This window comes from Aegilops tauschii, chromosome 7 (genome assembly GCF_002575655.3).
Source record: "Aegilops tauschii subsp. strangulata cultivar AL8/78 chromosome 7, Aet v6.0, whole genome shotgun sequence".
Taxonomy (NCBI): domain Eukaryota; kingdom Viridiplantae; phylum Streptophyta; class Magnoliopsida; order Poales; family Poaceae; genus Aegilops; species Aegilops tauschii.
Window position 1 is genome coordinate 485,240,006 of NC_053041.3, and position 72,089 is coordinate 485,312,094.

Sequence of the window (72,089 nt, forward strand, 5' to 3'; positions counted from 1 at the left end):
ATATGCACGAGTAGAACACAAGTGAGTTGTGGGCGATACTAGTCATACTGCTTACCAGCATGTCATACTTTGATTCGGCGGTATTGTTGGATGAAGCGGCCCGGACCGACATTACACTTACGCTTACGCGAGACTGGTTCTACCGACGTGCTTTGCACACAGGTGGCTGGCGGGTGTCAGTTTCTCCAACTTTAGTTGAACCGAGTGTGACTACGCCCGGTCCTTGTTGAAGGTTAAAACAACACTAACTTGATGAAATATTGTTGTGGTTTTGATGCGTAGGTAAGAACGGTTCTTGCTCAGCCCGTAGCAGCCACGTAAAACTTGCAACAACAAAGTAGAGGACGTCTAACTTGTTTTTGTAGGGCATGTTGTGATGTGATATGGTCAAGACATGATGCTATATTTATTGTATTTTATGATCATGTTTTGTAACGGAGTTATCGGCAACTGGCAGGAGCCATATGGTTGTCGCTTTATTGTATGAAATGCAATCGCCCTGTAATTGCTTTACTTTATCACTAAGCGGTAGCGATAGTCGTAGAAGCAATAGTTGGCGAGATGACAACGATGCTACGATGGAGATCAAGGTGTCGCGCCGGTGACGATGGTGATCATGACGGTGCTTTGGAGATGGAGATCAAAGGCACAAGATGATGATGGCCATATCATATCACTTATATTGATTGCATGTGATGTTTATCCTTTATGCATCTTATTTTGCTTAGTTCGACGGTAGCATTATAAGATGATCTCTCACTAAATTTCAAGGTACAAGTGTTCTCCCTGAGTATGCACCGTTGCGAAAGTTCGTCGTGCCGAGATACCACGTGATGATTGGGTGTGATAAGCTCTACGTTCACATACAACGGGTGCAAGCCAGTTTTGCACACACAGAATACTCGGGTTAAACTTGACGAGCCTAGCATATGCAGATATGGCCTCGGAACACTGGAGACCGAAGGTCGAGCGTGAATCATATAGTAGATATGATCAACATAGTGATGTTCACCATTGAAAACTACTCCATCTCACGTGATGATCGGGCATGGTTTAGTTGATTTGGATCACATGATCATTTATATGACTAGAGGGGTGTCTATCTAAGTGGGAGTTCTTAAGTAATATGATTAATTGAACTTTAATTTATCATGAACTTAGTCTTGATAGTATTTGCATATCTATGTTGTAGATCAATAGCTCGCGTTTAGCTCCCCGTTTATTTTTGATATGTTCCTGGAGAAAAACTATGGTGAAAGATGTTAGTAGTAATGGTGCGGACTAGCTCCGTGATCTGAGGATTATCCTCATTGCTGCACAGGAGAATTACGTCCTGGAAGCACCGCTGGGTGCCAGGCCTGTTGCAGATGCTACTAATGACGTTAAGAACGTCTGGCAGAGCAAAGCTGATGACTACTCGATAGATCAGTGTGCCAACCGGGACTTCAACGACGTTTTGAACGTCATGGAGCATATGAGATGTTCCAGGAGTTGAAGTTAATATTTCAAGCAAATGCCCGGATTGAGAGATATGAAGTCTCCAATAAGTTCTATAGCTGCAAGATGGAGGAGAATAGTTCTGTCAGTGAACATATACTCAGAATGTCTGGGTACTGCAATCACTTGATTCAACTGGGAGTTAATATTCCGGATGATAGTGTCACTGATAGAATTCTTCAATCACTGCCACCAAGCTACAAGAGCTTCGTGATGAACTATAATATGCAAGGGATGGATAAGACAATGCCTGAGCTCTTCGCGATGCTAAAAGCTGCGGAGGTAGAAATCAAGAAGGAGCATCATGTGTTGACGGTCAACGAGACCACCAGTTTCAATAAAAAGGGTAAAGGGAAGAAGGGGAACTTCAAGAAGAACGGCAAGCAAGTTGCTGCTCAAGTGAAGAAGCCCAAGTCTGGACCTAAGCCTGAGACTAAGTGCTTCTACTGCAAAGGGACTGGTCACTGGAAGCGGAACTGCCCCAAGTATTTGGCGGATAAGAAGGATGGCAAGGTGAAAAAAGGTATATGTGATATACATGTTATTGATGTGTACCTTACTAAATCTCGCAGTAGCACCTGGGTATTTGATACTGGTTCTGTTGCTAATATTTGCAACTCGAAACAGGGACTACAGATTGAGTGAAGATTGGTTAAGGACGAGGTGACGATGCGCGTGGGAAATGGTTCCAAAGTCGATGTGATCGCCGTCGGCACGCTACCTCTATATCTACCTTCAGGATTAATTTTAGACCTGAATAATTGTTATTGGTGCCAGCGTTAATTATGAACATTATATCTGGATCTTGTTTGATGCGAGATGGTTATTCATTTAAAACTGAGAATAATGGTTGTTCTATTTATATGAGTAATATCTTTTATGGTCATGCACCCTTGAAGAGTGGTCTATTTGTGTTGAATCTTGATAGTAGTAATACACATATTCATAATGTTGAAGCCAAAAGATACAGAGTTGATAATGATAGTGCAACTTATTTGTGGCACTGCCATTTGGGTCATATTGGTGTAAAGCGCATGAAGAAACTCCATACTGATGGACTTCTGGAATCAATTGATTATGAATCACTTGGTACTTGTGAACCATGCCTCATGGGCAAGATGACTAAAACCAAGTAATTGACAGAATTCTCTAGTCACTATCACCAAGTTATTAGAACTTCGTGATGAACTATAATATGCAAGGGATGAAGAAAGTAATTCCCGGGCTCTTCGCAATGCTGAAATCGACGAAGGTAGAAATCAAGAAAGAGCATCAAGTGTTCATGGTTAACAAGACCACTAGTTTCAAGTAAAGGGACAGAGGGAAGGGAACTTCAAGAAGAATGACAAGCAAGTTGCTGATCAAGTGAAAAAGCCCAAGTCTGGACCTAAGCCTGAAACTGAGTGCTTTTGCTGCAAAGGGACTGGTCACTGGAAGCGGAATTGCCCCAAGTATTTAGTGGATAAGAAGGATGGCAAAGTGAACAAAGCTATATTTGATATACATGTTATTGATGTGTACTTTACTAGTGTTTATAGCAACCCCTCGGTATTTGATACTGGTTCAGTTTCTAAGAGTAGTAACTCGAAACGGGAGTTGCAGAATGAACAGAGACTAGTTAAGGGTGAAGTGACAATGTGTATTGGAAGTGGTTCCAAGATTGATATGATCATCATCGCACACTCCCTATACTTTCGGGATTAGTGTTGAACCTAAAATAAATGTTATTTAGTGTTTGCGTTGAGCATGAATATGATTGGATCATGTTTATTGCAATACAGTTATTCATGTAAGCTAGAGAATAATTGTTGTTCTGTTTGCATGAATAAAACCTTCTATGGTCATACACCCAATAAAAATGGTTTGTTGGATCTCGATCGTGGTGATACACATTTTCATAATATTGAAGCCAAAAGATGCAAAGTTAATAATGATAGTGCAACTTATTTGTGGCGCTGCCGTTTAGGTCATATTGGTGTAAAGCGCATGAAGAAACTCCATGCTAATGGACTTTTGGAATCACTTGATTATGAATCACTTGATGCTTGCGAACCATGCCTCATGGGCAAGATGACTAAGACTCCGTTCTCCGGAACAATGGAGCGAGCAACAGATTTGTTGGAAATCATACATACTGATGTATGTGGTCCAATGAATATTGAGGCTCGCGGCGGGTATCGTTATTTTCTCACCTTCACAGATGATTTGAGCAGATATGGGTATATCTACTTAACGAAACATAAGTCTGAAACATTTGAAAAGTTCAAAGAATTTCAGAGTGAAGTGGAAAATCACCGTAACAAGAAAATAAAGTTTCTACGATCTGATCATGGAGGAGAATATTTGAGTTATGAGTTTGGTGTACATTTGAAACAATGCGGAATAGTTTCGCAACTCACGCCACCTGGAACACCACTGGATAATGGTGTGTCCGAACGTCATGACCGTACTTTATTGGATATAGTGCAATCTATGATGTCTCTTACAGATTTACCACTATCATTTTGGGGTTATGCATTAGAGACAGCTACATTCACGTTAAATAGGCCACCGTCTAAATCCGTTGAGACGACACTGTATGAACTATGGTTTGGCAAGAAACCAAAGCTGTCATTTCTTAAAGTTTGGGGCTGCGATGCTTATGTGAAAAAGCTTCAACCTGATAAGCTCGAACCCAAATTGGAGAAATGTGTCTTCATAGGATACCCAAAGGAAACTGTTGGGTACACCTTCTATCACAGATCCGAAGGCAAGACATTTGTTGCTAAGAATGGATCCTTTCTAGAGAAGGAGTTTCTCTCGAAAGAAGTGAGTGGGAGGAAAGTAGAACTTGATGAGGTAACTGTACCTGCTCCCTTATTGGAAAGTAGTTCATCAGAGAAACCGGTTCCTGTGACACCTACACCAATTAGTGAGGAAGCTAATGATATTTATCATGAATCTTCAGATCAAGTTACTACCAAACCTCGTAGGTCAACCAGAGTAAGATCCGCACCAGAGTGGTACGGTAATCCTGTTCTGTAGGTCATGTTACTTGACCATGGCGAACCTACGAACTATGAAGAAGCGATGGTGAGCCCAGATTCCGCAAAATGGCTTGAGGCCATGAAATCTGAGATGGGATCCATGTATGAGAACAAAGTGTGGACTTTGGTTGACTTGCCCGATGATCGGAAAGCCATAGAGAATAAATGGATCTTCAAGAAGAAGACTGACACTGACGGTAATGTTACTATCTACAAAGCTTGACTTGTTGCGAAAGGTTTTCGACAAGTTCAAGGGGTTGACTACGATGAGACTTTCTCACCCGTAGCGATGCTTAAGTCTGTCCGAATCATGTTAGCAATTGCCGCATTTTATGATTATGAAATTTGGCAAATGGATGTCAAAACTGCATTCCTGAATGGATTTCTGGAAGAAGAGTTGTATATGATGCAACCAGAAGGTTTTGTCGATCCAAAGGGTGCTAACAAAGTGTGCAAGCTCCAGCGATCCATTTATGGACTGGTGCAAGCCTCTCAGAGTTGGAATAAACGTTTTGATAGTGTGATCAAAGCATATGGTTTTATACAGACTTTTGGAGAAGCCTGTATTTACAAGAAAGTGAGTGGGAGCTCTGTAGCATTTCTAATATTATAGGTGGATGACATATTGTTGATTGGAAATGATATAGAATTTCTGGATAGCATAAAAGGATACTTGAATAAGAGTTTGTCAATGAAAGACCTCGGTGAAGCTGCTTATATATTGGGCATCAAGATCTATAGAGATAGATCAAGATGCTTAATTGGACTTCCACATAGCACACACCTTGATAAAGTTTTGAAGAAGTTCAAAATGGATCAAGCAAAGAAAGGGTTCTTGCCTGTGTTACAAGGTGTGAAGTTGAGTCAGACTCAATGCCCGACCACTACAGAAGATAGAGAGAAAATGAAAAATGTTCCCTATACTTCAGCCATAGGCTCTATCATGTATGCAATGCTGTGTACCAGACCTGATGTGTGCCTTGCTATTAGTTTAGCAGGGAGGTACCAAAGTAATCCAGGAGTGGATCACTGGACAGCGGTCAAGAACATCCTGAAATACCTGAAAAGGACTAAGGATATGTTTCTCGTTTATGGAGGTGACAAAGAGCTCGTCGTAAATGGTTACGTCGATGCAAGCTTTGACACTGATCTGGACGATTCTGAATCACAAACCGGATATGTGTTTATATTAAACGGTGGAGCTGTTAGTTGGTGCAATTCTAAACAAAGCGTCGTGGCAGCATCTACGTGTGAAGCGGAGTACATAGATGCTTCGGAAGTAGCAAATGACGGAGTCTTGATGAAGGAATTCATATCCGGTCTAGGTGTCATACCTAGTGCATCGGGTCCAATGAAAATCTTTTGTGACAATACTGGTGCAATTGCCTTGGCAAAGGAATACAGATTTCACAAGAGAACCAAGCACATTAAGAGATGCTTCAATTCCATCTGGGATCAAGTGCAGGTGGGAGACATGGAGATTTGCAAAATACATACGGATCTGAATGTTGCAGACCCATTGACTAAGCCTCTTCCATGAGCAAAACATGATCAGCACCAAGACTCCATGGGTGTTAGAATCATTACTGTGTAATCTAGATTATTGACTCTAGTGCAAGTGGCAGACTAAAGGAAATATGCCCTAGAGGCAATAATAAAGTTATTATTTATTTCCTCATATCATGATAACTGTTTATTATTCATGCTAGAATTTTATTAACCGGAAACATAATACATGTGTGAATACATAGACAAACATAGTGTCACTAGTATGCCTCTACTTGACTAGCTCGTTGATCAAAGATGGTTGAGTTTCCTAGCCATAGACATGAGTTGTCATTTGATTAACGGGATCACATCATTAGGAGAATGATGTGATTAACTTGACCCATTTCGTTAGCTTAGCACTTGATCGTTTAGTTTAATGCTATTGCTTTCTCCATGACTTATACATGTTCATATGACTATGAGATTATGCAACTCCTGAATACCGGAGGAACACTTTGTGTGCTACAAAAAACGTCACAACGTAACTGGGTGATTATAAAGGTGCTCTACAGGTGTCTCCGATGGTGTTCGTTGAGTTGGCATAGATCGAGAATAGGATTTGTCACTCCGATTGTCGGGGAGGTATCTCTGGGCCCTCTCGGTAATGCATATCACTATAAGCCTTGCAAGCAATGTGACTAATGAGTTAGTTACGGGATGATGCACTACAGAACGAGTAAAGAGACTTGCCGGTAACGAGATTGAGCTAGGTATTGAGATACCGACGATCGAATATCGGGCAAGTAACATACCGATGACAAAGGGAATAACATATGTTGTTATGCGGTTTGACCGATAAAGATATTCGTAGAATATGTAGGAACCAATATGAGCATCCAGGTTCCACTATTGGTTATTGACCGGAGACGTGTCTCGGTCATGTCTACATAGTTCTCGAACACGTAGGGTCCGCACGCTTAAAGTTCTGTGACGATCGGTATTATGAGTTTTTGTGTACCAAAGGTTGTTCGGAGTCCCGGATATGATCACGGACATGACAAGGAGTCTCGAAATGGTCAAGACATAAAGATCGATATATTGGAAGCCTATATTTGGACATCAGAATGGTTCCGGGTGAAATCGGGATTTTACCGGAGTACCGGGAGGTTACCAGAACCCCTGGTAATTGTATGGGCCTTAATGGGCCATAGTGGAGAGAGAGAGGAGGCCAGGGCAGGCGGCGCGCCCCCTCCCCCTTTGGTCCGAATTGGACTAGGATGGGGGGCCCCTTTCCTTCCTCCCTCTCTCCCCCTTCCTTCTCTCCTAGTCCAACTAGGGAAGGGGGGGAATCCTACTCCCGGTGGGAGTAGGACTCCTCCTGGCGCGCCCTGCTAGGGCCGGCCGGTCTCCCCCTTGCTCCTTTATATACGGGGGCAGGGGGCACCCCATAGACACACAAGTTGATCATTGATCTCTCTTAGCCATGTGCGGTGCCCCCCTCCACCATAATCCACCTCGGTCATATCATAGCGGTGCTTAGGCGAAGCCCTGCGTCGGTAACTTCATCAACACCGTCACCATGCCGTCGTGCTAACGAAGCTCTTCCCCGAAGCTCTACTGGATCGTGAGTTCGCGGGACATCACCGAGCTGAACGTGTGCTGAACGCGGAGGTGCCATTCGTTCGGTACTGAGGATCAGTCGATCGTGAAGACGTACGACTACATCAACCGCGTTGTCATAACGCTTCCGCTTACGGTCTATGAGGGTATGTAGACGACACTCTCCCCTCTCGTTGCTATGCATCACCATGATCTTGCGTGTGCGTAGGAATTTTTTTGAAATTACTACGTTACCCAACATACCTCACCTCGGCCATGATTGACCCCTACTACGCAAAGATGAAGGAAGAGAGCAATAAGGACAAGAACGCCTGGCACAGTGTGTGGCATGAGAGACTGGATGAACAACATGTCAAGTACGCGGCCATGGACGCGTACACAAGCTACAAGATGTACCGGTGGATCGTTGACATGAGGAACTGTCTTCTTCCTGACCCAGATGAGGGATCGAGCCACATAGCAGTGGCGGGAGCGTCAGAAAAAGTAGATGACTAGATGATCGTTTCTCCTACTTTAGAATGCATGCAATTGTTTTATTGAGGTGTGTGCGAATGATCTGTATAGTCACTTATGTAATTGGATGTTTATTTTAGTTATATTATTCTACTGTAGACAGAGCAATTCACACGGCTTATTAGCAGCAATCGTCTGTGTTATTATTGGTCTTCGCACACATTTCTGATTATGGACCTGTTTGCCGCATATCACACACATCTTGTTCAGTTGAACCGTTTCCATTGTGTTGCCTAATCACACACAGTTCATCCCAGTGAACCATATGCTGTATATCGCACACGCCTTCATCTGGCTGCCCGTTTCTTTTGTTCTTCCTGATCCCAAACAGTTAATTGAGCTGAACAGTATGCCCTACATCACACACGCAACTAAATTCTGAACCGTGTTTGATGCATCCGCCATCGCAAACGTTTTGCACCTTTTTGACAGTTTTTTTTACACCACCGTTTGCGATTATGGCATCGCACACATTTTTGTCGAAGGGTCTCTGATCGTAGTGTCGCGTTTGGACCATCCCGCAGTAGTGTCCCCATATACATCAAGATCGATCTAGCAGGAAGTAGGGTATTACCTCCATCGAGAGGGCCTGAACCTGGGTAAACATCGTGTCCTTGTCTCCCCCTGCTACCACCGATCCTCAGATACGCAGCTTGGGTCCCCCTACCTGAGAACTGTCGGTTTTGACACCGACAATGGTGCTTTCATTGAGAGCTCCGCTGTGTATTCACGAGAAGCGATCGGTGTCTCGTCTCGTCATCAACAATGACATCACCTCTGGAAAAGCCTGGCTCCTGGCCAGGTCCTCTAGCTGGGCGGGTTCGCCATATGCGCCCGCGTGGCCCTTAAGCCGACCGCGTCCCCTGCGGTCATCGAGCATCACTCCTACATCGGCTGCGAACACTCCGAAAACGCGAATCCGGCAGACAGCTCATCCTTAAACGAGTTGCTAGATCGCATCGTCACCCAAGGGTTTTCAGCGTCCAATGATCGGATCGGGCCTAAAACCAACCAGGGGGAAGACAATTCCACCCCGATCACTCACCTGGTGGCTGCTATCAAGGAACGCGCCGAAGATACTTCTCCTCTTGAACCGGAGACCAACTATGTTCGGACGAACCCTTTGAGCCGAGCATCCTTCCTTTGGGCGGGACTCTGCATCTTTCGAGCTCAGGGATAGGCACGGAGCCCGGGGAATGCTCAGATCCTGCCGGGCCCGAGTTTTATACGCTGGAGGTCTTGCAAACCCCGGATACTGTATTTGGTCGGGACTCGAATTTTTCCACACCCACCCACCACAATCAATACTCTCCAAGTAACTCTGGCCCTCCAGACATATGTGACTTAATGTACGTACGACAACAACCCCAGGAGAGGGTCCATCACTTCTTAAAGACTGCCGCGACGATGACGCGGTTCCGGTCTTTCACCGCAATTGCACGGAGGAGAGAGTCTTGAACTCCCTCAACCGCCGTCGCGTACAAAGTTTCACAAAGTTGTCGCACTTAGTACGAAAGTACTGCGCAATGGAAAGCACCTGGAAGGCCCAAAACACCCATTTGGAACAATCTGTCTTCGGGCGATATGCCTCTAAAGCAAAACGGACATACCCTAGCGGGGTATCCGATCACACGCCCGTCGGCGGGAAAAATAAACCTTTCGCGGGATAAAGGTCCGTTCTGGACGAACTCTTAGATAAACCTTGCCCGATACATGTGACCCCTGGCATGATCCCAACCCACAGCCTTTGAGCGTGCTGGGTACTCCAGCAGGTAACTAAAAGCGGTGAAGCTATCCTCGCCACCGCAACTCCAGAGGAGGACGACTTCAACGTCCTCACAGTCTTTGAGACCTTCTCTTGAAATAATCGGCACAAGAGAGCGCTTCGCAAACTCGGCGAGATTCATCAAATAACCGCTGTAAGCCCATGGAATGACACGACAATTACTTTCAATGCCGATGACGAACCACGGGTCTGACCAGTCCGAGCCCCAGCCACTCTAGTACTTAATCCAATCGTAGAAGGTTTTTGCCTCACTAAAGTACTTATGGACGACGGAAGTGGACTTAACCTCATATATGAGGACACGCTCGAAAAAATGCAGGTCGATAAAACCCGCATTGAGCAAAGTAGTACAACCTTTCGAGGAATCATCCCTAGCCAGGAAGCCCGGTGTTTGGGAAGTATTAAATTCGACGTAGTATTCGGCACACCTGAGAACTATAGGTTAGAAGAACTGCTTTCCACATTGTCCCCTTCAATAGCTGATACCACGCCCTTCTAGGGCGAGATGCTTTCTCATGCTTTCAGGCCATACCCCATTACGGGTACATGAAACTTAAAATGCCAGGGCCCAATGGAATAATCACACATACAAGTGATCCGGACAAAGCACTTCGTGCCGAAAACAAAACCGCATCCTTGGCCCTTGAGGCACTATCCGAAGCCTTTGTGGCCGAAGAATTAACCACCTTACGATCCATGATGGACAAGGATGACGTAATCCTCGACAAAAGATCTAAATCTACCTCCTTTAAGCAAGCAGATGAAATTATCAAATTTCAGGTGCGTCCGACGGACCCTAATAAGACAGCATGCATTGGAGCACAGCTGGACCCAACGGTAGACGCCGCTTTGCGCGCTTTCCTACGAGAAAACTGGGATATATTCGCTTGGCACCCTTCAGATATGCCCGAGATCCCACGTAGGCTGGCCGAACACAACCTCAACATCATCAAAGGGTTCAAACCGGTCAGGCAATCACTGCGATGATTTTCCGAACCCAAGAGATAAGCTATGGGGGAGGAGCTGGCCAAGTTATTGGAAGCCGGATTCATCAGAGAAATTAAACATCCAGATTGGCTAGCCAATTTGATCATGGTACAGAAGAAGGATAAATCCTGGTGCCTTTGTGTTGACTTCAAAGACTTAAACAAGGCCTGCCCTAAGGATCCTTTTCCATTGCCCTGCATCGATCAGATCATCGACTCAACGACAGGACATGACTCATTATGCTTCCTTGATGCTTACTCCGGATACCATCAGATAAAAATGAAGGAATCCGACCAGGCTGCAATGGCGTGTATCACTCCGTACGGGCCTTTCTACTTCAACACTATGTCCTTTGGGCTTAAAAACGCTGGTGCCACGTATCAACGCATTATTCAGACATGCTTAGAGAAACAAATTGGCAAGATAGTGGAGGCATACATGGACAATGTAGTCATCAAGACTAAATGCGTCGAAACACTATTGGACGATCTCCGCCTCACGTTTGATAACCTCCGAACATATGACATACGGCTCAATCCAGAAAAATGCGTCTTCGGCATTCCGGCCAGAAAGCTATTAGGGTTTATCGTCTCCCATAGAGGAATCGAAGCAAACCCAGCTAAAATCCGAGCCTTATCGCAGCTGGCTATGCCAACCGCTCTCAAACAAGTCCAAAAGCTAGCAGGGTGCATAGTGGCCTTAAGCCGCTTCATCTCCAGATTGGGGGAAAAAGCATTACCACTTTATAGACTGCTAAGGCGCATGGACAACTTTGAATGGACGGATGCGGCCACAGCCAGACTAGAGGAAATAAAGACCCTATTAGCGGGCATCCCAATCCTAGTCGCTCCAAGTGTTGGTGAGCCAATGCTGCTTTATATCTCAGCAACCCATCAGGTGGTGAGTGTTGTACTTGTCGTTGAACGAGAGGAAGAGGGACATAAATTCCTTGTGCAAAAACCAGTCTACTACGTATCAGAGGTTCTTACACCGTGCAAGTCACGATACCCTCACTATCAAAAAATCGCCTATGCGGTGTTCATGGCATCTCGGAAGCTCCGATACTACTTTCAAAAGTGTTCGATTACAGTGGCATCCGAAGTACCGCTTAATGATATTATAAACAACAAGGACGCCACAGGCCGCATAGCTAAGTGGGCCATCGAGCTCTTACCGTTCGAAATAACATACAAACCATGCCGAGCTATTAAATCTCAGGTGTTGGCTGACTTTGTTGCAGAATGGACTGAAGCCGAACTCCCTAAAGAGTACGGGTCATACTCCCACAGGACCATGTATTTTGACGGCTCGAAAATGCTAGCCGGACTGGGGGCTGGCGTCATCTTGACATCTCCCATAGTGGACACAGTCCGTTACGTACTACAAATCATGTATACGGACTCAAACAATGCCGCCGAATATGAGGCGCTATTGCATGGTCTCCGCATGGCTGTATCCATGGGCATACAACGCCTAGAGGTGCATGGAGATTCAAACCTTGCAATATCTCAGGTATACAGAGAATTTGATGCGAAAGATCCAAAAATGGCAGCTTATCGAAATGCCATATTAAAAATATCGGTTCGGTCCGAGGGGCTCGAATTTCATCATGTTGCTCGGGACAGTAATCAGGCAGCGGACATACTCACTCGCATGGGCGCCAAGCGCGACCCAGTCCCGCCTAACACCTTTGTAGAAAGTTTGTTTAAGCTATTTGTGGTATTGCAGGACGAGAGTGGAGACGCTAATTCAGATCCGATCACACCCCCACCAGCCGAACTCAATACAGATGTCATCGGGGGTTCGGATATGGAGATAACACCTTTGGCTCATGAGATTATGGCTGTAGTTGCACCTTGGACCGAACCCTTCCTGGCCTACCTTAATAGGCAGGAGCTCCCCGATGATCAAAATGAGGCCCGTCGCATAGTCCGGCGTTCGAAAGCCTATAACGTTCACGAAGGTGAACTATACAAGAAAAGCACTACTGGTGTTCTCCAAAGGTGCATCTCTGAAGAGGAGGGACGGCAACTTTTAGCCGAAATACACGCTGGTATGGGTGGCCATCACGCCGCAGCTCGGGCTCTCGTAAGCAAGGCTTTCCGAACAGGCTTCTTCTGGCCAACAGCCCGAGCAGATGCACAAGCCCTGGTCCAATATTGTGTAGGATGCCAGCTTTTCGCCAATCAAAGTCATATGCCTCCCACCGCTTTGAGAACCATCCCCATCACTTGGACTTTTGCAGTCTGGGGGCTGGATATGGTCGGACCCCTCAAAGGGGAAGCCATAAAAAGAAATATTTACTGGTCATGGTTGATAAATTCACTAAATGGATAGAAGCCAAACAAGTAAGAATGGATGAAGCAGGACCAGTGATAGATTTTATATCCGGCGTGGTACACCGCTATGGTGTCCCACATAGTATTATCAATGATAATGGCTCCAACTTTACAGCAGACGAGGTGAAGAACTGGTGCGCCAAGTTAGGAATTAAACTTGATTGTGCCTCCGTGTACCACCCTCAAACAAATGGTCAAGTCGAAAGGGCCAATGGCTTAATAATGAGCGGCATTAAACCCCGACTGGTGCGTTCCTTATGGGAGTCAGATAAACACTAGGTTGAGGAGCTTGACTCCTTACTCTGGGGGCTGCGGAACACGCCTAACCGAACAACCGGATACACACCTTTTTTCATGGTGTACGGTGCACGCAGAGGCTGTTCTGCCCTGCGACATTATTCACGACTCACCTCGAGTGCGTATGTATGAAGAGTGAGAGGCCGAGCTCGATCGGCAGGATGACCTAGACGGCCTCGAAGAAGAGCACGATATTGTGCAAGCTCGTTCCGAATTCTATCATCAACACGCTAGGCGATACCAGAGCAGAGAAGTGCGGGCCAAAACATACAACATTGGCGAACTCGTTTTGCGGCTCACGGAGAAGAAAAAGGATAAGCTCAAACCAAGATGGGAGGGCCCCTTCATCATTGACGAAGTTCTCACCCAGGAGCCTATCGCCTTCGAAATGCATCAGACAATCGCCTTGAGCCGAATCCATGGAACACTGCTAGGCTCTGACGATTCTACGGATAGTTCGGTAGCACCTTTTACTTTGTTCTTCTTCTTCTTCTTCTTCATTTTTTGTTTTTCTTTCCCAGAAAGTGTTCGGTTATACCGAACTGATAGGGGTGAACATCTTTAAATATATATACCTCAAAGATACCTGGGGGCTTCTATAACGAAGCTTATTATTAAAACCTATTGCTTATGTCGTCTGTTTCATACAGTCTCTTCGCCATTATATGCACCTCTATGACTTAAGTTTTTGCCAAGCTGGGTTGCCTGGCTCATGTGCTTATACCCTACGTTCCCGATTGTTTGGCTAGGGTGTAAAGGGAGCACCTCTGCGATTGTTACAACTGGGTAATCCGGACCTGTACCCCTGACGGGTGAAGCCGAAAGCTAGCATTCTTAAGGGAATAATTGGTCGGCGGACACACGACGAATCATTTTTTCAAAGGATAAGCTTCCTGTAATCCTATCTCTAGGATCAAAGCCTAGGCATGCATAAACACGCACGCTGACCCAGGGAAAGGAACCCTTAACGGAACTATTCTCCCCGGAAGATGTTTCTTACGTTAAATAGTAAGATAACATAACTAACTGAACAAAACTTGTCTGTTCAAGCAAAATGACCGGATTGCCTGGTTTCCGAACATACTGAGTGTTTACCACAAGTATAGTATCCGGAAACACTCCAACCCTTGGGTTCAGGAGGTTGAAGCCGAATGCCTGCCATGACAATTTTTTACAAGTTCGGTTGGAGATAAGTTTGATGATAAAGTACATTGTTACATAGAATCAAATGCCTATTCTTTATCTATGCCAACTATAAGACTGTCTAAATTACAGTCTCCTTGCGAAAACTTTGCGGCTATCATTACTGGGTCATACACCAAGCTTACAGGGATTTCTTTTCCGTTTGGTCCCCGAGGACCAACCCGGGCCATATGATTCGGATCAAGACCGGTATAGCATATTTTCACCATGGCGCAGGCCTCTCGTGCACCTTCTCGGCATGCTGACACCTTCCATAGTTCAAAGCGACGCCGAGCTCCTTTAAATAAGTTCACCAGATCCTCCATAATTTATGGAGGAGAATCGGATGGCCATAAGGCTTTAGCCATGTTCTTCATGGCTTTCCGAACTCGCTCATGCACTTTGGAGAGTTCTTGTAACACGTCGCCTTGAAATCCGGATACTTCTCCTTCGGGCCGCCAAGTTAGCAAACCTGCAGGAATAGCATTGTAAAGCTCTGAATCATTGGATAATATGAAAGCAAGGTCAAAGGTCATACTGAATATGTCGCCTTTTAACTTTCTATTCTCCTTCACAACATCCGACAATTGGGCCCTTAAGTCCTTTATCTCTTCGGCTTGCTTGAGATTTTCATCCAGCAGTTTGTTCTTTTGCTCAATGGTTTGTGCTAATACATGTTGAACCGCTGCTTCCTACCCTTCGGCATATTTTTTGTCCTCTTGAGCAGCCTTTAGCTTCTCCTCCAGTTGATCTGTCGATTCCACCACTGAAAATAAAACAATGTATGCTTCAACATCATTGATGGCAAAAATCATATTTCACGGACACTTTTTCATCCTTACTATCAGATCCCTTTTTGGATTTCTTCAGGTCTTCTAGCTCGGCGGAGACGGCGCTCAGCTTGATGCGGTTTGCTTCAAGCTCCTTGGATAACACGTCATTCTTTTCCTTGAGAACCTGCGGTCATAACGATCCTTAAATCAGTTGGGCCAACTGCTTTAAGTCTCGGGGGCTACTGACATATGCTTATTAAATTTAAACAAATCCTTACCCACATATCTTTTGAAAGCAGGTGAGTGGCTCCGACAAGCCCATCCCGAGCAGCTCGGATATACGCATCCACAGAGCTGAGGGTGTTAAATGCCTCCTCGATAAATACTGGGTCGCGCATGGCCTCTTTTCGCCGCCGATGGTTCATCGCACTTTCTACTTCCGAATTGGTGACCGATACATTATTCGAATCCTCTTGTGGAGGATAATCTGGCGTTCCGCCCGTATGGGCTCCTGTCCTTGTTGATGGGCCCGGGGCCGGATTGGTCGGTGTTCGGCCAGCAGGGTCCTCGGACACAGTTCGGTGTATACTCCTTCTGGAATAAGACAAAGGGAAAATGTGACAATCCAGCCTTACTACCGGGCACATATTGAAAACCATACCTCTTCGATGAAGGAGGGGGCTCGATGGTGCCCCCGCTTCTTTCTGCTTCAAAGACTCACCCTGCATAGGCGTCATCCTTTTAGAGGATGCCCTTGATGCAGTATGGCGAGCCGAGCGCCGCCCCTTTTGAGCACGGGACAGTGCGGTGGGTTAGGCGCGAAGGGAAGGCTCTCTTTGAGAAGATGTCTCCTGGGTACTTACATTGGAGGAGGGAAGAAGGCCGGAATAATTGGCTACAATCACTAGTATAGCGGGCTCCTAAACAAACGGTTTAAAACCCCTTTCCGCGACGGCATTTAGAACCGTCTCCAAGTGAGTGTGGGCGATAGGGGGGGATCCTTCCCACACGACCCAGAAACCGTCGGGGATATGCCCTCGTGGAACACACGTTCGGCAAAATAAGGTTGTGTGCGACCCACGAGCGCTCAAATACAGAAATACGTATAGTAGAGCTAAAAAAATACAATTATACGGCGAAATTGTTTCCAGTAGCAAGTACATCCCACACAGTCAGTCCCCGCTAAATGTTTCCATTCGTATGTACATCCCACACAGTCGCTCGAAGGAAAACGTTTCCGTTCACAGGTACATCACACACAATTTTTCCCGTTAAATCACTTGCATTATTGAATATATCACACACGGTCCGTGGAATAAACTGTGTGGCAAAGGCTGTCCATCACACACAGTTTTCATGTGGTAAACGTTTGCGCAAGGTGGCCTAACGCAAACAGTTTTCAAGAGAAATTCATGTGTGATTGGTCATTGATCCAACACGGTTTATTCCTAGAAATGTGTGCATTGCCTGAGGTCATTGCCCACGGTATTTTTTCAACAACCGTTTGCAATAGCAAAACCCAATTAGCAGGCTAATTCACCACTAGCAGGCTAATTATCTGATTATTCATAACCCATTTATTAATCTAATTGACAGTTCATATTAAGCACAAAATATATTTCATTTTCATAATTGAAATACATCAGAGTACAACATCATATAGCTTCAGCACTCAGCTACCACATTACACAACTACACCAGGACCAAGTTTCACATGCAACATCTATAACCTTTCAATATTAGCATCATAGACGGTACATAGATAGATGTATCTCATCTAGAAAACTGCTAAAGCAGAAGGCGAATATTGAGCCTTCATTGATGTTGAAGGTCTTTGTAAATTTAGGCCAGTGCCTGTGGATGATTGATCGTCCATCCTTCGTCCTCTTCAGGAACACTTCAATATTGAACCGTGGGTGTTGTATGAATACCCTTCCTCGCCTCCTGACCATACAGGTGGTTTGAGAGGTAATCATCAGTGAACTGCTTTGGAAAGGCCTGAAAACAAGGATGTGCATAAATATCTTCTCTATATTGGAAATGGGGCAAAGGAATTAAAAAGGCAAGGTATAATAGTTAGTACCATCCTGTAGTGAACTGATGTCTTGTTCATTGTGCAGACAAAGATCTTGTTGTTTTTTGTGGCTAATTTCTTTATCCTAACAATCTTTCTGAGTTTCTTGACTTGACTGTTATTCATGGACAACTCATTTCCCCATATGCAAAAAGGGTCGAACAGTGGGTCAAAACTTCAGACACCAGGACCTACATGTGGAAGACAAAATTGTTAAAAACCTAAATATTAGAATGGTTCCTACAATTGCACAATAATGTGCTATTAGACAACGGACCATGCACGTGCTAACCTCGACTGTAAATCTCAATGCTTCCCATTGTTTTGCTGCAACACATATAAGGTAGTTAGTCATCAGGTTAAGTAAGGGTTCGCATGCTATCAGTAAAATAAGTTGATGAAAAATAATCACATTGCAGATTCATCAGATTAATTCAAGCCACAGGGAAAACCCTTTTACCCAAACCAAGCATGATTAAGAACTAGGAAATATAGCACTTGTATATGTTTCTCATGTATTAAGTACAGCCAAATTCGATTTATTCCTCACATGCACAACAATACAAAATTCTACCCAAGACAATTGGACATTGCATTGCAGAATTGAACCAAGCAGTTAACTAAGCACCACAACAAGTGAACCAAACATTAACTGAGCACCACATTGCACAATATAACATTGAACCAAGCAGTTAACTAAACACCACAACAAATGAACCAAACATTAACTGAGCACCACATTGCACAATATAACATACTCCTAATAGAAGATCAGACAGTTAACCAAACAGTTAACTACAGCCAATTGAAGCAATTGTATTTGTTTCTCATGTATTTACTATAGCCAAATTCAATTTATTCCTTACATGGTATACAATAACAGAATGCACCCACAATTTTGTAAAGATAGATTTGATTTATTTCTCACATGGAAGAAAATACAAAATAGTAGCCTGAAGAATTGAACCAAACAGTTAACTGAAGAGAACAACTAATTAACAAAACAGTTAATAAGTGAGCACCACACTACACGACATATAGAACATATACACTAGAGCAACAGATTGCATGGTAAAATTAGATAGCACAATTCACTAGAATTTGTGAAGGAAAGGCAGGACCAGCACACGCAACGGGTAAACCGAGCATGCTTAACCGGCATAGCTAGCAAATGGCAAGGTGCTCCTTCAAGATCTGGGGGTCGGCACGAATGGCAGCCATTGCGACCTCATCCGCGCGTGTGGCCGCGATTTGCTTCTCCCCTGCCAAATGCTCCTTGAGTCCTGGCTATACTGTGTGCACCATGGCTTAGGTCGGCACTTATTTGGTGGAAGGGTCGGTGATTTGGGTGGAAGGTGTCGCGCTCGCGCCGGCGGTCGGGGCATGTGGGATGTGGAAGGAGGAGGAGGATGGGGGTCGGGTGTGGATTACCTGCCTGGATAGGCGAGGCCAAGGAGCGTGAAGGAGGGTCGTCCGCGAGGAGGCGGCAGCGCTGCAAGCAAGGATTGAAGGTTTCAACTTGGAATGGAAGGCGGAAAGAGGGGGAATGTGCCTTTTGGTAAGGGGGAGGGGGCGGGGAGTTAGATATTTCCGCGGAAGCCGAAAATTTGGAATCGCTTCAGCCAAAAAACTGGTGCGCAAAGTGTCATCAGACATGGTCCCTTATTCAGACATGGTCCCTTATTCAGACACGGTCCGAAGATATTTTGTGCTGCATCTCACACGGTTGGTTATAATAAACTATGTGGGATCTACTTGATTTTTGGTCTTGATTTGAATTACATAATGGGGTCACAGCAGCCATGGATGGTGTTTGAATTGCTAGACCTTTTATCTGCAATGATCATAAAAGAATTGGAATTATTCAGGGTTCGTTTGGACATTTTTTACGCATTAAGTGAGTTTTCAATGCATTCATGTGCAAAATTCAAATTTGAACTACATGCACATGCTCCAGTGAATCTAAATTCGTTGAAAAATCAAATCTTTGTCCTTGGGGTGCATGCTTAGGTCCCATGCAAGAAATGGGAATGAATTTCAAACACCATGGCACCGTTGATTGCCGGCAAAACATTGAGATGCCTGGTTTTTAAATTCTAGTAAATCCAAAACTCGTCTGAAATTCATGAAACTTGGCATGCTATCATGGAGCGGCATCAACATGCCGTGGTACAAATTTTGTCCCATTTGGGGCAGGTTAGGGTATATGCTTCTCACAAACCGGAGCTTCTCACAACAAGCATGATGGTTTTCGGTAGGGAACGTCCCACATTTGGGGACGAAATAGTATCCATTGACTCTTATTGCTTTCAATTTTTTTGCTCATGTCAACATAGAACAACTGGAGTGTTGTGTGATTTTTTGTGATTTTTCGGGGTTCGTTTGGACATTTTTACGCATTAACTGAGTTATCAATGCATTTATGTGCATAATTCAAATTTGAACTACATGCACATGCTCCAGTGTATATAAATTGGTTGAAAAATCAAATCTGTGTCCTTGGGTGCATGCTTAGGTCCCATCCAAGAAATGGGAATGAATTTCAAACACCAGGGCACCGTTGATTGCCGGCAAAACATTGAGATGCCTGGTTTTTAAATTCTAGTAAATCCAAAACTTGTCTGAAATTCATGAAACTTGGCATGCTATCATGGAGCGGCATCAACATGCCGTGGTAAATCTTTTGTCCCATTTGGGGCAGGTTTGGGTATATGCTTCTCACAAACCGGAGCTTCTCACAACAAGCATGATGGTTCTCGGTAGGGAACGCCCCACCTTTGGGGACGAAACGATATCCATTGCATCTTATTGCTTTCAATTTTTTTTCTCGTTTCAACATAGATACAGGAGTGTTTTGTGAATTTTTGTGATTTTTCGAGGTTCGTTTGGACATTTTTATGCATTAACTGAGTTTTCAATGCATTTATGTGCATAATTCAAATTTGAACTACATGCACATGCTCCAGTGCATATAAATTGCATGAAAAATCAAATCTGTGTCCTAGGGTGCATGCTTAGGTCCCATGCAAGAAATGGGAATGAATTTCGGACACCAGGGCACCGTTGATTGCCGGCAAAACATTGAGATGCCTGGTTTTTAAATTCTAGTAAATCCAAAAATCGTCTGAAATTCATGAAACTTGGCATGCTATCATGGAGCGGCATTAACATGCTGTGGTAGAAATTTTGTCCCATTTGGGGCAGGTTTGGGTATATGCTTCTCACAACAAGCATGATGGCTTTCGGTAGGGAACGTCCCACCTTTGGGGGCGAAACGATATCCATTGCCTCTTATTGCTTTCAATTTTTTTCTCGTGTCAACAGAGAACAACTGGAGTGTTGTGTGAATTTTTGTGATTTTTCGGGGTTCGTTTGGACATTTTTATGCATTAACTGAGTTTTCAATGCATTTATGTGCATAATTCAAATTTGAACTACATGCACATGCTCCCGTGCATATAAATTGGTTGAAAAATCAAAGCTGTGTCCTTGGGTGCATGCATAGGTCCCATGCAAGAAATGGGAATGAATTCTGAACACCAGGGCACCGTTGATTGCCGGCAAAACATTGAGATGCCTGGTTTTTAAATTCTAGTAAATCCAAAACTCGTCTGAAATTCGTGAAACTTGGCATGCTATCATGGAGCGGCATCAACATGCCATGGTACAAATTTTGTCCCATTTGGGGCTGGTTAGGGTATATGCTTCTCACAAACCGGAGCTTCTCACAACAAGCATGATGGTTTTCGGTAGGGAACGTCCCACCTTTGGGGACGAAACGATATCCATTGCCACTTATTACTTTCAAATTTTTTTCTCATGTCAACATAGAACAACTGGAGTGTTGTGTGATTTTTTGTGATTTTTCGGGGTTCGTTTGGACATTTTATGCATTAACTGAGTTTTCAATGCATTTATGTGCATAATTCAAATTTGAACTACATGCACATGCTCTAGTGTATATAAATTGGTTGAAAAATCAAATCTGTGTCCTTGGGTGCATGCTTAGGTCCCATGCAAGAAATGGGAATGAATTTCAAACACCAGGGCACCGTTGATTGCCGGCAAAACATTGAGATGCCTGGTTTTTAAATTCTAGTAAATCCAAAACTCGTCTGAAATTCATGAAACTTGGCATGCTATCATGGAGCGGCATCAACATGCCGTGGTACAATTTTTGTCCCATTTGGGGCAGGTTTGGGTATATGCTTGTAACAAACCGGAGCTTCTCACAACAAGCATGATTGTTTTCGGTAGGGAACATCCCACCTTTGGGGACGAAACGATATCCATTGCCTCTTATTGCTTTCAATTTTTTTTCTCCTGTCAACATAGAACAACTGGAGTGTTGTGTCAATCTTTGTGACTTTTCGGGGTTCGTATGGACATTTTTATGCATTAACTGAGTTTTCAATGCATTTATGTGCATAATTCAAATTTGAACTACATGCACATGCTCCGGTGCATATAAATTGGTTGAAAAATCAAACCTATGTCCTTGGGTGCATGCTTAGGTCCCATGCAAGAAATGGGCATGAATTTCAAACACCAGGGCACCGTTGATTGCCGGCAAAACATTGAGATACCTGGTTTTAAATTCTTGTAAATCCAAAATTCTGTTAACCATTCATGTGACACCACGTGTCTTGGTTTTAATGGCTGTACGAGGTGCCGTGCGGACAGCTGCTTGACCTTGACTGAAATGTGCCGAGCAGGATTTCTGCAGCTCTTGATCGTAAACGATTTAGATAGAACACCCGTATGCAAAGTGAGAGCAGCACGGGATTTGTGCATCCCTTCAACGCAAATGGTTGTTCTGGATGACTCGTGTGCAACCACGTACAAACAATTTGGTAGGAGTTGCATCTGTCATATTTGGTATGTTGCCATTTATCAAACTGGAAAGATTTACATTTGTTGATCTAGTAACGTTGCCATTTGTCAATCCTTGTAACACTGCGATTTGTCAAAATATGCAGCTAGAAATCATTAGCACTATGTAATGCAACTAAAATTCAGTAATTAAGCATAGATTTCATTCATAGATTAAGCAGTCATTCTTAATTTATACAAACAGTTCAACTCGACAGCTGAACCGACCAAACTTCTCCCTAATTGTTGCCAACAATGTACTGAAATAGCTAGTTCAACTATATATAATAGCTAATTTTAAGTACGTTGTACAGTTCGACCACACATCTATAGTCAGATGAACTGAACAAAATAGCCCCTAAATACTACTCCACGGAGGGGCTTTGTGCTACTTCCGGCAGCCTCTCCTCTGTCGAGCGCGCTCAGTGAGAGGCAGAGGAGGAGGAGCCTACCGATGAACCGGAGAAATGCAATACCATGCCTGCCGCTTTTGCATGTTCAGCGAAGGTCTCCAGTTCGAACGCCCACTGCCGCTCCAGACGATCCCTCTCGAAGCGGCCGGACTGCTCGTAGATCTCCTGATTCCTCGCCTCTACGTTGGCGTGTGCTGCGTCCACGGCTGCGGTATGGCTCTTTGCGTGCTCGACGAGGCACTGCTCCTCCTCCCGCGGGAACTCGATGTAGCATGCAAGGTCGCTGACGCACGTGCGGTCCTCCACCTCCGCCTCCCTCCTTCGCACGGCGGTGGCAGAGCGAATGATGATCCCGGTGGTCGATGGTGGGCTGGCGGCCACGGTGGCCGACGATGGGGTGGCGGCCAAGACCACCACCTCCCGCCTTCGGGCCACGGTGGCGGAGCGGGTGATGGCCACGGTGGCCGACAGTGGGGTAGCGGCCACGACGGCCACCTCCCGCCTTCGGGCCGCGGCGGCGGAGCGGGAGATGGCCCTGGCTTTCGATGGTGGTGTGGCGGCAACGACGGCCGGCAACAGCTGCCGACGGGCAGCGGTGGCGGAGCGTGTGGTGGGTGTTCCGCGCACACCCAATAGGACGCCACACGCACTACACAACGCCGGGGACTGTGCCGCTGCCGCGGTGTAGCCTCCCAGCTGGAGCTGTCCTCTGATGATGGCGGAGTGGCTGAGCGATGACGACGGACCGGTGCCATTGGCGATTGTGGGAGAAGAAGACGAGATAAGCTACAGGGAGGGAGGGGAAAATGCGACGCAGGACTCGCCGGCCGTGAGGGTTTTTATAGCAGGCCGATAAGCATTGGGATTTTGGGGGATTTCGCCAAGTCGGGTGGGAAGCTTGCGCGGGAACGGGCTCACTGACGATTCATTGGCGCCACTGTTTGGCCAAAAGAACACCCCCGCGCGCTGTGCAAGCTTGCGCTGTAAGCCCTCTGCGGCAGCGGGGTGACAAGACGTGCGAGAGGAGGACGAGAGGACAAGTACACATACAGTTAATAAAAAACGTTTGCGATTTAATTACCTACTATACCCCGTCCTAGTTTATAAGTAGGATTTAACTAATAAAATACGAATGCATGTCGCCATAGATTATATCGTTGGAGTCGTATTTGAACATAGTTTCTAGCTATACAATTTTTGTAACATGCATTAACACTTTTTTTGCTTAAATTTAAGGTTATACACCAGCAGGCGTTTGCCCGCAACACACACGGCTTATTCCATCATAAACATCTCTGATGGATCAACTATCTGCCACGTATCACACACGCAACTCTAATATGATTCGTGCTTGATGTCTCCCACATCGCTCACACAGTTCGTCTTATTTGCCACGTATCACTGTGCTGTCCTCTGCTCGCGTCCCTCGGCAAGCTCTGCTCGCCGTTAGGCGCCACAGCGCGGTGTGCTCACTGTTAGGCGCTGCGACACGCTCTGTCGCGTCCGTTGGTGCGCTCTACTCGCGTCCGTCGGCGCGCTCGGCTTGTGGACAACTTTTCCTTGAGGCGACCGCGCAGCGCTCTGCTCGTGTCCCTTCGTGCGTGCTCTGCCAGCGGTTGGGTGTGCGCAAGATCACGTCGGGGGCCCCATATGCATGCGGTTGCACCACGCGCGTTGCCACGCGATGCAGTTACGTGCGACATGATCGAGTTGCGTGCTGCAAATTAGAACTGCCATTAGGGCCTGCCGACATTCCTGGCCGTCTGGCTTCCATCTTAATTCCCGTGGCCATTATAACCTTAGTCTCTTCAACCTTTCGATCGCGCCCCCCAACACAACAAGCACACCCACGACGACACATAGAGAGGGGATGTCCGGTGGCACTCCAATGGAGTTCGGGGAGCATAGAGTGGAGACCCACGTGAGGGAGACGGATCTCTCGGTGGTGTACACCATCGACCCGGCCGTGGTGGACGAATACATCAACAACGTTGAGCAGTTGCTTGCTGGAGACAAGTACAAGGTGGTTGGCATCGACCTCCAGTACACCGCTGGTCGTCCCGGCATAGATCAGAAGGTTGCCATCACCCAGTTGTGCATGCGCCATCATGTCCTCATCTACCACTACTGCATGGTCACAGAGCCTTGAGACCGTTTCAACAGGTTTGTCAATAGCACCGACTACAAGTTCGCCATGGTGGATACCAAAGACGGTGCAAAAGCGCTCAGCGTCACAGGCTTGGCCTGCAAGAACCTTGTCGAAATCCGTGACCACTACAGGGTCTGGGGCAGCACGAAGCAGGACTCCCTGGTCGAACTTGCCTCGGCCGTCATCGACCCCTACTACGAAAAGATGAAGCAGGATGCCCAAAGAACAAGTCCCGTATCCTGGCACAACGCTTGGATGCGGCAACTAGATGAACCTCACCTCAGGTTCGCGGCCAAGAGCGTGTACAAATGCTACGAGATGCACAGGCGGATCGTTGACATGAGGTAGTGCATCGTTACCCACATCGACGAGCCCGGATCGAGCCACAAGCAGAGCAAGCGTCACAAGAAGTAGATGATGATCAGATGATTGTTTATGCTAGTTAATCATGCATGTAATATATACTTTACTTTATTGGTGTGTGTGGAAATGTCATGTGTGTAGTAGCCACCTATGTAATTATGCATGTAATAGTTTACTTTGGTGTGTGCAAATGCCATGGTTGTAGTAGCCACCTATGTAAGTGGATGTTTAATTTGGTTATACAAGCATGTCCTGATAAGTGTGTGTGTGTATATATATATATATGTTGTTGTTCTGTATGCAATCCCATCGCACAACACACACGTCTTATTAGCAACAACCGTCTGTGTTCTTATCGGTCTTCAGACACATTTCTGATTACGGACTTATTTGCCGCGTATCACACACATCTTGTTAAGTCAAACCATTTCTGTTCTCATGTCTCAACGCAAACAGTTCATTCGATTGAATCGCATGTCGTATATCACACACACCTTTGATCTAGCTGACCATTTCTTTTGTGTTGCCTAATCACAAACAGTTCATCCGAGTGAACCGTATGCTGTGTATCGCACACGCCTCCATCTGGCTGCCCGTTTCTTTTGTTCCTCCTCATCGCAAGCAGTTCATTGAACTGAAACGTATGCCCTTCATCGCACACGCAACTAAAACCTGAACCGTGTTTGATGCATCCATCATCGCAAACATTTTACACATTTCTGACGGTTTTCATACAGCACCGTTTGCGATTATGGCATCACACACAGTTTCTCGAAGGGACTCTGATCGTAGTGTCGTGTTAGCAGCATCCTGCAGTAGTGAATAGCCACTTATCTACCATTGTGGCTCGCCTGGTAGAAAACCCCTTCAGTGAGTTCTATGAATATATCCGGATCATCTTCAAATCCGGGATCTTTGTCGAGAATATGATCCTCTGGCTGCGGGGCAGGGCAATAAACCCCCTCGATCACCTTCCTCCATTCCTGTTGTAAACAACCGAATATATTTCGATTGGCATATCTCAATAAAGAGGTCGGATAAAGCTAGCAATTGAAAAAAACTTACCCAGTCGATGGGGTTATACATGGAAAAACTTTCCTAGCATTTCAAATGGACAAATTCCTCTTTCTCCCCTTATAAAGATCAGCTAGGATGGCAGCCAAGTCAGCTGGGGTATCCGGACCTTCGCGTAGGGCACGGGATGCATCATCTTGCCCTTTGTAATGCCACATGGGAAACCCTCTGGACTGGAGTGACTGAACGCACCGCTTTATCGCGATGGCCATTACTTCAATTATTGAAAGTTTGGAGTGGGCAAGCACTCTAATCTTGCTGACCAGCCTCTTAATTTTCGTGCTGTCTTCTTCCTTGGGGCTTCGGGGGCGCCAGTTGAAGCATTTATTAAAAGGAGCGCTGGAGAATTTGGGAAGAACATGCCGAACAGGGTCCCGAAGAACAACGTCTTCGATATAAAACCACTCCGAGGGCCACTCTTCGGGTCCCTTCTTGGGAGTGCCGGATAGGTAACCTGTCCCTACTATACGTCACACTTCGGCGTCGCCTACCTCGAATATGGATCCCTTTTGGGAGCGAGGGACGAGGCAAAAGAATTTCCTCCATAGCTCGAAATGAGCCTCACAGCCTAAGAATAGCTCGCAAAGAGCAACGAAACCAGCAATGTGCAGGATAGAACCTGGCATGAGATTGTGCAGTTGGAGCCCATAAAACTCTAGAAAACCTCTGAGGAAAGGATGGATTGGAAATCCTACACCTCTTAGGAGGTAGGAAACGAAGCCCACCCGCTCCTCTTTGGTGGGGTTGGGGAAGTTTTCCATCAAGGCTTCGCCGTCAATCGAAGTTAATCCAGCCCGAACGGAGACTAGATCCGCAGGAGGGAGATATCCCTCCGTTTGAAGTCTATTTAGGTGGGCATGACATACTGAGCAGATTTCCCAATCACCTGCTTGAGGGACGTGGGGGCGCGAGGAGGAGCCGGGGGCGCTGGCCATGTTTTGAGGATTTCTCGTGGCTGGCGCTAAGGATTTCTGCGTGGTGTAGAAAGCCATCTGAGATCCAATCTCTTTAAATAGACGCCATCCTCAAGTGGCCAAGGGTTTATTTTTAAAAAATACATGGACTGTTTGCATTCATCTGACACATGGAAGCCGAGGCGACGGAGGGAAGGAATCACCAAGATGGGGTATCAAAGTCAGAGTCGAACTGTCTTTTTTTTCGAAGAGGAACTTGCCTTACAAGACCGAAGACATGAAGCCGGATACAACCTCGTCATTGAAGGCAAGTTCAGGGGCTACTGAGGGAGTCCTGGATTTAGGGGTCCTCGGGGGTCCGGTCTACTGAAGGTGGGCCAGACTCATGGGCCGTGAAGATTAAAGCAGAAGGTCATCCCCCGTGTCCGGTTGGGCTCCCTTATATGTAGAAAGGCAAGTTGCATGTCCGGATGTAATGATTCCTTCGTCCTCAAGTCATCTCTGTACAAACCCTAGGTCCCCTCCGACGTGTATATAAGACGGAGGGTTTAGTCCGTAGAGGCTAACAGAACAATCACAGGTTATACTTCTAGGGTTTAGCCAATACGATCTCGAGGTAGATCAGCTCTTGTAATCCCCATATACATCAAGATCAATCTAGCAGGAAGTAGGGTATTACCTCCATCGAGAGGGCATGAACCTGGGTAAACATCGTGTCCTTGTCTCCCCCTACTACCACCGATCCTCAGATACACAGCTTGGGCCCCCCTACCTGAGATCTGCGGGTTTTGACACCGACATAAAGCCTTTGGGATCATGTTGGGTGATAGTTGATTTGATCTGGTTGAAAAACAGAAACTTTGTGCGCCAGTAACAGAATTTTGTAAAATCACTGAAGCGCGATAAAATTCCGATTGTTGTACACAAGATTTATATACAAATTGCTCATGTTTTCCTATTTTTTTAGAATTTTTGGAGTAACATAAGTATTCGAAGTTTTCAGATTACTACACACTGTTCTGTTTTTGACAAATTCTATTTTCTTTGCGTTGTGTGCTTATTTTGATGAATCTATGGATTGTATTGGAGGGTATAAGCCATGGAAAAGTTAGAATACAATAGATATAATGCACAAATAAAATTATAAATGGGTTTTCAACAGTACTTAGAGTATTGATTTGCTTTCTTATACTAACGAATCTCATGAAGGTTTTGTTGAGCTTTGTGTGTTTGATGTTTTCAAGTTTTGGGTGAGATCACGATGGATGAAGGAATAAGGTGTAAGAAGAGCCTAAGCTTGGGGATGCACCATGGAACCCCTAGTTATTATCCAAAGAGAAACAAGCGAGTAAGCTTGGGGATGCCCCGGAAGGCATCCCCTCTTTCTTCTAACAACCATCGGTATTTTACTTGGAGCTATATTTTTATTCGTCACATATCATGAGTTTTGCTTGGAGCGTCTTATATTATATGAGTCTTTGCTTGTTTTTCTTTTTGTTTTGTGTCAAGTATCCTTGCTGAACACACCTATTTGAGAGATCCAAAATTATGCTATGATTTGTTAGAATTGCTCTATATGCTTCACTTAAATTTTTTGAGCTATGGAATTGCTCTAGTGCTTCACTTACATCTTTTTGAGCACGGTGTGCTTTAATATTTTTGAAGAAATGCTCTCATGCTTCACTTAGATTTATTTGAGAGTTAGTATTTTGAAGAAATTCTCTCATGCTTCACTTATATTATTTTGAGATACGAATTTTTTTATGCTCATGCTCTTCACTTATATTTGTTTGAGCTATTGAAAGCAACACATGAAACTAGTCCCAAAGTGATAGATATTCAAGAGGGATATAATAAAAACTTTCATGAAGATCATTGAACAAAATAAACTTGATTCTTTGTAATAGTTTTGCGATATGATGATAGTGATATGCGAGTCATGTTGGTGAGTAATTATGCTTTAGTAAGAATATTGGTGTTAAGGTTTGTGATTCCCTATGCAAGCACGAAAGTAATATTTATGCAATGAAATTACATCGTACTTATGGTGATTATTCGGTGTTAGTTATGCTTAATGCTCGCTTGTGAGATTTTTTCGTTTGTTGGTTGGTTGCTTCTCAATCTATTTGCTAGCCTCCATTTGTACTAAGTAGAAATACTACTTTTGCATCCAAAATCCTTTAAACTAGTTGTGCCACATGAGTCCACTATACCTACCTATATGCGGTATTCCTGTGCCGTTCTAAGCAAATTTGTATGTGCCATCTCTAATTTTCAAAATAAATTTCCTTTTTGTGTGCTCGTACCGGTCATGAAACGGTAGGGGGTGGCTAATATTTTTCCATGCTAGATGTGTTATTCTCAAGATGAGTGTTTATTCACTTGTCATTGCACGAGAGTACGGCAAAGGTATTAGGGATGCGCAGTCCCGAAATGAAAAATGAATTTACTTTTTGTTGTCAAATAATAAATTCCTTGAAAGTGTTGGTATGGACGGCACCCGTGGATACAGCCAGCTGTGGAATGCTGTTATATTATCATTCTTGGATGTTTTACAATCATTTTATAGAAACTTTATATCATTTTTTTGACTAACCTATTGACATAGTGCCCAATGCCAGTTGCTGTTTTTTGCTTGTTTTTTACTTCGCAGAAAATCAATACCAAACGGAGTCCAAACGCAGCAAAACTTTTTGGAGAATTTTTCTGGACCAGAAGGAACAAGAGATGGGCCAAAGAAGTACCAGAGGGGTGCCCTGAGGGGGGTACAACCCACCTGGGTGCGCCTTGGGGCCCAGGCGCGCCCTGGTGGGTTGTGCCCACCTCGGTGGCCTCCCGCACCGCCTCTTCTCCCTATAAATACCCAAATGTTCCAAAAACCCTAGGGGAGTCGACGAAACACAATTCCAGCCACCGCAAGTTCTGAACCACGAGATCCAATCTAGACACCATCACGTAGGAGTTCATCATCCTCATTGGTGCCTCTCCGATGATGCGTGAGTAGTTCATTGTAGACCTACGGGTCTGTAGCAGTAGCTAGATGGCTTCTTCTCTCTTTTGATTCTCAATACAATGTATCTTGGAGATCTATTTGATGTAACTCTTTCTGCGGTGTGTTTGTTGGGATTCGATGAACTTTGAGTTTATGATCAGATCTATATATCCATGAAAGTTATTTTAGTTATTTGATCTCTTTTATGCACGATTACTTATAGCCTCATATTTCTTCTTCGAATCTTTGGATTAGTTAGGCCAACTAGATTGATTTTTCTTGCCATGGGAAGAGGTGCTTTGTGATGGGTTCGATTGTGCGGTGTTCTTTCCCAGTGACAGAAGGGGCATCAAGACACGTATGTATTGTTGCTATTAAGGATAAAAATATGGGATCTATTCCTACATGAATATATCTTGTCTACATCATGTCATCGTTCTTATTGCATTACTCTCTTTCTCCATGAACTTTATACACTAGATGAATGCTAGATAATGGTCGATGTGTGGAGTAATGGTAGTAGATGCAGGCAGGAGTCAGTCTACTAATCATGGACGTGATGCCTATATAATGATCATTGTCTGGGTATCGGCATAATTATTTGAAGTTCTATCAATTGCCCAACAGTAATTTGTTTACCCGTCGTGTGCTATTTTTGAGAGAAGCCACTTGTGAAATCTACGCCCCCGGGTCTATTCTTTATCATATTTGCTTTGAGATCTATTTTTATTTGCTTTTGTTTTCAGATCTTTATTCCAAAAACGCAAAAATACCTGGCTGCACTTTTTATTATCTATTTTATTTCGCGTTTTATCGAGATCTATTTATCCAATCTATCACAGTTTTATTCCGTTAACTTGACAATTTCCTACGTCGCTACCCATAAGATGGATTGACAACCCCTCATAAGCGTCGGGTTGCAAGTATTTGTTCTTTGTGTGCAGGTACTGTTTACATAGTGTTGCTTGGTTCTCCTACTGGATTGATACCTTGGTTTCATAACTGAGGGAAATACCTACCGTAGCTGTGCTGCATCATCCCTTCCTCTTTGGGGAAATACCGATGTAGTTCAAGCGCCATCAGGCCGCCCGGTCCTTTGAGGTCGGTTTGGGCGCCCGGCTGTAGATGCTCTAAAGGGTGGACATTTCTAATATCAGGTGTTTCTAATGTTCACTTATTTGATCATTCAGTTGTACAATATGACGGGACTTCTAAACAATGCTAAAAGGCACAATAGAAAATTGAGCAGGGGATTGAGAAATTACGGGAAAAATCTCAATGACGAGTGAAGCAATGCGCGGTGAGCCAACGTAAAACCAAAATAAAGGAGGAACATAAAACCAAAATAAACGAGGAAAGGCAGTGGACATGTCACTTGTATCCTTGCAAAGGACTACCTATTCCTAGATGACAGGTTATACCCATATAATTCATCTCCTATTTTGTATTCTCTCTCTGTATCAAAATATAAGATGCCTTTGGACACTATATGATAGTGTCCAAAGGCGTCTTATAGTTTGATACAGAGGGGGTATATGCTATCTCATTTGCATTTGTTCCCTTTCAATTATATTTGCAAGTTACCGTTGCATCTCATTTGCATTTGTTTCCTTTTATTATATTTGCCATCTCATTTGTGCTCACTCTTGCTTATGCAAATATGGACAGCGTGGATAGCTCAAGTATGTCCTGTGGAAGAGACAAGAACAAAAGGAACTGGACTTCGGATGTGGACGATGAGCTTATTAAAGCCCTACATGAGTTGTCTTTGGATACGAGGTGGAAAGCTGATGGTGCCTTCAAGGGTGGATACTTGGTGTTATTGGAGAAACATCTTGCTGAGAAGTTCCCATGCCGTGGTATCACTGCAGCACCACACATTGAATCAAGAGTGGGGTACTTTAGGAAGAAATTGGGTGCTCTTGAAGTAATGATATCCAAAATGGTTTCACATGGGATGGAAATCGGAAGATGATTCAATACGAGAAGGCACAGTATACGACACATTGTAAGGTAGATCACTTCAACCACTAAAAATGAACCACTTGATATTGTTTCTACTGCTATTATGTTTGCTACTGTGGTTGGTACTGTTGTAACTAAACTGCTTGTTATGCTTTATTACTGTCCTCTTACAAAATGTTATAGTAGCTCTGGTCCATGGTAGCATTTTTCTTATAGTAGCTCTTGTCCATAGTTGCATGTATTATTGTTTAAATGTATTACAAATGGTCGATGGTAATTTTTTGATGAAAAAGATCATGTATTACAAATGTTTGTGAAAACTAACTTTCTTATTTTATAAAAAGTTAAGAAGAAACTACTACTATTTCTATACCTTGTTATTGTCCTTGCTACCGAAAACCAACTTTCTTCTTTTGTAAAAAGACATGTAGATTCATAAGGAGGCAAAGGGAGTGTATGGTGTTTCATTGCCATAATTTGAGCAACTGGCGGCTATCTATAGCAGTGATATTGCAACTAGGGAAAGTGTTGAAGGCTTTGGCGAGCTGCAGCGAGAAACATGGAAAAGGAAATAGCTATGGAGGAATAAGAAAATGAGGAAGATTACCTGATCTCAATAGGGACAGCTCGGTCCATTAACAGTTGCTCTATTGATACAACTAGCTCCAAGAGGCAGAAGAAGGAGCCAAGGCCAAAGAGGGCGAGGGACCAAGCAATCCGTTTGTTGACATGCTTCACGATGTAAATAGCGAGCTGAACAGTGTGACTCAACATGTTAGTACAATGGCAACATCATTCTCAGCAGCAATGGCGCAAGAAGTAGCATAAGAGGACCCTCAATAGAAATCAGGAGATAAGGATATTAGTGAATTGAGCAGGCTTGTGCCTTCACTAGGAGCGAGATTGTTGAAGCGGCAACCATATTGGCTAAAGCTCCAGAGCACATGAAAAGATTCTTGTGCTATCGGTAATTCTGAGGAGGGACTTCGTCCTTAAAATGCTATCTGGTATTTGTTTTGCTAAACTCTACTTTGTTAGCTTTGATAATATTACTAACTTGTGTTTACTATTAAGCTGGTAGAATGAAGTCAGTTACTATACTAGTTAACAAAACATACTCAGATTATGAATCTTGCATCTCATAAAGTATTTTCTCTTATATCTAATTATTGGCTGCTCATTGGCAGATGAGAAAATGAAAGGTTGACGGGAAAGGAACATCTTTTTTCCAGCAGAGGTGACATGATTTGTTGTACAAATACCCCTCTTTTTTCAATTGTTATCTTTGTCAATGTGTTGAAATGCATGGTAGAGATCCCCTCTTTTATATGCCTAACATTTGCAATCTCTACTTGACTAGTTGCTTGTTGAAAGCGGTGCACCTCTTTTGAGTCAGTTCCTTTGAATAAGCTCATCTAAGACAATGAACAAAAGTGCTAGTATCATCTTATTAAAGCTCACCTAGTGCAATCAGTTACTTTGAATATGCTCATCTTATTAAAGCCTTGTATGAGTATGTACTAGTATATGCAAGAGTGACTCCTGACAACCTTTTATGAGTTTGTACTGGAATATTCAGAACTAAATTTGTTCAATGAACAAAACAAACTATTCTTCCTAGTTTATTCTACTATCAATTGTGAGCTATGTGTAGGCTTGCCCAAGTGATTTTGCGATTGAACAACAAAGTAAGTGCTAGTTAAACTATTTATTACCGGCTGTCTCTTGTGTTTCTTTATTTCTCATTTTAACTCTTGCTTATTGGCAGCTGATGAAAACATAAGTAGGGTTGAGTAGAAGGGAAGATCAATGGTGTGGTGGAGGTTAATATGCATTTAAAAAATGTGTAATGTCATTAAAGTGTCGTAAAAATCTGGTTAAAATGTATTTGCATTGGATGCATGCAAAAACATTTCTAAATTATGTGCTTGTTTGATGAATTCGAAGCCGTGCTTGTGAAATACTTGCAAATTGCATGTGATAGCTGTGGTAATGTATTCATATTACTCTGCTTGTTGTGTTCTATACGTGGAATTCTCCAAAGCACCTGCTGATGTACTCACATTACTAACACTGCTAAGGAATCTGTTTCCTTTACAAAGCCGAACCAAACAACATGTGATTTGTCCAGTCTGGAACTGTTACACTTTGTAATCTGTTCCCCTTTCCCTTTATGTTACCACTCAGGCAAACAAACACCTCCTTTGTAGTTTGCACATTCACTCTAAATCGAGCAAACAAGCATTTGTACATGTGGTGTTCTTCGTACATACATACATACATACGTGTCGTGGTGGGCGCACGGCAGATGCCAAGGGATGGCAGAAGAGAGGAGGAGGCTCGAGGGCACTGGTGGGCTCCAGAGGCGAGGTCGGCATGAGCGAGCGTGGGACGCAAGACATACCCAGGTTCGGGGCTCTCCGGAGAGATAACACCCCTAGTCCCGCCGAGTGTGGTTGGTACGCGACAGTACAGAGTTGCTCCTAGAGCTGTATGAAGAAGAAGGTGGGCAGACCAGGGCTTAGGCTACTCCCTCTCCTTGGGTGTGTGTGTTGCTTGTAATGGTTCTCTCTATTGTCGACTTCCTTGATTGCCTGTATGCATGAGGGCTCCTGGGGGTCTAATAGACCAACCCCCTAGGGGTAAAATGGTAATGTTACAAAGCTGTGGGGTCGGGTTGTCATCGTCCGGGAAGCCGGTGCCGGGACCCGCCGGGTGTCAGGGCTCGCCGGGTTCTCCGGGCACGGGCCCCGCGTGCCTAGGGGCACTATTCGCCATCCTGTCGATCGTCAGGGAGTGGCCGGGTTGAGTCGGGTACAGTGGCGCTCCGTCAGGTCACCACTTGCTAGCATCAGCAGTGACGGTGGGCGCACTGTTGCCACGCCGGCCCTGGTCGGCGGGTAGGTGGGGCACTGTTGCCACGCCCCAGCTGACCAGAGGCATGGGCGGGGCACTGTTGCCTCGGTCATCGGTGGGTGGAGACTCGTCCCATCGTACGGCCTGGATGGGACGAGAGCTGACCCGAGGCCGGGTTGGGGAACACGCCAAAGGGGAGCTGGGTTGTTGGAGAAGTCTTGGTGTGCCGGGTTCGGCCGCCTTGAGCTGATCGTTGGGGCCGGGTTTGAGGAGTACGGCCGGGCTGGAGAGTTTGGTCGGGTCGAGGGGCTTGGCCAAGTTGAGCAACCCAGCCAAGCATGAGCCGGCTTGAGGGACGATGCTGGCCCCGTTGTTTTTAAAAAGGATCCAGGTTCCGTTGCCTGCCCGGGGTTCATCCCCCCGACAGTAGTCCCCGAAGCTGTGAAGGTCCGCCTTCTTTGGATGGGAGGGCCTTCGCAGTTTCCCCCTTTTTGAGGCGGCGAATTTTGTGACCGCCGGGTCCGGCAACACCCACTGTGTGCCGGCTTCCGGAAGCCGGATCGCGACACCCCGGCTGGAGTGGGAAACCGAAGGGTCTGTCGAATCTTGAGGCAATATTTTGGGATTCGCGCAGGCGCCTCATGGTGCCCGGGAGCCGGAGGGGCCTGACAAGCCACGCGCGTGATGAGACGGGGCGACGCGTTGGGGCCTGCCGCCGTGCGCCCTCGGCTCACGCGCGCCGATTTATTGGGGCGTCCGCAAGTCGGTTGCCCTTCTCCGGGCAGTTATTGCGCGCGTAGAAAAAAAGTGCGCAGTTATTGCGGGGAAGTGGGACGGGCGAGCGCAAACGATCCCACTTCCCCACGTTCGAACCGCGGGTTATAAATTGGGTGAGGGGAGCAGTGGAAGCCATTCTTGCTCGCACTCCTCCGCCTCTTCATCCTCCCTCTGCTTCTTGCGACCGCTGCGCGCTACGACGCCCGTTGTTTCGAGCGGAGCTTCATCGCCACTCTTCTTCCTTTCTTTTCTTCCTCTTCGTCGATGGCACTGCCGTCGGGCTCGTGGATGGGCTCGACCGTTACTTTGGACGACATCGCTTATCTCCGCACCACCAAGCACTTGCCGGGGGAGACGGAGGTTGCCGTGTGCTTGCCGCAGGGTGAGCGGGAGCCGCGGCCCGAGGGCACGGAGCGCGTGGTCTTCTACCCGTACTTCAAACGCGGGTTCGGCCTTCCTGCGAGCACATTCTTCCACGACTTCTTGGAGTTCTTCGGGCTCCAGCCCCATCATCTTGGTGCCGGCGCCATCGTGTAGCTTTCGGGCTTCGTCACCCTCTGCGAGGGGTACCTGGGGGCGAGCCTTCAATCGATCTCTAGGTGCGCTTCTTCTCCTTGAAGCAGCAGGGGCCGAGGGCTAGGGAGATGTCTCACTTCGGGGCCGCCGTCATCACCAAGCGGTCGGGCACGAACTGCCCCAAGATGCCGCTGGAGGATTCTGCCAAGAAACAGAACTCCTTCTTCTACGTCCGCAATCTTGGCATGGACCGTATCAATTTGCCGCCTTTCATCGACTCACGACCGTGGGGGAAGCAGAACTGGGGCTATTACCCCAAGCACCCGTCGCAGGAGGTGCTCAACCTCTACCAACGGGTGTTGGAGATGAAGACGCGGGAAGGGCTCGCCGGCACCGACCTCATCACCGCCTTCATCAGGCGCCGAGTGCTGCCGCTGCAGCAGCGCAGCCACCTCATCGATCAGATGAATGGGCTTCAGGACCCCAACCGCATGTCGAACATGCGGCTGGGGGCGGATCAGGTCGCCCGCCGGGTCAACGACATCTCCAAGGCCAAACTGCGGAACGAATGGGAGTTCGGGAAGCCGCCGTACAGCCAGGCAAACCCGGCACCCGTGGTGAGTCCCTGGTCCCTGTACTTTGCTGCCGCCCATCTTCTTGTTCGTCCCGACACGACGCGGGAGGTGCTTCTGAATGCCATCCGGCATCCTTACGACTGGGCGTCGAAGCAGGTGGCACGGGCCATCTCGGAGGAACCCGTGGCCCATGGCAGAGGGGAGGAGGCGGCCGCTGATGTCCGCACGGGGCACCGCGCAGGTAAGCTTTCTCTTCTGTTTTTCTTAAGTCGCTGGGTGCGAGGCAGCGCGGGTGATGCTGATGCGAGTCGTTTGATGTAGTGGCACTGGGCGGAGGAGGCGGCGGCGCGGCCGGAGCCGGGTCGTCGCGGGGGGCGCCGGCGATGAGCCGGCCGCACGGGAAGGACAACGTCGCGTTGCGGGCCCCGGCCGTGAAGTGTGCGGTGAACCCGGCCGGGGGCGCGAAATCGCCTGCCAAGAGGAGGCGTGGCGCTCCGGAGGAGAGGCCGGCAAGGCCCGCCGTTCTGGTGGTGCTCAGGTAAGTTCCTTTTTGCTTGAGTCCAAGTGGCCGAGCGGCTTTCCTTGGTTTTCGTGGGTTTACTTTGCTTTGAGCTTCAGGTCGCCGATCTCGTTGGCGTTGGCGGCGGCGGACGTCGTGTCCGTCGAGGGCGCCGCGTTCCGGAGGACCCGGACAAGCGCCGACGATGAGGAGGAGGAGCCGGTGGATCCAGATCTCGGCCTGGGCCCGGCCGATACCGAAGGCCTGGCGTGGCGGGATCGGAATCGGGCCGAGGCGGAGCTGGAGGCGGCGTCGACGTATGCCTGGGTCAACGCCGTGACAACGTGAGCGCAAGCTGGCGAGGAGCCGGCGTGGCCGGAGATGCCGGCGGCGATAGTGGTGGCGGCGATGGTCTTCGAGCCATCGTCGGAGGGGGAGCGCGGCCAAGGAGGCCATTCGGACATGATGGACCTCGACCGGGAGGTCGTGGTACTTGGGGACGACACCCCGCTGCGGACCGACATGGTCGAGTGGGCGGGAACCGACGGAGGCGGCGACGACGCCGTCTTCGAGGAAGCGCCGCGGACCGACATGGTCGAGTGGGCGGGAACCGACGGAGGCGGCGACGACGCCGTCTTCGAGGAAGCGCCGCGGATGGCACCGGAGGGGGCGCCTCGGGTGTCGACGAGCGAGGCGTCGCTGGTGGCGGCGCCGCAGGTCGTCTCGGCCGCTGAGCCGGCGATGGTGCCAGAGAGGGCACCGGAGGAGGTGCCGGCGAGGGCGTCGGAGGAGGTGCCGGCGAGGGCGTCGGAGAGCACGCCCTGGTGCTCAGGCTGGGGAGTCGACGGGCCGCCGGGTCGCAGCCGGCTCGAAGTGGGCTCGGCGAGGTCTATGGGCCCCAGACTCAGGAGGAGGCGGCGATGGCCGCCATGAGCCGGCGCCTGCGGGGGGCGCACGGACAGGATCCAGGCCTTTGCCCAGGCCGAGCTGGAGCAGACGCGGGAGCTGGAGCTCGCCGTGCTCGTAAGTTTTCTCTTGTCTGTTTTTTCTTCCGGTTGCTTCTTCCGTGTGGGGGCACGCTAGCGCACCCACAGGGTGTAGCCCCCCGAGATTCGGGCCAACTATGTAGTAGTTCGGTCGAATCTTAAACTGCTTTCTCCTGCTGATCGTTGCCGCTTGCAGCAACTGGATTCCTACCGTGTCAGCGTCTTCAACCGGCTCCTGAACAAGCACCGGCAGCTCAAGGAGCAGCTCGCCGCCAAGGAAGAGGAGCTCTGCATTGCGGCAGGTATTCTTCTTTTGCGTGCTCTTTTTTAGTGGGGGCGCGCTAGGGCACCCACTGGCTGTAGCCCCCGAGATTCGGGCCAACTATGTAGCAGTTGGGTCGAATCTTAAACTGGTACTTTTGTTTCTAAATCTTTCTTCTGCAGCCAAGGTGCTGTCCTGGAGAACCCGGCTGATCCGAGCCGGCTTCCATCACGACCGGCTTCTTGCTGACGCTGGCTGGCTTGGGGCCGAGGTGGAGGAGGCGAAAGCGGCGGCGACAGGAGCTCGGCAGGCGCTTGATAAAGCCAGTCGGCTGCAGGAGCAGCTGGCGGGCGACAAGAGCTGTCTCGAGGCCGAGGTGGAACGCCTCAAGGCGGAGGCCGCCAAGGTTGTGGAGGTGCAGCAGGCCCTTGCCGAGGCCGACCAGCAACGTGGCAAGCTGGCCGATGATAAGGGCCAGCTCCAGGCCGGGGTGGAGTGCCTGAAGGGGCTGGTGGCCGCGGCGGAGGAGACCCGTCAGGGGGAAACCCGTCATCGCGAGGAGGCCGAGAAGACGACCGAGGCCAAGGACGTCGAGCTGAAGGCGGCCCTTGCCCAGGTCGCCGACCTGGAGAAGGCACTGGAGAAGCGTGACCGCACCATTGCCTGGGAGCGGCGTGGTACGTTGCTCGAAGCGCAACACCTGGAAGAGTCCTTCTCCAGTAAGTACTTTTCTTGGGTTCTGCCGGGTTAGGATCCCGGCTTCTTGTCCTTGGTGATTTTTTCTGACTTGCTTCGCTTTCTGGCAGGGGCCTTCGTGGAGACGCGCCAGCTGGCGGAGGAGGCCGTCCGCTTTCAGCGACACCCGCAGGGAGTCGTCAGCTTCGAGACCGACCCACATGTGGCTTGGACCTTTCCCGGAGATCGTGACCGCCGTCGAGGCTCGTCTGCGAGTCTTGGGCGAGCAGATGGGGCGGCTCTCTGAGGCCGGCGCGGCGATGACGGCGACCCTGTGGCCAGGTTCCGTTGCACCGAACAGCTTCACACGGCTGGCGCGGTGGTTGGAGGCAGGGCCGGATCGGCTCCATGACTGACGTGATTCTGCCGCTCGTGCTGGTGCCGAGATGGCACTCCGATTTGCGATGTCTTGGCATCCGGACATGTCGCTGGATGCGTTGATGGGCCAGCGAGCCGACTCAGAGAGCCAGCTGCAGGAGGAGGCCGGACGGATTGCTGCCCGGGCCAGCTACATCACCGGGTTCGCCTTCCATGACGAGTTCCGGCCGGAGCGGGTGGAGGATGGTGGAGTCGTGCCTGTCGACGACTACAGCCTGCTTCTGGACGACCCGGAGGGCAGCTCCGAGGAGACAGACATCTACCGTGATGCTGGTGTCGAGGAGGACACCGGCACCTCGAGGAACCCGGAGGTCACCGAGGGGGAGCCATCTGCCATGTGACCTGGTGCTGGAGATGCCCGAGGCTGTCCTGCATTGACTTGGTACAAATCTCTGTTAGGTAGTAGGTCCACCCACCCACTGGGGGTGCTTGGGTGTAATGAATTCTGGCCTTGGGCCTATTTAAATTTGAACTTGTGATGTGTAAATTTCGTGAATGTTTGCGCCTTTGCTTTTCATCTTTTGAGCCGTTTTCTTGCGATTTTCCCCTCTCGGGCCTCCCTCCCCCCCCCCCCCCCCCCGCAACTCTGACGGCCGAGGCTCCGGTCCGTGACAAGGAGTTCGTCCTTTGAGAGGAGCGCGCGGTACTTAGGCCTTTGAAGCGTTGAGTGCGAGCGAAACACCCACTGGGCCGGCTGGCGGCAATCCGGCGAAGCCGGTTAGCGAGCAGCCGGTCGTGCGACAATTTAAGAAATGGCAGGTCCGGGTTGGGTAACTCGGCGGTCCTTGGCTTAGTGTTCATGGCGCGCTGGTGCTTTGACCCGTTGTGCTTGCCAGCCGACAGCCGAAGCCGGTTCTGTGGCCTAGGGCAAAGTGGGGGGCCGCGGCGACCTTAACGCGTCAGGATTCACTAAGGCAGGTGGCGGGTGGTGGCTAAGCCGGCCAGCCCCCGAGCCCCCGGGTCGTGCGAGTCGAACCGATGGCCGGGTTGGTAATGCACAAAAGTAGGAGACACAAATAGCTTGGTCGGAAAAGGGCAGCCCCGAGCGTCACTCGGGGACTCCATAGTTTTCATATGATTACAAAAGGCGGTGATACATACGTGCACACAGCTAACTGTAAAATGGGCGGAGTAGTTATGTGTTCCACAATCGGGTTGTTTCTTTGCCGGCGGTGTCTCTCTTGCGCTTGTTTGACTTGCGGGCGTCGATGAGGTAGTAGGCGTTGCGGTCACACAAGGCCTTGCTGACGATGAATGGGCCCTCCCATGGAGGGGACAGCTTGTGCTGGGCGGCTTGCTCTTGGACGAGTTGGAGGACGAGGTCTCCCTCGCGAAAAGCGAGGGGCTTGATCTTCTTGTTGTGGTAGTGCCTCAGGCCTTGCTGGTAAATGGCTGAGCGGCTGAGCGCTAGGAGACGTGCTTCTTCGAGCAGGTCGGCGCCATCTTCGCGGGCTTCTTTGGCTTCGGCTTCAGTGTACATCACGATGTGCAGCGAGCCGAACTCGACGTCGGTCGGGATGACGGCTTCGGCTCCATAGACAAGAATTGGGTGAACCCGGTCGACCAGTTTGGCGTGGTGCGGAGGCTCCAGAGGACGGACGGCAACTCGTCGAGCCAGCTACCGGGTGAGTGGATGAGCGGCTCGACGAGCCGTGGCTTGATGCCCGATAGGATGAGGCCGTTGGCCCGCTCGACCTGGTCGTTGGACTGCGGGTGTGACACGGATGCCAGGTCGAGGCGGATGCCGGAGATGGAGCAGTATTGCGTGAGCGCGCCTTTGGCGAAGTTGGTGCCGTTGTCCGTGATGATGCTGTTTGGCATGCTGTAACGTACCGCGATGTCTTTGATGAATCAGACGACCGTCGGGCCGTCCACCTTCTTGATTGTCCTTGCTTTGATCCATTTGGTGAACTTGTCCACCGCCGCCAGCAAATGTGTCATGCCGCCTCGAGCGCTCTTGAAGGGCCCTACCATGTCGAGTCCTCGGACCGCGACGGGCCAGACGATCGGGATTGTTCAGAGTGCTGAGGCCAGCTGGTGGCTGCGCTTGCTGAAGCGCTGGCATCCCTCGCACTTGAGGACGAGTGACTCGGCGTCTTGGAGGGTCGTGGGCCAGTATAAACCATGGCGGAAAGCCTTGGCCACCAGGGACCGAGAGGCGGCATGGTGGCCGCATTCGCCCTGGTGTATGTCGAGGAGGATCTCAATGCCCTGGTCATGTTCGATGCAGCACTGGAACACGCCAGTGGAGCTACGCTTGACGAGCTCGTTATTGATGATGTTGTAGGCGGACGCCCGGCGTTGCACTTGTCGGGCTTCGGTCTCGTCCATGGGGAGAACCCCGTTCTCTAGAAACTCCGAGATGGACAAGGCCAAAGATGGGGCCGTTACCACAGCGAAGACGGCCACCAAGGCGGGTTCTAGAGCGGCAGCCCCCGAGCCGGGGTGAGCAGCCCCCGGGTCAGGGATGGCCGCGGCCGGGTTGAGGACGACGGCGGCTGGGTCAACAGCTTCAGTCCGCGGGCCAGGTTCGGCAGTCCCCGGGCCAGGCTGAGATGCGGCCGGGTTGTCCGGGACGTAGATGGACTCGGAGTCCGGAGACGGCTTGACGGACGGCTTGTGCAGGTGCTCGAGGGAGACACCGGGCGGGATGGACTGCTGGGACGAGGCAATCTTGGCGAGCGTGTCGGCCGCCTCATTTTCTACGCGCGGGACATGGAGGAACTCGCAGCCCACGAAGAATCCGGACAGCTTCTAGACGAGGAAGCGGTAGCTTGCCATGTTGGGGTCGCGGGCGTCCCACTCGCCGGAGCACTGCTGCACCACCAAATCCGACTCGCCGTAGCATAGGATCCGCCGGATGCCGAGTTCCTTGGCAAGCCAGAGGCCATGCACAAGGGCTTCGTACTCGGCGACGTTGTTGGAGGCGGTGAAGTGGATCTGGAGCGCGTATCGGAGCCGATCACCCTTCGGGGAGGACAACACAATGCTGGCCCCCAGGCCGAGTGCATCTTCGATCCGTCGAAGTGCATGCGCCCGTGTGTTGAGTCCGACGAACTGTACTGGGTCTTGGTCCAGTCGACGAGGAATTTGGCCAGGGCTTGGGACTTGATCGTAGTGCGAGGCTCGTAGAGGATGGTGTGGCCGGCTAGCTCGAGCGCCCACTTGCCGACCCAGCCAGAAGCGTCCCGGAACCCGATGATCTCGCCGAGGGGTGCCATGCTGACCACCGTAAGAACGTGCTCTTGGAAGTACTTCTTAAGTTTGTTGGCGGTGAAGTACACGCCATAACACATCTTCTGGTAGTGCGGGTAATTCTGCTTGGAGGAGGAGAGCACCTCGCTTAGGTAGTAGACTGGGCGCTGGACAGCTTGGATTTTGCCCTTCTCTGTTCGCTCGACCACCATGAAAGTGCTGACTGACCGCGAGGTGGCGGCAATGTAAAGTAACAGCGGCTCCTTCTCAGCTGGTGCGGCCAGGACGGGTGCGGTAGAGAGCATTCGCTTGAGGTCCCTGAAAGCTTCGTCCGCCTGGTCGTTCCATTCGAACGGTGTCGTCTTCTTCATCAGCTGATATAGGGGCAAGGCCCTCTCGCCCAGCCGGCTGAGAAACCGGCTGACCGAGGCCAAGCAGCCGGTGAACTTCTGGACATCGCGCAGCCGAGCCGGCTTGCGCATGCCCTCGACGACCATGATTTTCGGAGTAAATGACCACGGGTAGCCTAACCGACTCCCCCTGGCTCTTCAAAAATTATCGGGCCGATCGAGCCTTCAAGCACCCAAAGCACAGGGCTGCCTTCCCCTGGCCGGCTATCTCACAGGCCGACTACTAGAAGGAGGCCCGGCCCTAAAACCCTCCCAAAGAGAGCCACAAGAAGGCCGACTCCAAGAAGCCGGCCACAAGAAGACCTACTCCACGATGCCGGCCACAAGAGGGCCGGCTCCCGGCAAGCGGCCAAGATTGCACCCTCAAGGACTGCACCCACATAACGGTGATGAGACGGGGCGTGGCTACAACAAAGCCTGCCACCCTCGAATCCTGGAGCACGCATGGCCACAGTGCGCCGTACGGGGCGGCCATCCCCCGTCCGGCGCGGCACTGTTGCCATGTTGACCATGACGCCACCGACGACAGGCTGTCAGTACGGCCCGCGGGCGGCGGGCCCCTTCAGCCAGAGAGACGCTCGGAGGCGGCCAAGCCTCCCCCAGTCGGCCTGGGGTGTAGCCGGCTACCTCACTCCCTCGAAGTATGTGCATCATTAAGGAGACAAGACGAGGTAAGGCTACAGTGAGAGCCCGCCAGACGGCGGCACTGTAGCCATGCTTACCTCTGCAAAGCCCTCATCATCAGGGGCGAGACTACAGTAACCAGCCGCCAGCAAGACCCCCAGGTGGTGGGGCCGGCCTGTCGGCCAAGAGGCCGGCAGCCGGCGGGACCCACCAGTCGGCGGGCCTCAGCGGCCGGCGGAGAAGCCGGCGAATGCAGACACTGACGGCCTGGACCCGCATCCAGCCGGATTACCATTGTACCCCTAGGGGGTAGGCCTATATAAACCCCCCAGGGCACCCACGCAAAGGGTTGATCTCTTAGAGTTTTAGACACCACATACAGAGAAGAGGAGAGCTGGCCTTGCGCTTCTTCTTCCTTTAGCCAAACAGCTCAAGGAGCCACTTGTAGCCACTTGTGTTGATCTAGTGATCATGCGGAGACCCTGCAGAGCAGGACTAGGGGTGTTATCTCCACGGAGAGCCCCGAACCTGGGTAAGATTCGCCGGCGTGCATGTCTTCGCCTTATCCCGTTTCCAGGCAGCGGTGATGTCTTACTGGCTCCCACAATGATAAGCCACCCGTTGGCATATGTCGCACCTACCACCCGACATTTGGCGCCCACCGTGGAGCCAGGTGCACCGTCGTCCAGAGACCTATTCTGGACGGGAACCTTTTTCCTTCCCAGCGAGCGTAGCCAGCCCGACACGCCCGATGGCGCTTGCCCCGACGCGCTGCAAGGCGTCGACGATGCCTGCGCGGCGAGCTGCCTCGCCAATCTTCTTGGCGAGGCTTGCATCTCCGACGAGCCTGCGTCCGACGCGGGCGCAGACTGCCCCGAGAGCCGCCTCGTCAGCCTCCTCGACCAGCTTCACGTCTCCAGTGAGCCTGTTGTGGATTTGGAGTCGGTCGGCTCCACCGACCCGATGCTTGTCGACTCCGATACGGCATCGCTTGACGCCTTCCCCACCAACATGGTGATCATCGACGACCCTCTTCCTCGAGCCGACAGTGGCAGCAGCGCTATCACTGAGGTGCTGGTCATCAGCCACGGCGCCGCCTCAAGCGAGAACACCCGCGACGCCCTACAAGCGGCGCTACACGACTTGTCCGCCCCCATCCCGGCCGACGCCGACGCCGAGACACTGGAGGGCACGCCGCCTCGCCCTCATCGCGCATGGCCAGAAGATAGCATCCATGAGACGCCACACTGAGGCTCACCAGCGCGAAGTCGACCGCACCGCCTTTGGTACGCCGCCTCCTGGCGGGCCGAGCCAAGCCGGCATCGTCAAGAAGTGCGGCGCGGCCATCGCCAGCATGCTGGGAGCAGACTGCCCAGTCTATGCCACGCCACTCGAGAACCTGCGTGCCACTCAGGCGGCCGTAGACGAGTTGAACAGGCTGGGGGCCGACGAGCTCCCCTACATGACTAGACGTATCCAGCAGCTGATCGACGCGGCCGCAGAGCGGCATGAAGCCAGCGTTGGCGCTGAAAGTCCTCCCCCGCGCCGAGAGCACGGCGTGAACTCGCGGAAGCCGACTGCAGACGGCGCCCGCGCGAAGAAAAGACAAGGAGCCGGCTTCTAGCCGCAGTCGGACTCGGCTCACTATCAAGCGCGACGCAGAAGGCCGCCCCCGAGCTGTGGAACGACGAGGCAATCCGCCTCCTCCCCTGCCTCGTGGGGAGAGATATCCCACCCCGCCGCCTGTTACGCTTCCGACTCTTGGCGACCAACTAGGCCACCGCGAAGGAGTCGGCGAGAATGACGCCCGCCACCGGATCGATCGCCTAGCGCGATCCCTGGCGCTAGAAGAAGAAGATGATGCCGGCCCGCCTTGCTTTGGCCCCCGCATCTGCGACGAGCCCTTCCCCAAAGGGTTCTCACTCCCAAGAGACACACCAAAATACAACGGCTCCGTAAAGCCGGAAGACTGGTTGATCCATTACTCCACCGCAGTCCGCATAGGAAACGGCAATAGGAGCGTTGCCATGAAGTACGTCCCGCTCATGCTTGAAGGCACGGCACGCATCTGGTTGAACAGCCTCAAGCCCTACAGCGTCAACAGCTGGCTAGACTTCACGAAAGTCTTCATCCGCAATTTCACAAGCACATACAAGCGGCCTCCCAAGCCCCGCCAGCTCTCCTTGTGCGTCCAAGGGCCCAGCGAATCAACTCGCGACTACCTCACGCGTTGGGCCGAGCTCCGCAACTCCTGCGAAGGGGTGCACGAGGTTCAAGCCATAGAGTACTTCACCGCCGGGTGCCGAGAGGGCACCCTCCTCAAGCACCGGCTCCTCTGCGACGAACCGTATACCCACGATGAGCTGATGATCATATCAGACAAGTACGCCACGGCTGACTCTTCAATGAAGACTGAGCTTCGAGTGGATGCCTCTGGAAAGGTGCTCGCTCCGGCTCCCAAGACGCCGGCTGGGGACTCCAACCGACGCCCGTACCCAAACAACAACAAGCGCAAGGCCCCTATGCCGCCTTCCACCAGTCGACAAGTAGCCAAAGTCGAAGACAAACAACCTGAAGGGCGGCCCATGCCCAAGAAGCAGAAGGGCGGCAGGCCGGCTTTCTCCTACGAGTAAACCCTTGATGCCCCCTGCAAGTTCCATAGCGGCGCGAAGCCGTCCAACCACACGACTCAGAAGTGTCATTGGCTCACGCGAATCTCCAAAGGCGAAGGGATGGCGCCGCCTCCACTTGCTGGCCAGCCACCTCCAGCCCCTTAGTAGCCAGCTGCTCGACCAGTAGTCGGAGCTATTCAAGACGAGTTCCCGGACGAGCATGCCGCCTACGTCGTCTTTACAAGCCAAACTAAAGACAGGCGCAGTCGGCGCTGACAACACTAAGAAGTCAACGCGGCCGCCTCTAACAACCCAGAGTTTATGCATTGGTTTGAGAAGCCTATCAGCTAGAGCCGGGCCAATCACCCAGAGGTGATGCCGTCTCCCGGCTCTTATGCATTGGTGTTGGACGCCACCCTCGCGACAGAAAGGCGAGCTGCTCGTTTCTCCCGTGTACTGATTGACGGTGGGAGCAGCATCAACATACTGTACCGTGACACCATGGAAAAGCTGAACATCAAGGCGAAGCAACTCATGCCAAGCCGGACTGTGTTCCATGGCATCGTACCCGGCCTGTCCTGCTCACCAATCGACAAGATCAAGATAGATGTTCTCTTCGGAGACAAGGATCACTTCTGCCGAGAAGCAGTCTGGTTTGAAGTGGTGGATCTAGAGAGCCCTTACCATGCGTTGCTTGGCCGACCTGCCCTGGCCAAGATCATGGTTGTGCCCCACTACGCCTACCTCAAGATGAAGATGCCAAGTTCAAAGGGGATCATCACCATAGCTGGAGACTACAAGAAATCCTGTGAGTGTGCTGCAGCCAGCAGCCGGCTGGCCGAGTCCCTCGTGATTGTTGAAGAAAAAAAGATGCTGGACCGAGTCGTGGCCATGGCCGGCAAGGAGCCGGCCCTGTCCCCTGACCCCAAGGAATATGATGCGCAAGGCTCCTTCCAGCCCGCCAAGGAAACAAAGAAGATACCTCTGCACCCAGAGAACCCGGAGAGGTTTACCGTCATTGGAGCAAACCTGGACAGCAAATAGGAAGGCGAGCTCGTCGATTTCCTCCGTGAGAATCGGGACATCTTTGCATGGTCCCCAAAGGACATGGCGGGTGTTCCGAAGGATTTCCCCGAGCACAAGCTACACGTCCGAGCAGACGCAAAACCAGTCAAACAACCTCTCCGCCGACTCTCGGAGGAAAAGAGAAGGATTGTGGGAGAAGAGAAAGCCCGGCTTCTGGCAGCCGGCTTCATTATGGAGGTGTTTTTTCCAGAATGGCTTGCCAACCCGGTCCTTGTATTGAACAAAAAAATAAATGGCGCATGTGTATAGATTATACCAGCCTCAACAAAGCCTGCCCCAAAGATCCGTTTGCCTTACCTCGAATCGATCAAGTGATAGACTTCACAGCCGGATGCGAGCTGTTCAGTTTCTTGGATGCTTACTCAGGCTACCATCAGATCAAGTTGGATCCAGCCGACCGTCTGAAGACCGCCTTCATCACACCATTCGGAGCTTTCTGCTACCTGACTATGACATTCGGCTTGAGAAATGCCGGTGCCACTTTTCAGCGTTGCATGCAGAAATGCCTCCTCAAGCAACTCGGCAGAAATGCCCATGTCTATGTAGACGATATTGTGGTGAAGACGGAGAAGCGCGGCACCATGCTAGAAGACCTCAGAGAAACATTTGACAACTTGCGCCGGTTTCAGATCAAGCTCAACCCTGAGAAATGCGTGTTCGGAGTACCAGCCGGCCAGCTTCTAGGCTTCTTGGTCTCCGAATGCAGCATCGAGTGCAACCCAGTGAAGATCAAGGCCATAGAGAGAATGGAGATTCCTACCAAGCTGCGAGACGCCCAAAAGTTTATCGGGTGCCTGGCCTCCCTGAACCGCTTCATCAGCCGGCTAGGAGAGAAGCCTCTCCCCCGGTACCGACTCATGAAAAAGTCCACCCACTTCGAGTGGAACGACCAAGCAGACCAAGCTTTTCACGAGTTGAAGAAGATGCTGACCACGCCACCAGTCTTGGCGGCGCCAACTGAGAAAGAGCCCATGCTCCTTTACATTGCCGCGACTAGCTGAGTGGTCAGCACAGTTATTGTGGTCCAACGCCCAGAAGAAGGCCGGGCTCAGTTAGTCCAGAGGCCGGTGTATTATTTGAGCGAAGTACTATCAACCTCGAAGCAAAACTACCCGCACTACCAAAAGATGTGCTATGGAGTATACTTCGCTGCCAAGAAGCTGAAGCCCTACTTTCAAGAGCATCCCATCACGGTCGTATGCACTGCCCCGCTTGCCGAGATCATAGGCAGCCGGGATAAATCTGGCCGGGTGGCCAGGTGGCCCATTGCGCTGGCTCCTTACACGATCTTCTACCAGCCTCGCACCGCCATCAAGTCCCAAGCATTGGCCGACTTCCTTGTCGACTGGGACGAGACCCAGTACCTACCGCCGGCTCCCGACTCCACTCATTGGCGGATGCACTTTGATGGATCCAAGATGCGCACTGGCTTGGGAGCCGGCATCGTCCTCACCTCTCCCAAGGGCGACAAACTCAGATACACATTGCAAATTCATTTTGCCACCTCCAACAACGTGGCCGAGTATGACGCGCTCATACATGGGCTCCGGCTAGCCAAAGAGCTCGGCATCCGCCGGATCCTGTGCTATGGCGACTCGGATTTGGTAGTCCAACAATCATCCGGCGACTAGGACGGCAAGGACTTAAACATGGCGAGCTACTGATTCCTCGTTCAGCAAATCAGCGGATACTTTGAAGGATGCGAGTTCCTCCACGTGCCACGGGCCGACAACGAGCAAGCAGATGCCCTGGCACGAATCGGCTCCACCCGACAAGCTATACCAACCGGCGTGTCTCTCCAACGCCTCCTCAAACCGTCTGTCAAGGCGTCTCCAGAATCAAACTCCATCTTCGTACCGCCTGACCCCGATGCAGTCGGATCCGACATGGGGAACCCAGCAGGCGGCTCGCGGACTTCGACAGGCGGCCCGGGAACTGCCGTAGTCGCACCCGGCTCGGGGACTTCAGAACCCGGCCCGGGGACTGCAGCAGTTGGCCCGGGGACTGCAACGACACAACAGGCGGTGGCCGACTCCAACTCTTCACCACCCAACCCACCCACCCTGGTCGCAGTAGCCGTATTGGCAATAGAAGAAGTCACAGCTCCATCATGGGCCCAACCCATCCTCAACTTCCTGGTAAACAGAGAGCTACCGACTGACGAGATCTCGGCAAGACAATTTCAACGCCGAGCCGGAGCATACACAATAGTAAACAAAGAACTCGTTAGGCGCAGCGTCACTGGAGTCTTCTAGCACTGCGTCGAGCCAGAGAAGGGCATAGCAATCCTCAAGGACATCAACCAAGGCGAATGCGGCCACCACGCGGCCTCAAGATCACTTGTCGCCAAAGCTTTCCGCCATGGGTTCTTCTGGCCGACTACTTTGGAAGACGCCAAGGAATTAGTCAAATACTGCAAAGGGTGCCAAGTCTTCAGCTCCAAGCAACACCTGCCGGCTTCTGCACTCAAGACCATCCCCCTCACCTGGCCCTTTGCCGTCTGGGGACTGGACATGGTGGGCCCATTCATGACGGTGCGCGGCGGCATGACACATCTGCTTGTCGCCGTGGACAAATTCACCAAGTGGATTGAAGCGAAGCCAATCAAGAAGCTGAACGGGCCGACTGCCGTGACATATATCGCAGATATCACCACCCGGTATGGCGTACCACACAGCATCATCACCGACAATGGCACGAATTTTCCCAAAGGAGCACTGGCACGTTTCTGTGCGACACAGGGCATCCGACTGGACTTAGCGTCCGTTGCCCACCCGCAGTCAAACGGCCAAGTCGAGCGAGCAAACAACCTCATCCTCTCCGGCATCAAGCCCCGACTGGTCGTACCACTTGAGAGTTCGGCCGGCTGCTGGTTCGACGAGCTGCTGGCCGTCCTCTAGAGTCTGCGTACTACCCCGAACAAGTCAACCGGCTTCACCCCTTTTTTCCTTTAATATGGTGCCGAGGCTGTCATCCCAACTGACATTGAGTTCGACTCACCTCGGGTCACCATGTACACGGAGGCGGAGGCCAAGGAAGCGCGAGAAGACGATGTTGACCTGCTGGAAGAGGGTCGGCTGTTAGCACTCAGCCGGTCCGGCATCTACCAGCAGGGTTTGTGCCGTTACCACAACCGGAAGGTCAAGCCAAGATCCTTCCAAGAAGGCGATCTTGTGCTCCGGCTGATCGAGCGAACAGCCGGCCAACACAAGCTCTCAGCCCCTTGGGAAGGCCCCTTCGTCATCAGCAAGGCCCGAGGTAACGACTCCTACTACCCGATCGACGCACAGAAGCCGAAGGCACGCAAGAGGGATGATTCCGGCAAGGAGTCGGAACGACCATGGAACGCCAACCTCCTCCGAAGATTTTACAGTTAAAAGCAGTATGTACCACGCTACCTTTTGTATTAAGTACAAGACAACGGGCCCCCCCCGAGGAGCACTCGGGGACTACCCTCTTTTATCTATGTATGACGAGTGTCATACCTTTGAATGTATTACTACATTTGTTTTCCTGTCCGGCACCGGGTTCGATCAGTCGGCCCGAGGACTTGCCGCCTTGAGTTATATTAAAGTTCTACCTGCAGTCAGACAAGTAGTGTGCCGGCACCCAAGCCCTCTCTTGTTGAAAGTCGCAGCTCGAAGAATCAACTGTCCGACTGGCAAGAGTCAAAAGGCAGGAAAGGATGCCCACACGAAAAATGGCTTAGGACTAACGAACTTATATAACTCAAGCCGGCCTCCCACCCCGCCAACCGGCTGTCAGAACAGCCGGCTGGCCGGCTTCCATTCACCTTGCTACAATCTAAGAAAGCTAGAGTACTTGCCCTCCCAAACGGCCAAGCCCTTCCCCAGCCACAGACTGCAGAGCAGCTGTCCGGCTGGGAAGGCGGCGACCAAGGGAGGGCGGCAAAGGAAACAGCCAAAAGGATGAAAAGCAAATACAATCGGAAGCCAAGCACATGCATGATTATATTTACAGAAAAGGCCTTCGAAAGGCCGGCATTCAACATAGTTTGAATACACCCCCAGTGGTTGGAACTGCGCAAACTTAACAAATATTGTTCAAAGAGTAATAAACAGGAAAGCAAAGGTGGCGGATCAGGCCAAAGGTGCAACAGGCGAGCCAGGCAGGTCAGTGGAGATGGCAGTGCTGGCTGGAGGAGTGGCCGGCTGGCGAGTCTCGGCTTGATCATCACCGGCTGCAGGCGGCATGCTCGCACGCGCCTCGTTGCTGGAGGCACGATCAAGCTTAGGCTGGCCGGTTGCTCCACCGTCTGGCACGGCGTCTTCACCATCCTCTCCCTCCTCCTCTTCGCCCTCATCACTGGAGTCGATCTCCTCCGCCGAGTCCTCACCATTCGCTGGGTTCAGCCCAAACCACTCCTCCGGCTGAGCAACGCCGTCATCATCCACCTCAGGGGCAAAGGCACTGGTGTCGGTGTAGTCGGCGATCGTCGAGGCGCGCTGGATGATAGCCGGCCGCACAGCCTCCAGCTCCTCGTCGGCCTCCTACCGCCAGGTGGTCAGCTGGTCCAAATACAGCCCAGGATACCAAGCTCGGACGAACTCCAGCGCCCGCTTGGTGCCTGGCCAAGCTGCAGAAGCCTTCCAGGCCTCGAAGCGGCCAACCGCTACCTCCAGCCAGTCGGCAGTCCGATTGGGGGTACGGGGAACCACCTCGCCGGGCCAGAGGACGGCCAGTATTTGTGCCCTAATGCGCTGAAGACGGCGGAGCATGCGGTGAGCCGGCTGGAGGCGGGCTTGGATCGCCAGAAGCCGCTCCTCAAGCGACCGGCGAGCATCCGGCGCGATCTCAGCTCCAGCCTGCCTTTGCGCATCGCGGTGGGCCTCGATAACTTGGCTGGCGGCAACAGAGTAACCAGGGAAGTACTCTGCACAAGTAAGAAAGGAAGAGAAAAAACACAAAGTCAGAAAATGGACCAAATGGCAGGCGGCAAGCAAAGGGACGAAGAAGAAGGCGGCCTACCGTCAACCAAATCTTCGATCTGGCCGTAGCCGTCGCTCAGCGCTTGCCTTGCCTCAGCCCAGCTCGCTGCCTCGGTCTCATATTCGGCTTGGAGGGCGGCCTCGCTGTCCTGCGCCGCCTTCAGGGCCACCTTATGGCTCTCCTCCTGGTCGGCCAGCTTCTTGACCAAGCGGTCACGCTTCTGAGCCAAGGCATTGTACTCGGCTTCCTTGGCGCGAAGGGCGGTCTGGGCCCCACCCAACTGCTCCCTCAGGTCGGCATTGGCCTTTGCAGATATGATAAAGAATAAAAAAACAATAAGAAAGAAGTCGCCAGGAAAGATCCGGCCCGACTGCTCAGCAGTCGGCCCGAATCTCGGGGACTACACCCAGTGGGTGCGCTGACGCGCCCCACATGAGATAAAAGATGAAGCACTTACTCCCGCTCTCAGTCAGATCAATGGTCTTCTGGTTCAGCTCCCAGGCCTGGGAGTTGAAGGTAGCCGCGCGGAGGTTGTGATAGTCCTGCAAATAGGACAGAGGAGCGAATAAGAACAAGATAGCAATCGAAGTCTACTAAGAAGTTCCAAGCCGCCTGCTCAGCAGCCGACTCGGAACTCGTGGACTACACCCAGTGGGTGCGCTGACGCGCCCCCACGGAAGAAATCAAGAACAAGAAACAAAAAAGCGGGAAGACTCACCCGAATGGCCGTCCGCGTCGCGAGGAACTCTTGAGTATACTGCTTCAGCACGGTGGCCTGCCATTGAAGCCGGTTCCGGACTTCTTGCGCCGCCATGTTCAGCACGGCCGTCCCACCACCCGGCGTCCACCCCGGCGAGCTGGCACTGGCCGTCTCCAGATCCTGGGCCGACGAGCTAGAGCCCGCGGCCTTCTGCGGGTCCGGCGCCGAAGTCGCCTTCCTTGTGCGCCGGCGCGATGGCTACCGCACCACAAGGTCTGACCTCGCAGCCGGCTCGCCTCCAGCCAGTTGCACGGGCGGCGCACTAGGCCGGCTGCCTTGGTCCGCCCCAGTCGGCGATGGCGGTGCTGCCTCCCTCTCCAGGACGACGATGTCACCCTCCTCCCTCTCCATCACCGGCTGGTTGCCACCGGTTTCCTCCGGCGGGGGCACCAGGATCTCGGGCGCCACAGCGCAAAGGGGGACGACAAGCTGCGGAGGCCGGTTACGCAGGGCCTCCACCGCCCTCTCTGTGGCTGCAACCTCCGCCTGAGCCTTGGCCGCTGCGTCGGCTTGTGCCTCCGCCGACTCCTCCGCCGTCTCCTGCGCCGCCTTGGTAGCGGCCGCCCTCATCTCCTCCGCCTCCCGTTCCTCCCGCGCATTCCGCTCCATCTCTGCTTGAAGCTCGGCACGGGGGTCCACGCGGCGGGCGCTTGCAGATCCTCCCGCCGCTCCAACCACGGAGGCGGCAGCGGTCCGCTCAAGAGAAAGCGGAGCCCTGTTTTTTTAAGTCAAGACAAGGACTCAGAAGGATATCAACAAAAAAGAAGAAGGAATACGTGAGAGAATTGACACTTACGCCGAAACCATTTGTGGCTGCTTCACCACCTTGCGGAAGCGGGCATCCTTCGCGGCTGCCTCGTCCCGCTTGGTCGCCGCCGTCGCGCTCGTGGGCTTCTTCGGCCGACTGCCGAATAGGCTCGGCGCGGCCCGGCGCTTCTGCGCGCCGCCTCGGACAGCCGACGCGGCAGATGAACCCGCACCATGATGATCGGACGCCGGCTGGCGACGCGGGACGACTTTCGCCTCGTCCTCATCCGGCCAGTCGTCGAAGCTGGCTCCAAGCCCGGAGCCGCCTGCCTCACCGCCTCCCCCCACGGTGTCGTCGTCTAGAGCGGCGGCCCCCAAGTTTGGGTCGTCCAAGTCGTGCGTCGTCCGGTCGAGAAGATATTGGCGCTCCACCCCCGCTGCCCCGGCTGCCGGTCGGAGGAGGGGGCTCTATCAAGACAAACCGACTGGTCAGAGTCGGCCAAGAGAAACTTGGTGACAAAAGTAAAGAAGAGAAGAAAAAGAAAGCTTACCATAGGCGGGGGATTGGCACGGGAGTAAGGCTCCTTGCTAAACTGCCACTCGTCGGTGAGCTTGCAGTTCGCAAGGTAGTTCACCATGTGAGCTACCTCGCATGAGGCATCTCCTTGGTACACAGCCGACTCAGATCGAGTTGGCCGCTCATTTGACAAATCATATGAGGGCGGCCTTAGAGCGGGAGCACCCGGCGCGCCACGAAGGCGGCCAGCAGGTCGGGCCCGGTCAGGCCCTCCGACTGGACCATTACCCGGAGTCGCGCGACGGCGGCGGCTCCAGCAGGCGACAACGTTTTGCCCCGATAGGACCATTGGGGCGGCCTCCCAGCCGGCGGGCCGGCTACATAAGCCGGCAGGTTGACGAAGTCGCCTTGCGGAGCGACATTCTTCACATAGAAGTACGATTGCTGCCAGAGCTTCACCGATTGGATCAGTGTGATGGGAGGAAAAGGGTTGTCGGCTACCGGCCTCCGCATCGCGATGAAGGCGCCGCTTTGAGCCGGCACGCCCCTCATGGCGGTGCCGAGCTTGGTCTGGAAGAATTCTCCCCAGAGCTCGATGGTGGGAAGGACTTCGAGAATTTCCTCGCACCACCGTGTTTGGATTGAGGTGGTGCGGCTGGAGCTGGTAGAAATCGAGAAAGGAACAGAAGAAGCCGCTCGCAGGCAGGCCGAGGCCGCGCAGGCAGTGCGAGCGGAAGATTACTCACTCGCCCTCCTCCGGCGCCGGCGAGATCTCCCTCTCCGACGCGAGACGGAACCTCACATGATCCCTGCTGGGCAACCGCTGTGTCTTGCGGAGGAAGTCGATGTGGTCCGCGTGGACGTTGGAGCCGTCCCAGTCTCCGCCGTGCGACATGAGGGCAAGAAGCCGATGAAAAAGGTGCGGCGATGGCGAAAGCATGGCCCCGCGGCGGCGAAGCTGCGGGGTAGTGTGATGACTAGAGGGACGCCGCGGTGGCGAGGGGCTACAGCGATGGAGAGGAAGAAGAAGAAGATGGCGGGGCGAGGGCGAGCGTGCGAGCGTTTGCCGCTCCTCCTCCTCCCCATATTTATAGCCTCGTGCGGCGAAGCCGAGGAGGCGAGGCGCAGGGGGGGACGTGGGATTGACTGCGCCCACTCCCCCAAGTCTCGCGATTATTGCGCCCTAACGGCATGCGGAAACTGCCGTTGGAAGGCGAATGGCCCGTTTTGGGCCACAGAAGATCCACACCTAGGCCGAGGCATGGAAGTGGCAGGCCCCGGCCTGCGGCAGCGTCCCGTCGCGCGCGTGGGCTGGCAGGCTCTTCCAGCCGGAGGGCGCCATGTGGCATCCGCGCCAGCAGGTTCCCGCCTTCAGACTTCAAAGCCTCACCAAGACGGCGCACCTGATCAAAGCCGGCTCCTAGCTGCTCGCTCTTCAAGATAGGAAGCTGATTGAGCTTCTCGTCCTCCTTTCAGCCATGAAGCCCAACCAGCTTCGGGGACTACTGTCAGAGTAAATGACCACGGGTAGCTTAACCGACTCCCCCTGGCTCTTCAAAAATTATCGGGCTGATCGAGCCATCAAGCACCCAAAGCACAGGGCCGCCTTCCCCTGGCCGGCTATATCACAGGCCGACTACTGGAAGGCGGCCCGGCCCTAAAACCCTCCCGAAGAGAGCCACAAGAAGGCCGACTCCAAGAAGCCGGCCACAAGAAGACCGACTCCACGATGCCGGCCACAAGAGGGCCGGCTCCCGGCAAGCGGCCAAGATTGCACCCTCAAGGACTGCACCCACATAACGGTGATGAGACGGGGCGTGGCTACAACAAAGCCTGCCACCCCCGAATCCCGGAGCACGCATGGCCACAGTGCGCCGTACGGGGCGACCATCCCCTGTCCGGTGCGGCACTGTTGCCATGTTGACCATGACGCCACCCACAACAGGCTGTCAGTATGGCCCGCGGGCGGCGGGCCCCTTCAGCCAAAGAGACGCTCGGAGGCGGCCAAGCCTCCCCCAGTCAGCCTGGGGTGTAGCCAGCTCCCAATAGCCGGCTACCTCACTCCCTCGAAGTATGTGCATCATTAAGGAGACAAGACGAGGTAAGGCTACAATGAGAGCCCACCAGACGGCGGCACTGTAGCCATGCTTACCTCGGCAAAGCCCTCGTCATCAGGGGCGAGAATACAGTAACCAGCCGCCGGCAAGACCCCCAGGCGGTGGGGCCGGCCTGTCGGCCAAGAGGCCGGTAGCCGGCGGGACCCACCAGTCGGCGGGCCTTAGCGGCCGGCGGAGAAGCCGACGAATACAGACACTGACGGCCTGGACCCGCATCCAGCCGGATTACCATTGTACCCCTGGGGGGTAGGCCTATATAAACCCCCAGGGCACCCATGCAAAAGGGTTGTTCTCTTAGAGTTTTAGACACCACATAGAGAGAAGAGGAGGGCTGGCCTTGCCCTTCTTCTTCCTCTAGCCAAACATCTCAAGGAGCCACTTGTAGCCACTTGTGTTGATCTAGTGATCATGCGGAGACCCCGCAGAGCAGGACTAGGGGTGTTATCTCCACGGAGAGCCCCGAACCTGGGTAAGATTCGCCGGTGTGCATGTCTTCGCCTTATCCCGTTTCCAGGCACCGGCGATGTCTTACTGGCTCCCACAATGATAAGCCACCCGTTGGCATATGTCGCACCTACCACCCGACATTGATCTTCTCCGGGTTTGCCTCAATGCCGCGCTCCGAGGCGAGGAAGCCGAGTAGCTTTCCGGCCGAGACGCCGAAAACGCACTTCTCCGGGTTGAGCTTGACTTTGTATTCGCGCAAGTTGGAGAATGTTTCCTTCAGGTCATCGAGGAGCGTGAGGTGCTCCTTGGTCTTCACCATGATGTCATCCACATAGACGTTGATGTTGCCGCAGAGTTGCGGCAGCAAGCATTTCTGCATGCAGCGCTGGAAGGTGGTGCCGGCGTTCTTCAGGCTGAATGACATGGTCATGTAGCAATACGCCCCAAAGGGCGTGATGAAGGACGTCTTCAGGGAGTCGGCCGGGTCCAGCTTTATCTGTGATAGCCGGAGTATGCATCCAGGAAGGATAGGAGCTCACACCTGGCGGTAGAGTTGATGACTTGGTCGATCCGCGGGAGGGCGAACGGATCCTTGGGACATGCCTTGTTCAGGATGATGTAGTGGATACACATGCACCAGGTCTTGTTCTTCTTCAGGACGAGGACTGGGTTGGCCAGCCACTCGGCGTGAAATACTTCCATGATGAAGTCGGCTGCCAAAAGCTTGGTGACCTCTTCACCAATGGTTCTTCTCTTCGGAGAAACGTCGCAGGGGTTGACGGACAGGCTTGGCGTCCTTGCGGACGTGGAGTTTGTGCTCGGCGTACTTCCTCGGGATACCCGGCATGTCCTTTCGGGTCCATGCAAAAATATCTAGATTCTCACAGAGGAAGTCGACGAACTCGCCTTCCTATTTGCTGTCGAGGCGGGTGCCTACGACAACGTACTTGCTACAGCAGGGGTCTTCTGGGTTCAGCTTCACTTTCTTGGTCTCCTTGGAGGGCTTGAAGGAGGCCTCGTCAGCCGGATCCTCGGCCGCGATCGGCACGGCTGACGTCTCGTTGGCCAAGCCGACAATCCAGTCGAGCTAGTGCCGCTCCTCGGCTATGACCAGCGACTCGACCAGCTTGGCACCGTCTCGGGCGCACTCCAGAAACTTGCGGTAGTCGCACGTGATCGTGATGAGGCCCTTCGGACCCGGTAGCTTCATCTTCAGGTAAGCGTAGTGGGGGACCGCCATGAACTTGGCGAGCGCAGGTCGGCCCAGCAGCGCATGATACACGTTGGACAGGTCCACCACCTCAAACCAGATCGGCTCGCGTCGAAAGTGGTTGCTGTCGCCGAACAGGACGTTGAGCTGGATCCGGCCGATCGGAGAGCCGGAGAGGCCAGGAACGATGTCGTGGAAGATCGTCCGGGTCGGCTCCATGTCTTTGGCCTCGAGGCCGTGCTTGATCATGGTGTCGCGATAGAGGATGTTGATGCTGCTGCCGCCGTCGATGAGGACTCGAGAGAACTTGCACGTGCGCCAGGTGCAACGATGGTGGGGTTGAGGACAAGGGCGTAGCCACCCGGGTTCGGCATGACGGCCGGGTGGTCTTCCCGGGTCCATGTGACCGGGCGTTCCGACCAGTGCATGTACTCCGGCTTGGCCGGGATGACGGTGTTCACCTCCTGCCGAAGGAGGCGCTTGCTGCGCTTCTCGTCGCTGAGGCTGGTGAAGACAACGTAGGTTGCGTTCTGGGCCGGGTAGGCGTCGTCGCGCATCACGCCACCAGTCGGAGGCGGCAGAGGGGGCAGAGGCTACTGCCCCGCTCCCGAAGCCGGGGCCGGAGGAGGTGGGATGTCGCCCCTCATGATGCGCTTGGTGATGGCGCACTGCCGAAGCGTGTGCGTGGACGGCCTCGCGCCGCTGTGGTGCTTGAAGGGAGCGTCGAGCATCTCCTCGAAACTCATGGCGGGCTGCCATGTCGTCTTGCCGGTCTGCCGGCGCTTGGCGGCCAGGTCGGTCGTGGGCGGCTGCTCGGCGACCGCGACAAGCCGGTTATCATAGCGCTGGGCCGGCTGGTCGGCCTTGCGCTTGTTGTTCTGCTGGTTGTGCTGCTGCCGGCTTCCTTCGCCGGCCGGCTTTGGAGGAGGAACCGGCTTTGCCTTGCCGGCTTCGTCCAGCGCCACGTGGATCTTCATGGCGGAGTCGGCGTTGGCGTACTTGTCCGCCGTTACCTAGCGCGCAGCCATGGTGGCCGGCTCGGAGCGCAAGAGCTTGTGCTTGAGGGGGGTGCCGTCTCGGCACCCATTGACGAAGTACTGGATCGCTTGGACTTCGTGGACGCCTTCGCAGCTGTTCCGGAGCTCAGTCCAGCGTGCGAGGTACTCGTGACCGGTTTCCGTCACACCCTGCATGAACATGGCGAGCTGGCTGGGACGGCCGGGTCGCCGGTAGGTCCCGGTGAAGTTGCACATGAAGGCTTGCTCGAAATCGACCCACGTGTTGATGCTGCCCACAGGCAGGTTGTTCAACCACGTGCGGGCCGACCCTGCAGCATGAGCGGCGCGTAACGCACGGCGAGACGGTGGTTGCCGCCAGCGATGCCGAGGGCGGTGGTGTAGTCGGTGAGCCAATCCTCTAGATTCACGGTGCCATTGTGCTTGGGGGTGTCGCGGCGCAGCGTGAACCCTTTAGTAAAGGGCTCGTCCCGGATGCGTGGTCCGAAACACGCCGGCCCAATCGGGCCGCTCTCCTCCAGCTCCTGGGAGAGGGCGAGTCGGTCGAGGCGGTGGTAGGCGTCGGTCTCGTCGATGGGGCGCGCGCCCAGCCGGGTAGCGACCGCACCGCTGGGGGCCGGGTCGACCGAAGTCGGACGTCGGGCGGGTTGGAGAGGAGGATCAGGCCGGCGTCGGTCTGCCATGGTCGTCTCTTCGCCCAAGCCGCCAGCAGTCGTCGGAGCAGGGTTGCGCCGGGTCCGGGTGCGGCCGGAGTGCGCCTCGTCGGGTGGCGAAGACGCTGTGTGCTGATGATCGCCGGGTCCGTCGGCGCAGGCGGAGCTAGATCCGCCGGCTTGGCGAGTTGGTTGAGGCGGTCCTGCTCTGCGTTGGCCGCGTCGAGGAGGTTGTTCACCCTCTTGAGGCGATCCTTCAGCTCGTCGCCCGCGAGCTGATCCAGGCCGACAGCGGCTGCTTGGGCGGCATGCATGTTCTTCACGGGCGTCTCGTAGATGGGCGGAATGGCGCCGAAGGCGCGGCCGATCGCGCCGCCCCGGGCTCGCACGTCGGCGACCCGGCTTGGCTCGGCCGCGGGAGGCATGAAGCCGTAGGCGGCGTTGCGCTCTAGGTGGGCGGACTCCAGGCGGCGCTGCATAGCGGCGAGCGTCTTGGTCAGGTCCAGCAGGCACTGGCGGTCCTCCTCGAGCCGGGTCCGGACCTCGACGATGTCGGAGGCATTGATGTTGGTGCCGATGGGGATGCGAAGACTCTGCATCTTGGCGCACAACGGGTTGGGTGAGCTGGCCCGACACGTTGCGGCCTTGGCTTCGGCGGCCTTCCTCACCGCGCTCGACGAGGAAGAGATGCCGGTGTTGGTGAAGAAGACCTCCACGCAGAGATCCATCGCCCCGGTGGGAGTGCTGCCGCCGAGGGAGAGGGGGAGTCGGAAAAGTCAAGTACCTCGCTGGGGTACTCATCGGCCGCGGGTGCATCGGAGATGCGTAGCACGGCGAAGGAGGCGGCAAGCGCGTCGATGACGTCGTCCACTAGCATGACGGGCTCGTCGAAGTCAGAGGGGAGCCCTGTCTGGAGCATGATCCCGGCCAGGGCCTAGAGCTGCTCCACAGTGGGCGCCAACTGTCGTGGTGGGCGCACGGCAGATGCCAAGGGATGGCAGAAGAGAGGAGGAGGCTCGAGGGCACTGGTGGTCTCCAGAAGCGAGGTCGGCATGAGCGAGCGTGGGACGCAAGACATACCCAGGTTTGGGGTTCTCCGGAGAGATAACACCCCTAGGCCTGCCGAGTGTGGTTGATATGCGACAGTACAAAGTTGCTCCTAGAGCTGTATGAAGAAGAAGGAGGGCAGACCAGGGCTTAGGCTGCTCCCTCTCCTTGCGTGTGTGTGTTGCTTGTAATGGTTCTCTCTATTGTCTACATCCTTGCTTGCCTGTATGCATGATGGCTCCTGGGGGGCTTTATAGACCAACCCCCAAGGGGTACAATGGTAATGTTACAAGGCCGTGGGGCCGGGTTGTTGATGTCTACTACACACCTTCTTCTTGTAGACGTTGTTGGGCCTCCAAGTGCAGAGGTTTGTAGGACAGTAGCAAATTTTCCTCAAGTGGATGACCTAAGGTTTATCAATCCGTGGGAGGCGTAGGATGAAGATGGTCTCTCTCAAGCAACCCTGCAACCAAATAACAAAGAGTCTCTTGTGTCCCCAACACACCCAATACAATGGTAAATTGTATAGGTGCACTAGTTCGGCGAAGAGATGGTGATGCAAGTGCAATATGGATGGTAGATATAGGTTTTTGTAATCTGAAAATATAAAAACAGCAAGGTAACTAATGATAAAAGTGAGCGTAAACGGTATTGCAATGCTAGGAAACAAGGCCTAGGGTTCAGACTTTCACTAGTGCAAGTTCTCTCAACAATAATAACATAATTTTATCATATAAGTATCCCTCAACATGCAACAAAGAGTCACTCCAAAGTCACTAATAGCGGAGAACAAACGAAGAGATTATGGTAGGGTACGAAACCACCTCAAAGTTATTCTTTCCGATCAATCCATTGGGCTATTCCTATAAGTGTCACAAACAGCCCTAGAGTTTGTAGCAAAATAACACCTTAAGACACACATCAACCAAAACCCTAATGTCACCTAGATACTCCAATGTCACCTCAAGTATCCGTGGGTATGATTATACGATATGCATCACACAATCTCAGATTCATCTATTCAACCAACACATAGAACCTCAAAGAGTGACCCAAAGTTTCTACCGGAGAGTCAAGACGAAAACGTGTGCCAACCCCTATGCATAGGTTCATGGGCGGAACCCGCAAGTTGATCACCAAAACATACATCAAGTGAATCAATAGAATAACCCATTGTCACCACGGTTATCCCACGCAAGACATACGTCAAGTGTTCTCAAATCATTAAAGACTCAATCCGATAAGATAACTTCAAAGGAAAACTCAATCCATTACAAGAGAGTAGAGGGGAAGAATCAACATAAGATCCAACTACAATAGCAAAGCTCGCGATACATCAAGATCATATCACCTCAAGAACACGAGAGAGAGAGAGAGATCAAACACATATCTACTAGTACATACCCTCAACCCCGAGGGTGAACTACTCCCTCCTTGTCATGGAGAGCGCCGGGATGATGAAGATGGCCACCGGTGAGGGTTCCCCCCTCCGGCAGGGTGCCGAAACAAGGCCCCGATTGGGTTTTGGTGGCTACAGAGACTCGCGGCAGCGGAACTCCCGATCTATTCTATTCCCTGAAGGTTTTAGGGTATATGGGAATATATAGGCAAAAGAAGTCGGTAAGGGGAGCCACGAGGGGCCCACGAGGGTGGAGGGCGCGCCCCCCTACCTCGTGCTCTCCTCGTTGATCCCCTGACGTGCTCCAAGTCTCCCGTATTGCTTTCTTTCCAAAAATAACTTTTCCGAAGGTTTCATTCCGTTTAGACTCCGTTTGATATTCCTTTTCTGCGAAACACTGAAACAAGGGAAAAACAGAAACTGGCACTGGGCTCTAGGTCAATAGTTTAGTCCCCAAAAATAATATAAGAGTGTTTAATAAAGCCCATAAACATCCCAAACAGATAATATAATAGCATGGAACAATCAAAAATTATAGATACCACTACAAAAAAAAGACACATCCGTGACATTTTGGGCCGAATGAAATTTTTTTGTCATACATATGATACTTCTATGACGATAATTGTGACAAAACCCGGTATCATCATAGATGTGGTGGGCTCCTACTTCTATGACAAAAAATCATGACAGAAAATGGGCTTTTCGTCCTGGGCGGGCCGGAGACGCAGCTGCATGACATTCTTTGGGCCGTCCATGACGGAAAAAACCGTGGTAAAAGCGAGGGCGAGGAAAATTTTGGGGAGTTCCCGGTTATGGTGGGAGGTCGGGGGCCGAGCGATGCGCGTTTCTCTCGTACACGTACGTGCGTGTGTGCGAGGCGTTGGCTCTAACTGAACCCGAGCGAGGCGTTGGGCTCTAACTGAACCCGAGCGATTGCACTGCAGGCTACGCGTTACTGAGCCCGAGCGATCGATCGATGGCTATTAACTGAACCCGATAGAGCGATTCCTTCGCTACTGCTGCTAACTGAAGCCGATCGATTGGATGAACAGTGAGCGTTGCGGGGGGGGGGGGGGGGGTTGGATGAACAGTGAGCGGTGGCGTTGCCTCTGGATGAACAGGACCCCGTGGTGTGGAGGGCTGGATGAACAGTAGACGGTGGAGAGGTGCCCTTGGAGGGGTGGTTGAACAGGACCCTGTGGTGTGGAGGGCTGGATGAACAGTAGACAGTGGAGGGGTGCCCGTGGAGGAGTGGTTGAACAGGACCCCGTCGTGTGGAGGGCTGGATGAACAGTAGACGGTGGAGGGGTGGTTGAACAGTAGCTGCTGGAGTAGCGCGCGGTGGAGGCTGGATGAACAGGAGCCCGTGGAGGCTGGAGGAGGTCGACGGTAGCCCGTGGAGGCTGGAGGAGGTCGACGGTGGAGATGAACAGTATCCCGTGGAGTCCCGTTTTGCGGTACGCCACACCCCTCCCGATCAACAGGACCCCCGTTTCAACCGTAGCGCTCCAACACAAGTTCGTTTCCTCCGTTTTGCAGTACGCCACACCCCTCCCGATCAACAAGACCCCCGTTTCGACCGTAGGTGGTCTGTTTCCTCCGTTTTGCGGTACACCAGACCCCTCCCAATGAACAGGATCCCATTTCGAACGTGGCCGGTCGAACACAAGGCCTTTTCCTCCGTTTTGCGGTACGCCAGCCCTCGTTTCCATCGCCTGTTCTGTCCATGCCCTCCCGATGAACACGACCACGCATTCTGTTCCGACCCAGCCGGTTGGCTCCCACGCGTTCTGATGCCTCCCGATGAACACGATGCATTCCGTTGCCTCCCCATGAACACGACGCATTCCGTTGCCTCCCCATGAACACGACGACGACGCTGTTTCTCCGTTCCGACCCAGCCATGTACACGAGCCCTGGCCGTACGTATGCGCGAGTAGGCATTCGAGACCCTACCCGTATGTACGTACGTGGCTGTATTTTCTTTCTTGCACCCTGGCCGCTGTACGTACGTGTACATGCTACATGCGCGCCTCTACTACGACACGTACGCGCCTCTACTACGACACGTGCGCGCCTCTACATCGACCAGTATATATGTACGTACACGTTCGTGACCAGAATGACAACACTACGCACGCTTCGACCAGGTGGGTCCCGACTGTCAGGCACTTCCTTGCCTGCGAAGATGTAGCTGGTGGGTCCCAGCAGACAGGGGGGCAAATCGTTCTTTTTTTGCCCGGACGCACTTCCTTGCGTGTGAAGGTGTAGCTGCTGGGTCCCAGCAGTCAGGGGGAATTGTTTTGTTTTTTTTTGGCCGGACACACTTCCTTGCGTGCGAAGATGTAGCTGGTGGGTCCCAGCAGTCAGGGGGGCGAATCTTTTTTTTTCGGACGCACTTCCTTGCGTGCGAAGATGTAGCTGGTGGGTCCCAGCAGTCAGGGGGAAACGTTTTTTTCATGAAATACGGTGGCCCGTCCGGTGGGTCCCCGCTGTCAGGTGGAGGAATAATTATTTTGCGCGTAATAAGGAGGCACTTCCTTGCTGTGGAGCCGTGGACCCAGCGGTCAGCCTCTCCACGTACAGTCCACGTCCGATGGAAGCCATTCCTTGACCACGTTGACCACGCCGCGCCGAGAGCACCAGGGGGATGGACGACGACGAGGCCTAGGAAGGGGACGACGCGGAGCCGGGGAAGACGCGGCAGTGGATGCCCACGCGTAGAGGAGTATGAGGGTTCACTCGTTCGGCTGCGGTGTGAGGCTGCCGTCGCCGCAGAATAACAGGGGGTGTGGGTGCGTAGAGGGATGGCCTGGCCAGCGGTGGGAGTAGTAGGGGGTGGTGAGGCCTCCGCGGCATCACAGTCGGCCACGGGCGGCAGGAGCTGGCGGCACGACCGGCGCTGCTTTGGGCGGCTAGAGCAAGAAGACCAGAGGTTGAAGAAGCACTACGGCCGTTGGATGGACATCGTACGGTCACTGGAGCTCGAATCATTCATATATTGACTAAAGTTGACAAAGGCCTCCGTCCCAGTCAACTTAGTAGGCCCACAAGTCAGCCTCCCACCAAGGTGGGTCCCAGCTAGCAGGGGGTATTCATTTTTTTGTGCGTAATAAGGAGGCACTTCCGGTGGGTCCGAGCTGACAGCGGGGGGAACTTTTTTTCCGCGAAATACGGTGACCTGTCCTATGGGTCCCAGCAGTCAGGGGGAAACGTTTTTTTCCGCAAAATACTGGTGGCCCGTCCGGTGGGTCCCTGCTGTCAGGTGGAGGAATAATTATTTTCCGCGTAATAAGGAGGCACTTCCTTGCGGCTGCCGTGGACCCAGCTGTCAGCCTCTCCACGTACAGTACTCTTCCGATGGAAGTCGGTCGTTGACCACATTGACCACGCCGCGCCGAGAGCACCACGGCGGTGGACGCCGGCAAGGCCTAGGAAGGGGACGACGCGGAGCCGGGGAAGACGCGGCAGTGGAAGCCCGCGCGGAGAGGAGTTCGAGGGTTCACCGGTTCGGCTGCGGTGTGAGGCTGCCGTCGCTGCAGAATAACAGGGGGTGTGGGTGAGTAGAGGGATGCCCTGGCCAGCAGTGGGAGTAGTAGGGGGCGCTGAGGCCTGCGCGGCAGCACAGCCGGCCACGGGAGGCGGGAGTAGGCGGTCCCGCCGGCACTGCTTTGGCGGCTGGAGCAAGAAGATCAGAGATTGAAGAAACACGACGGCCATTGGATTAAGATCCAACGGTTACGTCTGCTAGAATCGTTTGTTGACGTATATAATAACTAAAAAAATCTTGCATACGAGTCAACTAAACAGGCCCACAAGTCAGACCACTCCCTCTTTTTTTAATAATTTATATATAGCTCATGGCAACTTCTTATGCAATTTATTGCAGTCGTTTTTTTTGGTTTGCCAGGGCCAATTTCGCATATTTCTGTGGGTTCCAAACTATTTTCAATACCGAAATGTCAAGCCAGATTTAAAGTACTTTGAAGATATATTTAAATTAGGTTAATGCCCAGTGAAATAGGAATCTGAAAATGTGAAAAAAAATCAGAAATTATAAAGTAATTGCCAATTTGTCATATGTTTTTATATTTACAACCCATTTCATATTACTTTCAAGATTTGCAGGCGTCTTGAAAGAGTTGCAGCCCATCAGGGCGTAGAAAAATAAGTAGGCCTGGATTGGGTATTCTTCAGAAAAAATAAACTGGGCTCATTTTCACAAAGAAAAAATAGCTGGGCTGGTCACATGGTGAACATAAAATATAAGCCTGGGCTAGACGGGCCACAGCCCAGTTCAAACCCTGCTCCGTCTCAACAATACCAAACAAAAAAATACTGCTCGAGTAGCTACGTCCCAAGTGTCAGCCGATCTTGTGTTGTTCTCTTGTCTATTGACTATATACGCTCACAATGTCGTGGGTCCCAGATGTCAGGAAAACACTAGGAGGAACCATTTTATTTTTCCATACGCTGACGTGGTGGGCCCCTACTGTCATCCTCTCCACGTACTTCTGCCGATTCCTGTTGTTTGTTGACCATGTTGACAACACGAGAGGGCGGCGCCGCGGCGAGCGCACCAAAGCGCGCGGAGGACGTCGGCGTTAACGATTTAGGAGACGGTGGGGCGGCGATGCGTGCGCTGAGGCGCAGCCAGCCGTGGGAGGCGGAAGCAGGCGGCCCCGCCGACGCTGGTTTGGTTTGGGCGGCTGGAGGAAGACAGGACTGAAGAAACACGACAGACTGTAAAAGCAGCAGGAGTACTTAACAATCTTAACTGAAACCAGCAGGGGCACTTAACAACCAAAGCTGAAAGCAGTATGAGTACTTATACAGGTTCAACCGTACAAAGCACGCCACGAACAATGCTACTTTGCCTACAGTTAACCAAGGGTGAGGCCGCCAAGCCCCAGGACAAGGCCCAGGCGCCACCCCGCGCATCCACAACCTTCTGAAAGAGGCTTCATCTCGCAACGTGGTCAATAAACAGGATATTCGCTTTAGAGCCATGGAAAAGCATGAACATAATCTTCTGTCCTATTCTCCAAGATGGACGGGCCTTCATTATTTGAGACCACCCATGAATAAGTATCTTTTCACCTCCAAGTGGAATTGAGTAGGTCGACATAAACATCATGTTGTGACCAAGCGCAAGTCTGACCCGACCATGGTCAGACATCTGTATAGGAACAATAGAACTCGGCAGTTCCTGTTTCAAGAAGATCACAGCTGTAAAACTGTGTATAAGCAATAGTTTATGAACAACACATATAACAGAAAACAGCTCGTACCATAAGTTTCTCGACACAGTTGGACCTGTTCAACGAGTGCAGCAGTGGCACACATATCCCACGTGGCCTTCCACCATTGAAACGCCCCACAAGGACCTCAAGACGATCAATAAAGTGTAGGAACTTGTGGATGTCGATCCAGTCAACTTCAGTGCCATTAGTAGCAGCCGAGTTATTACAGAGTAACAAACGAGTAGACTGCTTAACTCTGAAAAAACCTACACGTGCCACCAATTATAAGAAAATATTAGTTAGAAGTAGCATCTTCGTGAGAGATTTGTTGCTACTTCTAAAGTTAAATTGTGATTAGTTAGACAGAATAGGTGGATTAAGAAGTAATCGAGGCAACAAGCAAGAACCAGATACAAAACTAACATGGATGAACAATTGGAACGACGTAGGGGTGGAAGATCGCAGTGAAGATGAGACCAGGTTCTGCTATTTCCATCAACATTCGTGCGCCAACTTTCAGTCTGTAACACTTGAGAAAGTTTATCCATGTTCGGCCATAAAAAAAGCAGCGATCTTCTTGGTTCATGAACCCAACTCGGAACTTATATCCATGGCTTGTCTTCATTGTGACCATTAAACTAGTGTATTCAGCTATGGCAAGGCCGAGCATCTTGAGTACATGTGTTCTGGCAGAGCAAATAATACACTGCAGGAAAAATAATATAAGAACACAACATGTTCAAAAAAACCCCACCCTCCCGGATAGAAAAGAGGATTCTAGGAACATACTGTGTGCGTTTCAAAATGATGTGTTAGGATGAGAAGGAACAAGTGTGGCGTCTCGCCGAGGGCGCAGAAACCTGTAGGGTACTCGCACTTTGGGCACTACAAATGAAACACACAAGATTCAGTAGGAAGAAAAATGCATCAACGGCGGCGGCTGCTATCCTAGGATTACCTGCGACCAAGGGACTTGGATTTATCGGGGATGGATGAAGAATTCGTACCTGGTTCTCCATGAGAAAACCCTATGCAATCGCCGAGTGGGGGTTTTATCTGAACAAGATAACGAGGGAGAAGGGGATTCAGGCCCGGTGAAATATTGCCGCTTCGTCCGTCCAGCTTACTGCTAAAGCTGGAAAGGGGGGGTTGTGATTTGACGGCTCATTGGGCATTACTGCGGCGCTACGACCGGGGTGTGTCTACCATGAAGTTGTACACTCTAATTTGTGCATATGGCACGTGGACCCCGTTGTCGGTTGCCCCACATATTAGTGAAAGGAAGTAGAAAGACAGGAGTAACTAGTTACACATAAATATATTTTTTGACAGAGAGATACTCCCTCTGTAAAGAAATAGACAAATCTTTTATATCATAGGCTCACCTTGCTGAGAAATATACTCCCTCTGCAACGCACGGGCATTATGGGGGTTCAGCTTTTTTTTATGGGGGTTCAGCTGAGAATATAATACTCAGATAGGCTCACGGTTCTGGACTTTGGGCCGCAGGCCGACCCTGCATGTTTGGGGGCCCATGTTTTCTACCTCAGCGTTTTTCATATTGCAAGCGATCGGTACGGCGCTGGTTTTAGATGTTGTCGCAAGGCGAATACACAAAATTGAATAAAGCACGGCAGCTGTTGGAATGAAATCGAACGACAGTTCCTAACCAGCAATCAGAGTTGCAATTCTATCAACGATATACCATGTGATAAATAATACTGTCGTACTACTTATACACACAGGACACTTGTTTCACCATGCCAGATTATTACATCAAAATCTCTCGGAGGATAGATCAGTTCAGCAGTTGCGTGCTGCTACTAAATAATTTCAAAGTTGATTTGGACCAGCTCTCCTTGCCGAGAAAGTTCGATTTTGACATCATCCCCTACCGCAAGATATGATTTAGATTTGAACCTTGACCGTCCTTTAGCATCAATCATCATGCGACCATCCTTTGTACTTACGGTATATTGAGCAGGTTCATTCACACCAAGGCTGCGCATGGTAAGAGAAACTTGGCCGCGGTCGCCCGGATTGTTGAACGACTCCCTCGTTGCTCTAGGAATTTTCTGTTTACAAACAAGAAGACATACCCAAACAGTTAGGTCAACACAGTGAATCATGTGAAACAACATGGAAAGAAAAAAGAATGAAGCACTTGTTCGGCCAATGCTTACCAAGAAGGTGGACATGTCGGTTTTTGTAAGGACTTTGGTATATGATGTGCGAACTGCAGCCCAGTCTGTTGCCGGTGCAACTGCACGAACCGGAGCAGATGCAAGTGCAAGCGTTGGTGCAGGTGCCGAAGCCGCAGCTGCTGCCGGAGATGGTGCTCCTTGTAGAGCTGGTGCCGGTGTCGGAGCAGGTGCCGGTGTCGATGCCCGATCCTCCGGTAGATCAGACTGATCCGCTGACGCGGTCGGTGCCCAATCCTTAGCTGGATCAGACTGAGCTGCTGCCGCTGTCAGTGCTAGAGCAACTGCCGGTGCTCGATCTTTTGGAGACAGCGGCGATCGTGTCTGGTCTGCTATGATCAGCTTTCTAACTTGACTAGGATCCGTGACCGTGATCCAGTTTTTTTCTTCATTTCTTTTAAACGTGAGAAGGACTAATTGTGGCGTTTTTGTTAAACAAAACTGCAGTTCATCATAGGGATTCAGCTTGTACTCAGACAACAGACTGATCCAATTTTTTCCAGTAATATAAGTGATGGACAGTGCCTTCGTTACTGACACGACATAAGAAGAGAAACCTGCAAAAATAGCCATCGTAGAGCAAACCAAACGGTTTATTCTGTGATGAATGTCACATGGCAAAACCTGCATCGTAAAATTGCAGGAAAAGAAAGAAAACATGACATTAAATCAATAAGATTTAGACAGTAAATCAATAAGATTTACTTCATGTGATATGAGTGAATCCTTACCAGGAAATCACTATGTTGAAGTACTAAACAGAAGATTGATCGTCCAACTACGGGTGGCATGCAGGGGCCCCACCTACTCCCACAAGCAGGACAGTCCAAAGGTCGTGACAAATCGTATGGACCGAACATCCATGGGACTGGAAATGCTGGTCGGTGCGACAAACTCTGCAATGCATACAGATATTGGAGTGTAACCATAATTGATAAACCGTCCTCACAAAAAATATGATCTGGATACTTCAAAATATACAGACTGAATTGAGTGGACAAACATTAACATAGACATTAACATAGACCATTCACACACCAAAAGCGGCAGTACTAATAAACAATACAGGGTTCACAAACACAAATCAAGTACTGAACAATAGTACTTACAACAGACAAGCAAAGTTGCACTAACTAAACTCTATAGACTATTTCTTGCCACCGACCTACGGGATGAACCCCGCATAACTGACTAGGCCATGGACTTCGTGTGAGATGTCTACATACACCATCACCATCTTGTCAACCTTGGAGAACCTAACAGAGTGGTCTTTCCACTCATAAACATGATGATGAAGACAGGCCGCATCAGATTTGTTGGGAAGCTTTACAAGAACCACACCCTTCGTAATCGAAGGCACAGCCAGGAAATTGTTGTGGTCAAGTACAGCCTCGAGAACACGCCTGACAACAATGCTACAGGAAAACACTAGTTCAGGACACGTGGCGATAAGGACACGGCAGCTGGATAGTTCAGCAGTAGGACTCATCATCAGGTCTTCTAGTTCACACGGCATGACTTTGAGAACTTCATCTCCACCGCGGACCTGGTTCTAATTCAAACAGAAACCATATTTTATTACTACCTCCGTTCAGAAATATAAGATGATTTTCGATATTATACTCCATATATGACTACATATACGCACAGAAATGAGTGAACAAAGACACTAGAATATGTCTTCAAAGGCATGAGAGCAGAGGGATTACATGCAATATCCATAACACAAGTTACTGAGGCAAATGTACCCTCTTAAAAGGTAGCATTGATGTTCATAAAGTACTCCCTCTGTCCCAAAATTCTTGTCTTAGATTTGTCTAGATACGGATGTATCAAGTCACATTTTAGTATTAGATACATCCGTATCTAGACAAATCTAAGACAAGAAATTTGGGACAGAGGGAGTAGTTGAACGTAATCTATAAGAAATCAGTGTCAACCTCT

General features: G+C 51.2%; 1 protein-coding gene across 1 annotated transcript; it reads right to left on the minus strand.

The window, feature by feature from the left end:
* Positions 1–41,924: 41,924 nt before the first annotated feature.
* On the minus strand, positions 41,925–58,832 carry LOC141027293 (uncharacterized). The gene is made up of 4 exons (XM_073504284.1): positions 58,608–58,832; positions 57,690–57,869; positions 42,967–43,438; positions 41,925–42,610 (listed from the first exon to the last, which is right to left on the minus strand). The coding sequence occupies exons 1-4, from the start codon at positions 58,830–58,832 to the stop codon at positions 41,925–41,927; spliced, it is 1,563 nt and encodes a 520-aa protein (XP_073360385.1).
* Positions 58,833–72,089: the final 13,257 nt, after the last annotated feature.

Bases quoted from the DNA above. Each gene is read 5' to 3' on its own strand.
- LOC141027293 (XM_073504284.1), bottom strand. From the start codon at position 58,832: ATGATCAAGCACGGCCTCGAGGCCAAAGACATGGAGCCGACCCGGACG. The intron at 43,439-57,689 runs GTGAAGACCAAG...TGGAACGACCAG, and splicing joins TCTATGTGGATGACATCATG to GCGGACGAAGCTTTCAGGGA. The intron at 42,611-42,966 runs GTTCGTCGGACT...TCCCGCGCGTAG, and splicing joins CTGGACCAAGACCCAGTACA to AAAATGAGGCGGCCGACACG.